The following is a 72089-nucleotide window of genomic DNA, read 5'->3' as shown; positions in this document are numbered from 1 at the left end:
GTGGCATTGGGATCCGCATCAATGATCTGCTTCCCTTTGTCATTCCCCTTGTCGGGTTCTGACTCAGAGTCGGAACATGCATCTGATTCTGAAGCCTTTAGCTCAGCCACTAGTGACTTCTTGGCCCGACACTCACTTGTGTTGTGAGTGGAGCTCTTATGGAACTCACACCATTTTCCCGTGTCCTTTTTCGGCTTTGCGGTGCTGTTCTTTGCTTGCAGCTTCGGCAGGTTGTCTTGGGCTGCCCCGCCTTGGCTTTGTCCTTTGTTCTGTGGTTTAGGGGCACCTTTCCCCTGCTTTGGATTTGCAGATCCAAAGTCTCGCTTCTTTTGTTTAAACTTCTCCTCGACCTTGACGGCATATCGTTATGCTGTGCCGAGCGAGGAGATGTTTAGGAATTGTATTTCTTCCTGGATATACTTGTGCAGGCAGCCACGGTATTTGAGTATCAAATGCTGCTCCAAATCCTTGATACCCAACTTTGTGCGAAGGGTATGGAAAATATTGGTGAACTCCGGCACGTCTTGGTCCCTTCCCTGCCGTAGCGTGGTCCACTTTATGTATTCATCCTCATAGCTTCCGACAGGGTAGTACTGCTCCTTGATGGCATACCGGAATGGATTCCAAGTGGGTGCGGCTGAAACTAGTGAGCCAGTACTTTCATCCTTCTGCTCGCAGTAGGTTTCCCACTAATCCTTGACGTGGGGGGCTGCTTTGAGAAGAGCGAAAACAATCTTTTCCCAACTCGAAAATTCATGAACAGAAAAATAAACCTCTAGCAGATTTAACCATTTATCTACGACATCTGCGTCTATCTGACCCTCGAATATGGGGATTTCAAAATTAACTTGTACCTTAAAGGGTGTGGCATTTCTAGAGTACCTGCTGGAAGCTGATGCGTTGCTTCTGGGTAGCCGCTGAAGGATCTGGGCAAAGTTTTCCATTATCGCATTCTATTGTCGCTCGAGGGCTTCTTCGAGCAAGATTTTGATAGGATCTCCTACCCCCTCGTCTTTCTTCTCATCTGCCATGGAAGGCCGTCAGGATTTGCGAGGTTGGTCTTGCAAAGGTTCGGCCAGTTCAAGCCCTAACTCCTTATATCCCGACCTTGTTGGGGACATGCAAAGAAAAATAGAGAAAAGCAGACTGCTCTGATACCACTGAGCCGGACTTAAACAGGAACGCAACAAATTACAGAGATAACCATAAACACAGATATGCAGCGGAAATAATACTTCATTTCATTAATGTAAAATACTGAAATATGCTTACAAACAGTAATGGAAATAAACTAGCTAGGGCGATGGTAGCTTATCTCTGAGAAGAGATGTGGTGGCTACATGCCTCTGAACTGTGTTACAATGAGGCTTGAAGGCCTATTTATTGTTGAGAAACAATGGAAAACCCTTAACATTCCAAAACCTAACCCTAGAAGATGAAACGCCAAACTGTGGGCCCTGTTTGGGTAAATTGGTACACCAACTTCCCGGGGTCATAACTTTGGCATACGATCTCCATTTGACGCGTACAATAGCTCGTTAGAAAGATCTATCCGAGCACTACCACTATGGGAACCAATATAGGTCCATGGACCGATGTTGCCCCAGATTTCCGAAAAAACATCGTTTAGGGCCTCAAAACGGCTCCGGAAGTTTAGGACCCGAAAAACTGCTAAACATAGTAAGTTGTGCTACAATTAAGGAATTTAAAAATGCTGAGAGAAACAATGGTGGGGGTCTAGGTGGACTTGGCAGGTGGCCACCAATATCCACCTGGATCAAAGGCATAGATCCAATTGTTGGGTTGAAATGTGGTATATGACCACTTCCAAAAGGAAAACCCTGGAATGAAGCCGATCCACCCATCATGGATGTGTCGGCACTAAACGGAACTGACGGAATACCCTGTGAATGGGTTCCAAATGGGAAGAATCCAGAACTAAAAGCATTGGCCTGGGAATTTCCACTCGTAGAGGGAATGGAGGTAGACCCAACTAAAGATGTGCTAGCAAAAGACCCAAATAAAGATGCAGAGGGGATGGAAATAGTTCCTCCCCCTTGTACTGATGTTGGAGTCTGCATAGTTGTAGCACTTGTAGTAGAATCCATGCTTCCAGTAGTGGTCATCGACAGTAAGTGCGTAATGTGACCTGTACTTGGCGGTTTATGCGTTGGAGTTCCAACATATTGTAATACTTCCAGATAGCTAGATGGTAGGGGAGAATTCGGAGCCGCTAATGACTCTGAGAGTTATTCTACCTCTATGTTATTCTCTGTTTGAAAGAGAACTCGAGAAAGAACTGGAGTGTTCCTCTCTTGTTCTGCGGAAGTGCCAGGCCTTACTTGAACACTAATGCCCCCGAGAGGAGGATCAATCCCTGATGCGTCAGCTGCCGTGGTGTTAGCCTCCTGTTGCAACAGGTTTCATATTTCATGATTGACAGTGGAAGTGCCAAAAATGTTCATCTCTTCCATGCTGCAAAGGTTCCATTTTTGAAAGGTTGCTCAGTTAAGAGAAAGCCAAACAGCCTAAGCTTGGCTTCCCTAAAGTTTAAATTTCTTGTCTTAGAATATAGAGAATAATATCTGGCCAAACAGTTTAAACTTGGTAGATGTGCAGATAGGTAGAGAATCTTGGGAGCTCAACAGTTCAAGCTGAGCCCCTGGCAGAAATAAGGGTAGTTTTTAGATAGGAAGGCAGTTGAAAAGAAAAAGAAATCAGGGTTTGCAAGTCTAAGTGCACCCTTCCTGAAGTAACAAAAAATGATAGGTGTTGTAGAAAGGGTAGGTAGCCTGGGGTTGCAGAGATGACATTACCTTCATTTTTGGCTTTAACAAGCACAGCTCATCTCATCAATGGCAGAATTTTTGGAAGCATGTCTAACTTCCCTTCTCCTCCCCCTCAAAGTTCCTCACTAACATCCCCTTAAGGACCTTGGGATCTGCCCAAAAAGTCCTGATTCTGCTCCATTTCTATAAAGCATCAAGGTAATGTTGGCTTTCTTAAATGAAAAGAAGCCACATTTCTTGTCTAAAATCACTTTTTCACTTTCATTTGTCCCTACATCTAAGTTTTACTGTTGAAACTTAGCCTTCTGCTCTTCTTTCACCTCACAATCCATATTAACTCTTAATTTTATTATATAGCTCCCTAACCACTCCCCTATCCCTATTTACTACAAAAATTATATAAAAATCCCAAAAAATATTAAATAGCCTTCCCATAGGCATTATAGCCATATGTTTGGTCCGGGAAATAGTAGTCCACTTGGGGCTCCTATTAACCTTTCTCTCCCCTAAACTAGGAATTAACCTAACCCCTCGTTAGGCTAATAGCCTTTACCTAATTCCCCGCTCATCAAAACACTCACATCTTTTCCCCCCGCAGTCATTATCCCCAAAGATTGATGTTTAAAAGCTTTATTAAACATTAAATTAATTCCCCCCGCCTGCATATAAACTTTACCCGCAAAACCCATCTCTCTGAAATTTTTAAATCCTGCTGGCGCACAATACATGAACCACAGTTATAACCCACCACCGTGCATTATTAAAAGCAGAATATTCCCTGTATATTCCCCCACCCTAACCCTCCTCTTCTTTGTCTGCCCGCCAGCCGTTAGATCTGGCCCGCCCCAGATCTATGGTGGGCGGGCCTTTTCGCACGCCAACTGCCCGAGCTTTAGCGTCCGGGAGTTCGGCGGTTTTGTCGTCGTACTCCCGCCACGTGTCAAGCTCTGGGGTGTGGTGGAGATCCTCCCCCAAAAACCGCCCAGGCGCTTAGGCGGTGCGCCCAAAACCGCTTACCGCCCTCCCCTGTGACGCAAGCCCCACGTCACCCGCTTGCGCCACCCCCCCGCTCAGTCACCATGACACGTCGCCTGCCACCGTGTTCCTGCCATCGCATCACCACGTAACCCGTCCGTACATGATGATGTCATCTGCTGACGTCATCCTGCCACATCACCCAACCGTACCCCGGGACCCGCCGATGACGTCATGCTGACGTCATCCCGAAAAAGAGCCAAATGTCAATTTTTTTTGCTTAAAAGAGCGCAGATGACCATTGTAATTCTTTTTTATGGTTTCATTTGAATGCGCCGGCTCCCTGTTCCATTCATTCTCTCACTCCCAAAGCTTCAAAGCGACCAGGCAAGCTACTGCAGACTGCAATTCAGCTTCATCGTCTATCTGCGCACCAGTTTATCCACTTTCAGCCCGGTTTGAACCAGGTATTTGTCATATCCTCCTCTTTTTCGCTCCTGCTCGTTCATTTTATCCACTGCACTCACTGTAAACCTGTAAAGTTCCCCAATTCGTAGTTCTGCTGCGCCTGAGACTTCATCAGACCTACTGGAAACCCTTTACTTCAGAAAAATCTCAGAAACCTTATGCCCATTTACACTCTTGCGGGCGAATTCTGTTTAAAGCTTGGCCCCCAGTAAAAATTGCTCAGCAGCTCAGTATTGCCCAATTTTACCCCGTCCCGCTGTCCGAATCCGTCCACTGAAACTGCAATTGCCCTCTGCTCCCCTGCATTGTTCCTCACAGTCTTTAGCTTCAGAGTATTCACCAAGAAAAGGGAGGCTGATGCAAAACTCCTCCAAGTTGGTCTCTTACAGCATAAGCTCTCAAGCTGTTCAACTACTATCACATTTGAAGTTCAGTTCTCCTACTCTTGCTAAGTTATTGCAAGCAATTTGACAGCCAATTGTTCATTAGCCCTCCTTTCAGCTTAAGCACTCAAAGTTGCACAATGGCCGCCCCGTCTGCTCTGAATGTTACTCCCATCAACCCGCCAAGTAAAGAACTGGAGTCCATGCCCTTGGCCGATACAGATTACCTCATTCAAGACTTTGTTTCCAAAAGAAATCATCTACGCACCTACTGCCAAGCTAAGAAACAACTTCTTAGACAAAACTGACAAGTATTACATATGGGAGTCCAATCTCCCCTATTATTTCCTCCCTTCTGTGAATATTTTTCCTGAGATTATTCACCTCTGTGCTGCAAATTATGAACCAAGTCAGAGGGCTGTCAAGTCTTCATCTGGAAGCATACTTTTCTACACTACTCCCGACGCCATCAACCAGATGTTGAACTTCAAAAATACTGAGACACTATTGCCCTTTTCCATAAATAATTTGCTACAAGAAGCCTCTTGGTTCCCTGGTACCAAGATTGAAATGGTTGCTGAGACATTTATGAGGGTTGATTTCCAACCAAAGGAACCACCTCCATTTCCTTATGATCATTTCAATGAGGTGGGAAAATTACCGGTAGATATGATATCTTATGTGTTGGGATTCACATCAACTGAACTTGTAGACGAGACAGTGCTGGTTATATTGTCTTCTTTCAGCCAAGGACAGCCTCCTGCGGTCAAGTATAATTATGCCAGGTTCATATCAGACAAAATCCATGACCAGCTCACAAGACTAGATAGGCAGGGAATTTTCAAATATTCCTCCTATATCTATCATCTCTTCATGTTTTATCAATCTGACATCTTCCAATGCCCTATCAAGAAACTGGATTCAAAGGGAGAGAGGAGGTCTGTTGTCTTCTAGTCATCAGTTTTCCACCAAGTTCAAGACTCCCCTTATTCATATTGTGAGTTCATTGACCAGTTTGTATATCCTGTGTCCTGCCTCCTAATGAAGGTTCCTCCTCCTAGAATAACCTATGAAATGCAAAAAATCTTGCAACTGTCTAAGAATTTCAAATTAGGTGATTGGTACCTATATCAAAACCATACTGTTATCAGAATTTATGGCTGTGAGCTGTGTCCTTATAGGCTTCCGAGATATGTGCCAATGAGGCTGTTTGCATTAGAATACTACAGGCAGCTTATAAATTCAGATTTGACTCACTTCCACAGCACTAAGAAAAGGGCACAACTGAAATTCAGAGACCGCCTAGGCCCCTTCATCATGAACAAGAAGGATGGTTGGCAAGAAGCTGACCTAATACTCAAAGATCAATTTAAATTGAAGAGGAGTTTCTGGTGGGTCCCTTATGACCCGCTTGGTTTTATTAATGCCAGAAGGGTCAAGTATAGATTGACACCATATGACCACTGCAAAAACCCTCAAGTCGAACCATATGCTAATCAAGATGCTTGGGTACAAGGAACTTTAGTGGAAGAATTAACTCAAGAGGAAATTTTGGAACAAACTGCTAAGGATCTTGAAAAGACTCTTGACTTGGATTCTGATGACCAGGTATATTTCAAGCTGCCATACCAAGTGGAAGAGGGCCCGTCTATAGCTGCATCTTCACAGATTGCCCAAGGAGCTTCTACATCAGCAACAGGTACAGCCAAAGGGAAGGAACCGATGGAAACAGAGCAAGCGGTCAGGGGACAGCCGGTCACCTCAACGGAGCAAACTCAAGGGCAAGCCCTTCCACAACAAACAGAAGAACTAAAAGTGCCACCTTTGCAAACTCCTGCCCATGAAGAGAGAGGCAGGAAAAGAGACCGGGAAGCCTCCACGCCTGCCAGTGGGTCTACACAGCAGCCTGAGTTAAAAAGGCAAAGAGGGGACTCCCCAATTGAGGAGGAGCTCAGTGAAGAAGTCATAGAAATCCCAAGAAGGGAAACGAGCCTGCATACACCAACAAGCTCTTTCCAGCAAGAGCAACAGAGACAGCAAGAGCAAGATATACAACGCGGATTGGAGGTATCTTCCTCCACACGGAAAGGCAAGAAACCAGCCAGCACCAAGGCTAGCTTCAAAGAAATCAAAGCTCAAAACGAGCAACTGAGAATGCAATTGTACAAACAATTCTTGAAAGCAACACCTGCCAAACAGGAAAGACTGATGGCAACATTTGATATAAAGCAAGAAAAGATGTTTTTGACCCACTTCAAGCCCAAGGTTCAGCAGCCACAGTCAGCTGCAAATTTTGTTAAGACAAGGCTAGAGGTCCTGTCCAAATATATTCACCCCATGGACCAAATAGAGCTACACAAGCAGACAGCTGAAATGCTTTATGCTACACTTGCTGAGAAGGCCACATTGGCCCATGAGTTAAATGAATCATTGAAGAATACCAACACTCAGTTGGATTTTGAAAGACTGTCTTCCACGGCCAAAGATAATAGAATTAAAACACTGGAGGAGATTATTGTGGACTTAGGACATGATCCTAAAGATCCTAAGGGTGTGAGGACCCTTATGAAAAAGAAAGACGACGACATTGCTGCATTAAAGAAGAGATTGAGGTTGCTTCCTACTGAGCATCCTCAAACAGGGGAACTGCAGAAAGAAAAAGAAGCTGAGGATCAACTGGATTTGATCATGAAATTAAACCAAAGAGTGATTGATTTGGAAGGGGAATTGGAGAAGGCACTGCAAGAAAAACAGGGAGAGTCGACCTCCCAGCCGCCTCAAACACTTCCAACTGGTGTTGCTATTCCTCCAGCACAAGCAACGGCCACCCCTCCAATTATTCCAACAACCACAACAACTACAGGTGCTACAGCAGCAACAACAACAATTCCTGAGTCTAGCATGAGCATGGACGAATTAAAAAGGGCTATCAAAGAGGTAGAGCTTCAGGCAACAGAGATTAAACAAGCCAGAGAAAAATTGGCTAAGCTAGAAACAAAATATGACAAATCTAAAATGACAGTGGATGAGCAATCAAGAGAAATCAAGGCCCTGAAGGACAGAATCAAAACCTTGGAGAAGGAGCTATCATTGGATAAAACTTTGGCTGAAATAAAGAAGATCCTGTGGGCCAAAATAAATCAGTCAATCACTGGCTAATGGAGGTCAATTCAGGCAATATATGAACAAGTGGAACTGCTTGGTCGTGCTAAAACTGAAAGCCAGAAAGCCAAGGCAGCGTTGGGAAATATGCCTGACCAGGCCAACAGAATGATCAATTTTCTGAATCATCAGACTAGGGAAGAGCTGGCAGCATTCCATATCATGAACAGAACAGATGCCATACTGACCGCAAAAAGTGTGCTCACATTGAGAAGCCTCGTGCAAACTCTGGAGGCAAGATGTCGGGATATACAAAGAGATGTAGACAATTTTGACGTAAGGCTTGCAGCATTACAAACCAGGGGATTGCCCAGCCTGCTGACCAGTTCTGGAAAACTATTGACATGTGACCCGTATTCTACCAGGCTCAATAATTTTGTCAAGAATCAGCTTACTGCTGCATCAAGTTCCGCAACAGAGACAGGGCCACCTACAAGATAGACGCTCTACGACAGACTGGAAAGCTTATTTTACCTAGAGCACGAGGTCAATCATCTGTTTGAGATGCCGCTTAGTTATTACAAGTACACAGAGGCCGATGAAACACTTGTCAAAATACAAAGACATCAGTGGCCTTCTAAGAATTGGTGGCAAGCAATGCTGGCCGTATTGCCCAGGTGATTTCAGTTTTTCCCTCCTTTTTTTTTATTTCAAAATCACAGACAGCTGCAGGTCATCAGCGAGCACAGGTTAAGGCGCAGAATGCGCTGAACAAAGTAAAGAAGGAACGCACAGGACAGGTGGGAGCAGGTACAAAGCAGTAACGCTGAGATGGCGAACCTAAGAGCGTGGATTTCTAAGAACGCAGCCCAGCCGACTCAAAGCGACTCAAAAGTCAACATTTGCTGCCAGAAGAGAACAACTGTTGCACTTGTATTTATTCCAGCATTTACTTTTCATCAACCACTCCTTAAGAGTTGGTAGAGAAGTTATCAGCTATTAACTTCTCGTCTAGATATTTTTTGTATTCAATTTTTGTATAAATACGACCCTCTGCATTGTTAGAAGGGTTGGTCGGCTAATGTATCTCAAGAGAGACTCGCACTATATGTCTGATACTATTTCTATAATCAAAGACTGCTCAAAAGTTTTGGAGAACAACGGTCTGCGCTGTGTTTAATGGTTGAAGATGTGAATGTGGAATTCTTGCGCTGCTGTATGAATCAATAAGTGTTCCTCATCTCTGTTATTTTCATCTTATATATGCTCAAATCACAGAAAAAAAGATTGGTTTAGAACTTGCATGCTTGCACTCTATGCTCAATTTCTGTGGTCTCTTAATGTTTTCCTCTTGACTTAGGCATGAATATGAATTCCTTTATGGCTCATGTTTCACCTTTTCACATGTGAATGACTGTTAACTAGGAATTCTTAATTGCTCCTAGGCAGAGCTCATTCATCTTCCTTCTGCTAAACATGTTTGAGAGATTCTTGATTGCCTCTCATGCCTTAGCTTTCACTCCATCCTTTTAGCTTAAAAGATTGTTTCATATGCAGCTACCTTGCTCCATGTTTGTCTTGTGACCAAGAAAACGCATCAGCGGTCCTACTCTTTGACTCCATGCCCAATGGTTTGAAATTGACCAGATAATGTTTTGTCTCTCTACTTGAAAGCACCATCCTTCCCACCAAAATAGAAGTTAAATCCCTGAACTCAATAGCTAGCCTAAAACCCTTCTCAACAAAGCTAAATCAGAAAGAGAGAGCCCTCTCTGATTGCAGGTGGGCTAGAACCTGCAGTCCAAAGTTGGTTTGTGGTTACCTCGGCCATATCCTTTTCCGGAGCTTAAGGAAAACCTGAGTGATAACATAATGGCGACTCCACTGGGGAACTTCCTCAGATAGTTTCACGAAGATAACATAATGGCGACTCCACTGGGGACATCCTCAGATAATTTCACAAAGAAAGTTGGAAAGCTCCACTGGGAAGAACCAAGCCTTCACAACCATTTTTTCGAGTCTAGTTCTGATCTTTGATGGTGGACAGAGATCAGGCACTCCAAAGTTGATCATCCACCTGGCGGCTCCACATCATCTGTTAATAGTCAGGTCAAATGACTAGGTGTGGGGAAGATGAGGTTGAACAAGCTGTAAATGAATTCAGAAAGTTGTTATCAGAATATGAGCTTGATGAAGATTTTGTTAGATCTGTGCTGTTGAAAGTCAAAACAATAGAGCAACCCCAGATCAGAATGTGTTTTCTGGACCTAATGGTTGAAGAACATGAAAATGAGATTGAACTTTTGCATTCTCAAATCCAGTCCTATGATGTTCGTGATCCCAAATTTTTTCTTCTAGACCTTCCTTCTCCAAGTCGTAAGGAAATTGTATTACCTACTGACTTACAGATTAAAGATGATCACCCTTTCAAGAGAAAGAATGAAGTATTGGCTGCAGAGGTTGTAACTAAGGATGCAGTCGTTCCATCTGACAAAGCTAGTCTACAAGAAACTCTCACACATAATGCTTTTATAGATCCTGTAGCAGATTACATGGAGGATCTTTTCAACTCAAAATATTTAACATATTGTATCTATAAAGACCAAGACAGTCAGCAAATGCCTTCATATGTCACATTTTTTATTATGGGAGCACAAGACCAAACAATGTTCCTGATTTCATCAACTATCAGTCAAACAGTTTGTTTTCTTCTACAACTGGTAAAATGGTTGCACTGGTTGTTTCATTTTACCTAGCCAGCAAACAAGTGCTGATTAGGGTAGGTAGGTAGGATTTGAGTTTTTTTGTTTGTATAGCAGCTTGATGCAGTCGAAGCCCGAAGTGAAGGCCCTAAGCTCTTCAACCCTATCATGGTATATAAAATAAAGCATCCAGCCAAAAGGAAAGGTTTTTTTAAAGTACAGAAGCAGTTGAAGAACAAGGCAGTCTGACCTGCTATTCTTGGCCTTCCAAAAGGGAAGGCCATCCCCAAGTGGAGCCACTGTTAGCCTCCTGTTGCAACAGGTTTCATATTTCATGATTGACAGTGGAAGTGCCAAAAATGTTCATCTCTTCCATGTTGCAAAGGTTCCATTTTTGAAAGGTTGCTCAGTTAAGAGAAAGCCAAACAGCCTAAGCTTGGCTTCCCTAAAGTTTAAATTTCTTGTCTTAGAATATAGAGAATAATATCTGGCCAAACAGTTTAAACTTGGCAGATGTGCAGATAGGTAGAGAATCTTGGGAGCTCAACAGTTCAAGCTGAGCCCCTAAAAGAAATAAGGGTAGTTTTTAGATAGGAAGGCAGTTGAAAAGAAAAAGAAATCAGGGTTTACAAGTCTAAGTGCACCCTTCCTGAAGTAACAAAAAATGCTAGGTGTTGTAGAAAGGGTAGGTAGCCTGGGGTTGCAGAGACGACATTATCTTCATTTTTGGATTTAACAAGCACAGCTCATCTCATCAATGGCAGAACTTTTGGAAGCATGTCTAACTTCCCTTCTCCTCCCCCTCAAAGTTCCTCACTAACATCCCCTCAAGGACCTTGGGATCTGCCCAAAAAGTCCTGATTCTGCTCCATTTCTGTAAAGCATCAAGGTAATGTTGGCTTTCTTAAATGAAAAGAAGCCACATTTCTTGTCTAAAATCACTTTTTCACTTTCATTTGTCCCTATATCTAAGTTTCACTGTTGAAACTTAGCCTTCTGCTCTTCTTTCACCTCACAATCCATATTAACTCTTAATTTTATTATATAGCTCCCTAACCACTCCCCTATCCCTATTTACTACAAAAATTATATAAAAATCCCAAAAAATATTAAATAGCCTTCCCATAGGCATTATAGCCATATGTTTGGTCCGGGAAATAGTAGTCCACTTGGGGCTCCTATTAGCCTTTCTCTCCCCTAAACTAGGAATTAACCTAACCCCTCGTTAGGCTAATAGCCTTTACCTAATTCCCCGCTCATCAAAACCCTCACATATTTTCCCCCTGGAGTCATTATCTCCAAAGGTTGATGTTTAAAAGCTTTATTAAACATTAAATTAATTCCCCCCGCCTGCATATAAACTTTACCCGCAAAACCCATCTCTCTGAAATTTTTAAATCCCGCTAGCGCACAATAAATGAACCATAGTTATAACCCACCACCGTGCATTATTAAAAGCAGAATATTCCCTGTATATTGCCCCGCCCTAACCCTCCTCTTCTTTGTCCGCCCGCCAGCCGTTAGATTTGGCCCGCCCCAGATCTACGGTGGGTGGGCCTTTTCGCACACCAACTGCCCGAACTTTAGCGTCCGGGAGTTCGGCGGTTTTGTCGTCGTACTCCCGCCACGCGTCAAGCTCTGGGGTGTGGCGGAGCCCCTCCCCCCAAAACCGCCCAGGCGCTTAGGCGGTGCGCCTAAAACCGCTTACCGCCCTCCCCTGTGACGCAAGCCCCACGTCACCCGCTTGCGCCACCCCCCCCGCTCAGTCACCATGACACGTTGCCTACCACCGTGTTCCTGCCATCGCATCGCCACGTAACCCGTCCGTACATGATAACGTCATCTGCTGACATCATCCTGCCACATCACCCAACCGTACCCTGGGACCCGCCGATGACGTCATGTTGACGTCATCCCGAAAAAGCGCCAAATGTCAATTTTTTTTGCTTAAAAGAGCGCGGACGACCGTTGCAATTCATTTGTATGGGTTCATTTGAATGCGCCGGCTCCCTGTTCCATTCATTCTCTCACTCGCAAAGCTTCAAAGCAACCAGGCAAGCTACTACGGACTGCAATTCAGCTTCATCGTCTATCTGCGCACCAGTTTATCCACTTTCAGCCTGGTTTGAACCAGGTATTTGTCATATCCTCCTCTCTTTCACTCCTGCTCGTTCATTTTATCCACGACACTCACTGTAAACCTATAAAGTTCCCCAATTCGTAGTTCTGTTGTGCCTGAGACTTCATCAGACCTACTGGAAACCCTTTACTTCAGAAAAATCTCAGAAACCTTATGCCCATTTACACTCTTGCTGGCGAATTCTGTTTAAAGCTTGGCCCCCAGTAAAAATTGCTCAGCAGCTCAGTATTGCCTAATTTTACCCCGTCCCGCTGTCCGAATCCGTCCACTGAAACTGCAATTGCCCTCTACTCCCCTGCATTGTTCCTCACAGTCTTTAGCTCCAGAGGATTCACCAAGAAAAGGGAGGTTGACCCAAAACTCCTCCAAGTTGGTCTCTTACAGCATAAGCTCTCAAGCTGTTCAACTACTATCACATTTGAAGTTCAGTTCTCCTACTCTTGCCAAGTTATTGCAAGCAATTTGACAGCCAATTGTTCATTAGCCCTCCTTTCAGCTTAAGCACTCAAAGTTGCACAATGGCTGCCCCGTCTGCTCTGAATATTACTCCCATCAACCCGCCAAGTAAAGAACTGGAGTCCATGCCCTTGGCCGATACAAATTACCTCATTCAAGACTTTGTTTCCAAAAGAAATCATCTACCCACCTACTGCCAGCTGAGAAACAGCTTCTTAGACAAAACTGACAAGTATTACATACGGGAGTCCAATCTCCCCTATTATTTCCTCCCTTCTGTGAATATTTTTCCTGAGATTATTCACCTCTGTGCTGCAAATTATGAACCAAGTCAGAGGGCTGTCAAGTCTTCATCTGGAAGCATACTTTTCTACACTACTCCCGACTCCATCAACCAGATGTTGAACTTCAAAAAGACTGAGACACTATTGCCCTTTTCCATAAATAATTTGCTACAAGAAGCCTCTTGGTTCCCTGGTACCAAGATTGAAATGGTTGCTGAGACATTTATGAGGGCTGATTGCCAACCAAAGGAACCACCTCCATTTCCTTATGATCATTTCAATGAGGTGGGAAAATTACTGGTAGATATGATATCTTATGTGTTGGGATTCACATCAACTGAACTTGTAGACAAGACAGTGCTGGTTATATTGTCTTCTTTCAACCAAGGACAGCCTCCTGCGGTCAAGTATAATTATGCCAGGTTCATATCAGACAAAATCCATGACCAACTCACAAGACTAGATAGGCAGGGAATTTTCAAATATTCCTCCTATATCTATCATCTCTTCATGTTTTATCAATCTGACATCTTCCAATGCCCTATCAAGAAACTGGATTCAAAGGGAGAGAGGAGGTATGTTGTCTTTTGTTCATCAGTTTTCCACCAAGTTCAAGACTCCCCTTATTCATACTGTGAGTTCATTGACCAGTTTGTATATCCTGTGTCCTGCCTCCTAATGAAGGTTCCTCCTCCTATAATAACCTATGAAATGCAAAAAATCTTTCAGCTGTCTAAGAATTTCAAATTAGGTGATTGGTACCTATGTCAAAACCATACTGTTATAAGAATTTATGGCTGTGAGCTGTGTCCTTATAGGCTTCCGAGATATGTGCCAATGAGTCTATTTGCATTAGAATACTACAGGCAGCTAATAAATTCAGATTTGACTCACTTCCACAGCACTAAGAAAAGGGCACAACTTAAATTCAGAGACCGCCTAGACCCCTTCATCATGAACAAGAAGGATGGTTGGCAAGAAGCTGACCTAATACTCAAAGATCAATTTAAATTGAAGAGGAGTTTCTGGTGGGTCCCTTATGACCCGCTTGGTTTTATTAATGTCGGAAGGGTCAAGTATAGATTGACACCATATGACCACTACAAAAACCCTCAATTCGAACCATATGCTAATCAAGATGCTTGGGTACAAGGAACTTTAGTGGAAGAATTAACTCAAGAGGAAATTTTTGAACAAACTGCTAAGGATCTTGAAAAGACTCTTGACTTGGATTTTGATGACCAGGTATATTTCAGGCTGCCATACCAAGTGGAAGAGGGCCCGTCTACAGCTGCATCTTCACAAATTTCCCCAAGGAGCTTCTACATCAGCAACAGGTGCAACCAAAGGGAAGGAACCGATGGAAACAAAGCAAGCGGTCAGGGGACAGCCGATCACCTCAACAGAGCAAACTCAACGGCAAGCCCTTCCACAACAAACAGAAGCACTACAAGTGCCACCTTTGCAAACTCCTGCCCATGAAGAGAGAGGCAGGAAAAGAGACCGGGAAGCCTCCACGCCTACAAGTGGGTCTACACAACAGCCTGAGTTAAAAAGGAAAAGAGGGGACTCCCCAATTGAGGAGGAGCTCAGTGAAGAAGTTATAGAAAGTCTAAGAAGGGAAACGAGCCTGCATACACCAACAAGATCTTTCCAGCAAGAGCAACAGAGACAGCAAGAGCAAGATATACAACGCGGATTGGAGGTATCTTCCTCCACACAGAAAGGCAAGAAACCAGCCAGCACCAAGGCCAGCTTCAAAGAAATCAAAGCTCAAAACGAGCAACTGAGAATGCAATTGTACAAACAATTCTTGAAAGCAACACCTGCCAAACAGGAAAGACTGATGGCAGCATTTGATATAAAGCAAGAAAAGATGTTTTTGACCCACTTCAAGCCCAAGGTTCAGCAGCCACAGTCAGCTGCAGATTTTGTTAAGACAAGGCTAGAGGTCCTATCCAAAGATATTCACCCCATGGACCAAATAGAGCTACACAAGCAGACAGCTGAAATGCTTTATGCTACACTTGCTGAGAAGGCCACATTGGCCCATGAGTTAAATGAATCATTGAAGAATACCAACACTCAGTTGGATTTTGAAAGACTGTCTTCCACGGCCAAAGATAATAGAATTAAAACACTCGAGGAGATTATTGTGGACTTAGGACATGATCCTAAAGATCCTAAGGGTGTGAGGACCCTTATGAAAAAGAAAGACGACGACATTGTTGCATTAAATAAGAGATTGAGGTTGCTTCCTACTTGAGCAACAGGGGAACTGCAGAAAGAAAAAGAAGCTGAGGATCAACTGGATTTGATCATGAAATTAAACCAAAGAGTGATTGATTTGGAAGGGCAATTATAGAAGGCACTGCAAGAAAAACAGGGAGAGTCGACCTCCCAGCCGCCTCAAACACTTCCAACTGGTGTTGCTATTCCTCCAGCACAAGCAACGGCTGCCCCTCCAATTATTCCAACAACCACAGCAACTACAGGTGCTACAGCAGCAACAACAACAATTCCTGAGTTTAGCATGAGCATGGACGAATTAAAAGGGGCTATCAAAGAGGTAGAGCTTCAGGAAACAGAGATTAAACAAGCCAGAGAAAAATTGGCTGAACTAGAAACAAAATATGACAAATCTAAAATGACAGTGGGTGAGGAATCAAGAGAAATCAAGGCCCTGAAGGACAGAATCAAAACCTTGGAGAAGGAGCTGTCATTGGATAAAACTTTGGCTGAAATAAAGAAGATCCTGTGGGCCAAAATAAATCAGTCAATCATTGGCCAATGGAGGTCAATTCAGGCAATATATGAACAAGTGGAACTGCTTGGTCGTGCTAAAACTGAAAGCCAGAAAGCCAAGGCAGCGTTGGGAAATATGCCTGACCGGGCCAACAGAATGATCAATTTTCTGAATCATCAGACTAGGGAAGAGCTGGCAGCATTCCATATCATGAACAGAACAGATGCCATACTGACCGCAAAAAGTGTGCTCACACTGAGAAGCCTCGTGCAAACTCTGGAGGCAAGATGTCGGGATATACAAAGAGATGTAGAGAATTTTGGCGTAAGGCTTGCAGCATTACAAACCAGGGGATTGCCCAGCCTGCTGACCAGTGCTGGAAAACTATTGACATGTGACCAGTATTCTACCACGCTCAATAATTTTATCAATAATCAGCTTACTACTGCATCAAGTTCCGCAACAGAGTCAGGGCCACCTACAGGACAGATGCTCTATGACAGACTGGAAAGCTTATTTTACCTAGAGCAGGAGGTCAATCATCTGTTTGAGATGCCGTCTAGTTATTACAAGTACACAGAGGCCGATGAAACACTTGTCAAAATACAAAGACATCAGTGGCCTTCTTAGAATTGGTGGCAAGCAATGCTGGTCGTATTGCCCAGGTGATTTCAGTTTTTCCCTCCTTTTTGTTTATTTCAAAATCACAGACAGCTGCAGGTCATCAGCGAGCACAGGTTAAGGCACAGAATGCACTGAACAAAGTAAAGAAGGAACGCACAGGACAGGTGGGAGCAGGTACAAAGCAATAACGCTGAGATGGCGAACCTAAGAGCGTGGATTTCTAAGAACGCAGCCCAGCCGACTCAAAGCAACTCAAAAGTCAACATTTGCTGCCAGAAGAGAAGAGCTGTTGCACTTGTATTTATTACAGCATTTACTTTTCATCAACCACTCCTTAAGAGTTGGTAGAGAAGTTATCAGCTATTAACTTCTCGTCTAGATATTTTTTGTATTCAATTTTTGTATAAATACGACCCTCAACATTGTTAGAAGGGTTGGTTGGCTAATGTATCTCAAGAGAGACTCACACTATATGTCTGATACTATTTCTATAATCAAAGACTGCTCAAAAGTTTTGGAGAACAACGGTCTACGCTGTGTTTAATGGTTGAAGATGTGAATGTGGAATTCTTGCGCTGCTGTATGAATCAATAAGTGTTCCTCATCTCTGTTATTTTCATCTTATATATGCTCAAATCACAGAAAGAAATATTGGTTTAGAACTTGCATGCTTGCACTCTATGCTCAATTTCTGTGGTCTCTTAATGTTTTCCTCTTGACTTAGGCATGAATATGAATTCCTTTATGGCTCATGTTTCACCTTTTCACATGTGAATGACTGTTAACTAGGAATTCTTAATTGCTCCTAGGCAGAGCTCATTCATCTTCCTTCTGCTAAACATGTTTGAGAGATTCTTGATTGCCTCCCATGCCTTAGCTTTCACTCCATCCTTTTAGCTTAAAAGATTGTTTCATATGCAGCTACCTTGCTCCATGTTTGTCTTGTGACCAATAAAATGCATCAGCAATCCTACTCTTTGACTCCATGCCCAATGGTTTGAAATTGACCAGATAATGGTTTGTCTCTCTACTTGAAAGCACCATCCTTCCCACCAAAATAGAAGTGAAACCCCTGAACTCAATAGCTAGCCTAAAACCCTTCTCAACAAAGCTAAATCAGAAAGAGAGAGCCCTCTCTGATTGCAAGTGGGCTAGAACCTACAGTCCAAAGTTGGTTTGTGGTTACCTCGGCCGTATCCTTTTCCGGAGCTTAAGGAAAACCTGAGTGATAACATAATGGCGACTCCACTGGGGAACTTCCTCAGATAGTTTCACGAAGATAACATAATGGTGACTCCACTGGGGACATCCTCAGATAATTTCACAAAGAAAGTTGGAAAGCTCCACTGGGAAGAACCAAGCCTTCACAACCATTTTTTCGAGTCTAGTTCTGATCTTTGATGGTGGACAGAGATCAGGCACTCCAAAGTTGATCATCCACCTGGCGGCTCCACATCGTCTGTTAATAGTCAGGTCAAATGACTAGGTGTGGGGAAGATGAGGTTGAACAAGCTGTAAATGAATTCAGAAAGTTGTTATCAGAATATGAGCTTGATGAAGATTTTGTTAGATCTGTGCTGTTGAAAGTCAAAACAATAGAGCAGCCACAGATCAGAATGTGTTTTCTAGACCTAATGGTTGAAGAACATGAAAATGAGATTGAACTTTTTCATTCTCAAATCCAGTCCTATGATGTTCGTAATCCCAAATTTCTTCTTCTAGACCTTCCTTCTCCAAGTCGTAAGGAAATTGTATTACCTACTGACTTACAGATTAAAGATGATCACCCTTTCAAGAGAAAGAATGAAGTATTGGCTGCAGAGGTTGTAACTAAGGATGCAGCCGTTCCATCAGACAAAGCTAGTCTACAAGAAACTCTCACAAATAATGCTTTTATAGATCCTGTAGCTGATTACATGGAGGATCTTTTCAACTCAAAATCTTTAACATATTGCATCTGTGAAGACCAAGACAGTCAGCAAATGCCTTCATATGTCACATTTTTTATTATGGGAGCACAGGACCAAACAATGTTCCTGATTTCATCAACTATCAGTCAAACAGTTTGTTTTCTTCTACAACTGCTAAAATGGTTGTACTGGTTGTTTCATTTTACCTAGCCAGCAAACAAGTGCTGATTAGGGTAGGTAGGCAGGATTTGAGTTTTTTTGTTTGTATAGCAGCTTGATGCAGTCGAAGCCCGAAGTGAAGGCCCTAATCTCTTCAACCCTATCATGGTATATACAATAAAGCATCCAGCCAAAAGGAAAGTTTTTTTAAAGTACAGAAGCAGTTGAAGAACAAGGCAGTCTGACCTGCTATTCTTGGCCTTCCACAAGGGAAGGCCATCCCCAAGTGGAGCCACTGTTAGCCTCCTGTTGCAACAGGTTTCATATTTCATGATTGATAGTGGAAGTGCCAAAAATGTTCATCTCTTCCATGCTGCAAAGGTTCCATTTTTGAAAGGTTGCTCAGTTAAGAGAAAGCCAAACAGCCTATGCTTGGTTTCCCTAAAGTTTAAATTTCTTGTCTTAGAATATAGAGAATAATATCTGGCCAAACAGTTTAAACTTGGTAGATGTGCAGATAGGTAGAAAATCTTGGGAGCTCAACAGTTCAAGCTGAGCCCCTGGCAGAAATAAGGGTAGTTTTTAGATAGGAAGGCAGTTGAAAAGAAAAAGAAATCAGGGTTTGCAAGTCTAAGTGCACCCTTCCTGAAGTAACAAAAAATTCTAGGTGTTGTAGAAAGGGTAGGTAGCCTGGGGTTGCAGAGACGACATTATATTCATTTTTGGCTTTAACAAGCACAGCTCATCTCATCAATGGCAGAATTTTTGGAAGCATGTCTAACTTCCCTTCTCCTCCCCCTCAAAGTTCCTCATTAACATCCCCTCAAGGACCTTGGGATCTGCCCAAAAAGTCCTGATTCTGCTCCATTTCTGTAAAGCATCAAGGTAATGTTGGCTTTCTTAAATGAAAAGAAGCCACATTTCTTATCTAAAATCACTTTTTCTCTTTCATTTGTCCCTACATCTAAGTTTTACTGTTGAAACTTAGCCTTCTGCTCTTCTTTCACCTCACAATCCATATTAAATCTTAATTTTATTATATAGCTCCCTAACCACTCCCCTATCCCTATTTACTACAAAAATTATATAAAAATCCCAAAAAATATTAAATAGCCTTCCCATAGGCAATATAGCCATATGTTTGGTCCGGGAAATAGTAGTCCACTTGGGGCTCCTATTAGCCTTTCTCTCCCCTAAACTAGGAATTAACCTAACCCCTCGTTAGGCTAATAGCCTTTACCTAATTCCTCGCTCATCAAAACCCTCACATCTTTTCCCCCCGCAGTCATTATCCCCAAAGGTTGATGTTTAAAAGCTTTATTAAACATTAAATTAATTCCCCCCGCCTGCATATAAACTTTACCCGCAAAACCCATCTCTCTGAAATTTTTAAATCCCGCTGGCGCACAAATACATGAACCATGGTTATAACCCACCACCGCGCATTATTAAAAGCAGAATATTCCCTGTATATTCCCCCGCCCTAACCCTCCTCTTCTTTGTCTGCCCGCCAGCCGTTAGATCTGGCCCGCCCCAGATCTACGGTGGGCGGGCCTTTTCGCACGCCAACTGCCCGAGCTTTAGCGTCCGGGAGTTCGGCGGTTTTGCCGTCGTACTCCCGCCACGCGTCAAGCTCTGGGGTGTGGCGGAGCCCCTCCCCCCAAAACCGCCCAGGCGCTTAGGCGGTGCGCCCAAAACCGCTTACCGCCCTCCCCTGTGACGCAAGCCCCACGTCACCTGCTTGCGCCACCCCCCTGCTCAGTCACCATGACACGTCGCCTGCCACCGTGTCCCTGCCATCGCATTGCCACGTAACCCGTCCGTACATGATGACGTCATCTGCTGACGTCATCCTGCCACATCACCCAACCGTACCCCGGGACCCGCCGATGACGTCATGCTGACGTCATCCCGAAAAAGCGCCAAATGTCAATTTTTTTTGCTTAAAAGAGTGCGGACGACTATTGTAATTCATTTTTATGGGTTCATTTGAACGCGTTGGCTCCCTGTTCCATTCATTCTCTCACTCCCAAAGCTTCAAAGCAACCAGGCAAGCTACTACGGACTGCAATTCAGCTTCATCGTCTATCTGCGCACCAGTTTATCCACTTTCAGCCCGGTTTGAACCAGGTATTTGTCATATCCTCCTCTCACTGTAAACCTGTAAAGTTCCCCAATTCGTAGTTCTGCTGCGCCTGAGACTTCATCAAACCTACTGGAAACCCTTTACTTCAGAAAAATCTCAGAAACCTTATGCCCATTTACACTCTTGCGGGCGAATTCTGTTTAAAGTTTGGCCCCCAGTAAAAATTGCTCAGCAGCTCAGTATTGCCTAATTTTACCCCGTCCCACTGTCCGAATCCGTCCACTGAAACTGCAATTGCCCTCTGCTCCCCTGCATTGTTCCTCACAGTCTTTAGCTCCAGAAGATTCACCAAGAAAAGGGAGGTTGACCCAAAACTCCTCCAAGTTGGTCTCTTAAGCATAAGCTCTCAAGCTGTTCAACTACTATCACATTTGAAGTTCAGTTCTCCTACTCTTGCTAAGTTATTGCAACCAATTTGATAGCCAATTGTTCGTTAGCCCTCCTTTCAGCTTAAGCACTCAAAGTTGCACAATGGCCGCCCCGTCCGCTCTGAATGTTACTCCCATCAACCCGTCAAGTAAAGAACTGGAGTCCATGCCCTTGGCCGATACAGATTACCTCATTCAAGACTTTGTTGCCAAAAGAAATCATCTACGCACCTACTGCCAGCTGAGAAACAGCTTCTTAGAAAAAACTGACAAGTATTACATATGGGAGTCCAATCTCCCCTATTATTTCCTCCCTTCTGTGAATATTTTTCCTGAGATTATTCACCTCTGTGCTGCAAATTATGAACCAAGTCAGAGGGCTGTCAAGTCTTCATCTGGAAGCATACGTTTCTACACTACTCCCGACTCCATCAACCAGATGTTGAACTTCAAAAAGACTGAGACACTATTTCCCTTTTCCATAAATAATTTGCTACAAGAAGCCTCTTGGTTCCCTGGTACCAAGATTGAAATGGTTGCTGAGACATTTATGAGGGCTGATTGCCAACCAAAGGAACCACCTCCATTTCCTTATGATCATTTCAATGAGGTGGGCAAATTACTGGTAGATATGATATCTTATGTGTTGGGATTCACATCAACTGAACTTGTAGACGAGACAGTGTTGGTTATATTGTCTTCTTTCAGCCAAGGACAGCCTCTTGCGGTCAAGTATAATTATGCCAGGTTCATATCAGACAAAATCCATGACCAACTCACAAGACTAGATAGGCAGGGAATTTTCAAATATTCCTTCTATATCTATCATCTCTTCATGTTTTATCAATCTGACATCTTCCAATGCCCTATCAAGAAACTGGATTCAAAGGGAGAGAGGAGGTCTGTTGTCTTCTGGTCATCAGTTTTCCACCAAGTTCAAGACTCCCCTTACTGTGAGTTCATTGACCAGTTTGTATATCATGTGTCCTGCCTCCTAATGAAGGTTCCTCCTCCTAGAATAACCTATGAAATGCAAAAAATATTTCAACTATCTAATAATTTCAAATTAGGTGATTGGTACCTATATCAAAACCATACTGTTATCAGAATTTATGGCTGTGAGCTGTGTCCTTATAGGCTTCCGAGATATGTGCCAATGAGGCTATTTGCATTAGAATACTACAAGCAGCTTATAAATTCAGATTTGACTCACTTCCACAGCACTAAGAAAAGGGCACAACTGAAATTCAGAGACCGCCTAGGCCCCTTCATCATGAACAAGAAGGATGGTTGGCAAGAAGCTGACCTAATACTCAAAGATCAATTTAAATTGAAGAGGAGTTTCTGGTGGGTCCCTTATGACCCGCTTGGTTTTATTAATGCCAGAAGGGTCAAGTATAGATTGACACCATATGACCACTGCAAAAACCCTCAAGTCGAACCATATGCTAATCAAGATGCTTGGGTACAAGGAACTTTAGTTGAAGAATTAACTCAAGAGGAAATTTTGGAACAAACTGCTAAGGATCTTGAAAAGACTCTTGACTTGGATTCTGATGACCAGGTATATTTCAGGCTGCCATACCAAGTGGAAGAGGGCCCGTCTACAGCTGCATCTTCACAGATTGCCCAAGGAGCTTCTACATCAGCAACAGGTACAGCCAAAGGGAAGGAACCGATGGAAACAGAGCAAGCGGTCAGGGAACAGTCGGTCACCTCAACGGAGCAAACTCAAGGGCAAGCCCTTCCACAACAAACAGAAGCACTACAAGTGCCACCTTTGCAAACTCCTGCCCATGAAGAGAGAGGCAGGAAAAGAGACCGGGAAGCCTCCACACCTGCCAGTGGGTCTACACAGCAGCCTGAGTTAAAAAGGCAAAGAGGGGACTCCCCAATTGAGGAGGAGCTCAGTGAAGAAGTTATAGAAAGCCCAAGAAGGGAAACGAGCCTGCATACACCAACAAGCTCTTTCCAGCAAGAGCAACAGAGACAGCAAGAGCAAGATATACAACGCGGATTGGAGGTATCTTCCTCCACACAGAAAGGCAAGAAACCAGCCAGCACCAAGGCCAGCTTCAAAGAAATCAAAGCTCAAAACGAGCAACTGAGAATGCAATTGTACAAACAATTCTTGAAAGCAACACCTGCCAAACAGGAAAGACTGATGGCAGCATTTGATATAAAGCAAGAAAAGATGTTTTTGACCCACTTCAAGCCCAAGGTTCAGCAGCCACAGTCAGCTGCAGATTTTGTTAAGACAAGGCTAGAGGTCCTGTCCAAAGATATTCACCCCATGGACCAAATAGAGCTACACAAGTAGACAGCTGAAATGCTTTATGCTACACTTGCTGAGAAGGCCACATTGGCCCATGAGTTAAATGAATCATTGAAGAATACCAACACTCAGTTGGATTTTTAAAGACTGTCTTCCACGGCCAAAGATAATAGAATTAAAACACTCGAGGAGATTATTGTGGACTTAGGACATGATCCTAAAGATCCTAAGGGTGTGAGGACCCTTATGAAAAAGAAAGACGACGACATTGCTACATTAAAGAAGAGATTGAGGTTGCTTCCTACTGAGCATCCTCAAACAGGGGAACTGCAGAAAGAAAAAGAAGCTGAGGATCAACTGGATTTGATCATGAAATTAAACCAAATAGTGATTGATTTGGAAGGTGAATTGGAGAAGGCACTGCAAGAAAAACAAGGAGAGTCGACCTCCCAGATGCCTCAAACACTTCCAACTGGTGTTGCTATTCCTCCAGCACAAGCAACGGCCACCCCTCCAATTATTCCAACAACCACAGCAACTACAGGTGCTACAGCAGCAACAAGAGCAATTCCTAAGTCTAGCATGAGCATGGACGAATTAAAAAGGGCTATAAAAGAGGTAGAGCTTCAGGCAACAGAGATTAAACAAGCCAGAGAAAAATTGGCTGAACTAGAAACAAAATATGACAAATCTAAAATGACAGTGGGTGAGCAATCAAGAGAAATCAAGGCCCTGAAGGACAGAATCAAAACCTTGGAGAAGGAGTTGTCATTGGATAAAACTTTGGCTGAAATAAAGAAGATCCTGTGGGCCAAAATAAATCAGTCAATCATTGGCCAATGGAGGTCAATTCAGGCAATATATGAACAAGTGGAACTGCTTGGTTGTGCTAAAACTGAAAGCCGGAAAGCCAAGGCAGCGTTGGGAAATATGCCTGACCAGGCCAACAGAATGATCAATTTTCTGAATCATCAAACTAGGGAAGAGCTGGCAGCATTCCATATCATGAACGGAACAGATGCCATACTGACCGCAAAAAGTGTGCTCACATTGAGAACCTTCGTGCAAACTCTGGAGGCAAGATGTCGGGATATACAAAGAGATGTAGAGAATTTTGACGTAAGGCTTGCAACATTACAAACCAGGGGATTGCCCAGCCTGCTGACCAGTGCTGGAAAACTATTGACATGTGACCAGTATTCTACCAGGCTCAATAATTTTGTCAATAATCAGCTTACTGCTGCATCAAGTTCCGCAACAGAGACAGGGCCACCTACAGGACAAACGCTCTACGACAGACTGGAAAGCTTATTTTACCTAGAGCACGAGGTCAATCATCTGTTTGAGATGCCGCCTAGTTATTACAAGTACACAGAGGCCGATGAAACACTTGTCAAAATACAAAGACATCAGTGGCCTTCTGAGAATTGGTGGCAAGCAATGCTGGCCGTATTGCCCAGGTGATTTCAGTTTTTCCCTCCTTTTTGTTTATTTCAAAATCACAGACAACTGCAGGTCATCAGTGAGCACAGGATAAGGCGTAGAATGCGTTGAACAAAGTAAAGAAGGAACGCACAGGACAGGTGGGAGCAGGTACAAAGCAGTAACGCTGAGATGGCGAACCTAAGAGCGTGGATTTCTAAGAACGCAGTGCAGCCGACTCAAAGCGACTCAAAAGTCAACATTTGCTGCCAGAAGAGAACAGTTGTTGCACTTGTATTTATTCCAACATTTACTTTTCATCAACCACTCCTTAAGAGTTGGTAGAGAAGTTATCAGCTATTAACTTCTCATCTAGATATTTTTTGTATTCAATTTTTGTATAAATACGACCCTCTGCATTGTTAGAAGGGTTGGTCGGCTAATGTATCTCAAGAGAGACTCACACTATATGTCTGATACTATTTCTATAATCAAAGACTGCTCAAAAGTTTTGGAGAACAACGGTCTGCGCTGTGTTTAATGGTTGAAGATGTGAATGTGGAATTCTTGCGCTGCTGTATGAATCAATAAGTGTTCCTCATCTCTGTTATTTTCATCTTATATATGCTCAAATCACAGAAAGAAAGATTGGTTTAGAACTTGCATGCTTGCACTCTATGCTCAATTTCTGTGGTCTCTTAATGTTTTCCTCTTGACTTAGGCATGAATATGAATTCCTTTATGGCTCATGTTTCACCTTTTCACATGTGAATGACTGTTAACTAGGAATTCTTAATTGCTCCTAGGCAGAGCTCATTCATCTTCCTTCTGCTAAACATGTTTGAGAGATTATTGATTGCCTCTCATGCCTTAGCTTTCACTCCATCCTTTTAGCTTAAAAGATTGTTTCATATGCAGCTACCTTGCTCCATGTTTGTCTTGTGACCAAGAAAACACATCAGCGGTCCTACTCTTTGACTCCATGCCCAATGGTTTGAAATTGACCAGATAATGTTTTGCCTCTCTACTTGAAAGCACCATCCTTCCCACCAAAATAGAAGTTAAATCCCTGAACTCAATAGCTAGCCTAAAACCCTTCTCAACAAAGCTAAATCAGAAAGAGAGAGCCCTCTCTGATTGCAGGTGGGCTAGAACCTGTAGTCCAAAGTTGGTTTGTGGTTACCTCGACCGTATCCTTTTCCGGAGCTTAAGGACAACCTGAGAGATAACACGTGGGACGAAACCCACCAGCAGTATTACCTCTATGCCTTCTAGGAGAAGGCTCTAAACTTGGTGGTGAAAGACCACGAAGTCTTCGAGACCGTCTAGGTGATTGGTCAACCACTTTGAATTTTTTTATTAAGATCTAACTAAAGACTCAAAAAATTGAAAGCGAGGCCAACTAAGAGCACAGAGCACACACTATAAAGTCCCTAAAAGATATCATCCAGTCAAACAACTTCAAAGTATTTCTGCGCCGGGTGATTAGGACCAGACGCCAAAATACAAGAAAGTGAATTAAGGGGCCTTCCGAAGATAGTCTGGGATAATGACGGCCCAGTCCTATCAGTGAAGATAACAGAGGAAGTTATGCTGACCTCCTAACAACAGCCTGCACCAGTGCAAGCCCCCAAGCTTCGCAACGGTGCCCTCCAGTAGTACCATTGAGAGTGATACAACGTCGACCTCAGGTGCCATGGGATTCCCCTTCGCAGCCACCTGTGTAGATCCCTAGGAGTAGCAACTATGGATACTAACTCATTACAGAAGCCAGGCAGAACAGTCGTGAGGTAAGATCGGACAAGTAGGAGAGGGGGTATCTCTCTTCCCTGTCTTCAAAAACCCTCGTGCTTAACTCCCAGATCCGGAGCTTTCCTAGTCTTCCTAACGATATTGGATTTTCACTCACTATTCAGACTCCTATGTTTGACAGTTTAAATGGCCTTGGAGAGTTATCTCTCCACTCGCCTAATCCAAGGCCCTAAAATATCCGAAAACTTGTTGGTGTGTCTACCTTGACAATTATAAAAAGTTCTAGTATATTTTCATTAGCGCTTCTTTTTAAATGGGTTGTTCTTTAAGTCAAGGGATAAGTGGAAGTGAAACTAGTGGTGTTTTGACGCAAAAGAAATTAATAAAAACCAAACTACATGCAAATGCACTTGTTTTCATTTTTCGATGAAAGAAATTTCTACTAGGTTCAGAGGAACTTCAAATAAAACAAATTTTTCTTTTCTTTTCTTTCATTCAAGCTTCACACTCACAAACGTTAACAAAACTATGAATGCCTAAAAAGATGCACAAATCTATCCTAATGCAACAAGTACATGCCGATGCAAAACTCAAAACTACTCTCAAATCAAGGAATGAAAGTTACTTGTTTATCAATTTTTTAATTTGCCACTTACAATGTTTAGATAGAATATAAGTTGTTGATGCTTATTTTGTCCAAACACTAAAAGCAAGTTCCAAGACAAACAAAAAATGCACTTACACTCACTAAAAGGAAACCAAATCAAAACAAAGTTCAAGAAAGCAAAACCAAGTTTTTCAAAAAGTTTTTTTCAAAAGCAAAAACAAAAATGTCTTTTCAAAAATGCTCTCAACGAGACTGAAACTTTATGATTGAAGAATAGGCAACAAACACTTTTGCAAGTTGACAACACACAATGGATGAAAACTCAACAAAAAGAAATGTGTTTAAAGATGCTCTTAACAATCAAAAGTAGGAATGAAAGCTTTGGCAACAAAGACCAAAAGATCAAAAAGACAATTTTCAAGAAAGTGTCAATCAACAACTTTCATGAAACAAGAAAAGTAGATGGTCACAAAAAGCAGTTTTGTCAAGCAAACAAAAAGGTCACCAAAAACAAGATTTAACACAAAGATTGAGATCAATCTTCCTGCCCTGATGAATCAAAGCAGCCAAGATTCCCAGCAAGAAATCTTGCATGCTTAAGCAAAAACGATGACGCTTGCAAAAACAAAAACAAGACCAACACTTCTCACAATCAGAGAGAATTTGAAATCAGATACTTGCTGTAAAACTAACAACTGACACTGGAAAGTAACTATTCAGGACTGAATCAAACCAGCAGACAGACCTTCAGAGACAAAAAGATTTAAAAAATCTTGAAAATTGCAAGATATACACGACTGTATCGATGTACAGTTGCGTGTATACGCGACTGTGCCTAAGGAAACCTGCATATACGCGGTTTCACTTAAGGAAACATGCGTATATACGCTTCTGTAAACAAGAAAAACAACGTATATAAAAGATTTCAAGAAAAAATAAAAAACAGTCTGAAGAAACTGACCAAACTTACAATTCAAGTTCCTACAGGAACAGACTACACAGCAACAGCAAGCAAATAGACAGCTGAGCCCTGATTGGCTTGAACACACCCAAACTAGGAACAACAATGGTGTTGTCCCCAGTGGAGTCGCCAATTCTGTTAAGGGAAAAGTTCCCCTAGGGTCTTGGGCTGATACCCTAGCAGACTGAAAGTTGTCTATACAGAGAAACACACATTCCATACAGCCATGATGCTAATATAAGAAAACTCTACGATAAGGGGCATACCTGAGGTCCTACGTTTGAGAAGGTCCTTCCAGGGTCCAAACCCTTCTTGGAGTTCCTTTTGCTCCTTTGACCTGCAAAACAATCAATTCAAGAAAGTACAGCAGTATATGGACTAAACATCATAAAGAAATCATCTTCATAATATATTGAAAGGTAGTTAGTTATGCAATTAAACAACCATTCATACATGAATCATAACATGGATATCATAAACATGAAGAAGGTTTATATCAGGAACAAAGACAAGTGTTTCTTTTATTATAGACAAATAAAGTACAGAAAGGAATAATTTCACCTGATTCATCCTTTCGCATGCTCCAAGCGGAACCGTCCTCCGGATTCGTCTAGTCTCAAGCCTTTTAATAAATTCCTTCCATGACTTACTCCATGATATCACAAGTAGTAGATAGAAATCATCACACAAGGAAACAAGGGTTTCCTGTAAATGTGGGAAGTGCAGGAGGCACTAGGATCTTCAGACCTGGTCAGGAAAATCTCAGCATAATAACCTTTCTCTCTCTTCTCTCCTCCCTTAGGCCTTCCCATTGAAGCCTTTTTATACTTCTCCCAAAGTAATTTTTTAGTTGGGAATTCGTTGGGAACAGTTGGGCCACGGGCACTAACAGGTGATCAACAAGTAAAACCCGTGATCTCCGCCCGAAATTAAGGAGATTTAATTTTTTTTAAGTGTTTTAAGACATATACGCGGGTTGGGTATACACAGACCCACGTATACATGCGTTTAGCTCAGGGCAATGTCACGTATAGGGAATAAAACACTGTTTTTTAAATTTTGGACCAGGTCTGGAAGGAGGGGTTGCCCTGGGCCATGAGTGCAGCATCACAAACCCCAAGAGTGAGATTTGGAGCTATAACATTCCTCCCTTGCTTCATTTATCCAATCTGGTTGGATAATAGAAATGGCACACAACAATGCTTCCAGATCCTCATCCTTTCTTGAGAGTACATTTTCCATAACATTTTGCTTCCCTTTTTTGTAGATGGTTTCAGTCATAACCCAACATATTTGTGACCCATTTTTGTTGCTCTTCAAAGGATATCTTTGTTCTAAAAAGTATTTAAGGCTGTCATGATCCGTTTTTACCTTGAAGTGTCTTCTCACTAGGTAGGGTCGTCATTTCTTAAGTGCATGTAGTATTGTCAACATTTACTTCTCATAAATAGCTTTGTGTAAATACTTTCCCTTGATTGGACGACTTTTGAAAGAAATGGGTCTTTCATATTGCATTAAAACAAAACCAATTCCATTTCCTGAAGCATCAAATTCCACAATAAAGGTTTTTGTCAAGTCTGGCATAGCTAAGACTGGTGCTTGGCACATTGCCTCTTTAAGATGTTTGAAGGCCTTTGTTGCTTCTGGTGTCCATGAAAATGCATCTTTCTTCAATAATGTTGTTAGAGGTTCTGCCATTATCCCATAATTCTTAACAAACTTGCGATAATACCCTGTCAACCTAAGAAATCCTCGCAGATGCTTTATGGATGTGGGGATTTTCCATTCTTTAATGGCTTTAAATTTTCTAGGGTCTACGTTAACACCTTCATGAGATACAATATGACCCAAATATTCCACCTCTTGTACTCCAAATAAACATTTGGATCTTTCTTCATATAATTGTTTCTCCTCCAATAGTTTGAGCACCCTGTCAACATGTTCAACATGATCCTTCCAAGAATTGCTATAGATTAGTATATCATCAAAAAATACTAACACAAATTTTCTAAGGAAGGGTTTGAAAATGGAATTCATCAAACCTTGAAATGTAGAAGGTGCATTGGTAAGGCCAAAAGGCATGACCAAAAATTCATAATGACCCTTATGAGTTCTATATGTTTTTCTTGAAATTTCTTCAGTCTTCATTCTAATTGCATGATATTTTGAACGAAGATCCAACTTGGTGAAGTAAATTGATCCATGAAATTCATCCAATAATTCATCAATGACAGGAATGGGAAATTTATCTTTAATAGTGAGCTTGTTTAGCTCCCTATAATCCATACACATGCGCAATGATCCATCCTTCTTGTGCACCAATACTACTTGAGCAAAGAAAGAAATTTGACTAGGTTGAATTATACCAACCTCTAGCATTTCTGCAACCATACGTTCAATTTCACTCTTTTGGGCATAGGGATATCTGTACGACCTGATGTTTGGAGGAACACTTCCTGGGATCAAATGAATAGCATGATCATGATCACGAATAGGTGGGAGACCTTTGGGAGTCTCAAATACCTTGAAATGATTGTCCAAGACTTTTTGGAGATCTGGAGAAATAGATGATTTCAATGTGGGAACCTCTAGTGAACATAATTGTGTAATTACACCTCGTTGTTCCTTATTTAGAAGCTTTGTCATACCGAGAGCTAATTATCTTTCCTAGTTTCCCTGCAATACCCCTTAAGTCAACTTCCTTTCCTTCCACACAAAATTTCATGAAAAGTTCTTGAAAATTAAAAGCTATTGTATCCGACGATTGTAGCGATTGGACTACTAGTACAACCTCAACATCACCCATTAGAATGGAAAGCATTGGGATATTCAATACATATTCTCCCATGGATAACTTAATATTATGGCACTTTCTAGAGAAATTTATGGTTCCTCCACTTGCAACTATCACTTGACACTCTGGTGTTGGATATAGGAAGCAATTCAATTCCTTTGTTATCTTACAATGAATAAAATTATGGGTACTTTTTGAATCAATCAACACTATTACCTTTTTCTTCTTGATATGTCCTTCTATCTTGATAATTTGAGGAGTGGTAATTCCAGCCAATGCATTACAAGATATGGTCGGATTCATTTCTTCTTTATCTAGGGTTTGTTCCTGGAGCATATCCTCTTCTTTTGACATTTCTTGTTCCTTTTCTTTCTCCTCTTCACAATCTATGTAGACTAATTTCTTCTTAGCACACTTATGACCTTTAGTGTATTTTCTATCACAACTATAGCAAAGCCCTTTTGCACTTTTTTCTTCCAATTGTTGTGGTGTCAACCTTGTAGGTTGTGGAAGGCTAGGGGAAACAACACTTCCATCTTTATAGATGTGAGTGGTAGGCTTCCTAGTTGCCATAATTTTTCTTTCCATTTTTCTTGCTTACCTCAATGCCTTCTCCAATGAATCAGGTTCCCAAAGGCAAACCTCATGTTGGATATTATCCTTTAAAGTCCTTATGAACACATCAATCCTATACTCCTCTAGAATATCTTTTACCCTTATGTTCAATTTTCGGAAGTCCTCAATGTGCTCTGTCATTGAACCCTTTTGTTTGAGATTTATCAATTGGCTAAAAAAAGTGTTGCTTTTTGTATCCTCATAATGTGCTATCATTTCTTCTGTAAAAATTGCTCAAGTGACAATTTGTTTACGAGAGAAAAGCCATTGATACTATACAAACTGATTTGGTTCCAAATATAAAGTTGCAATACGTACCTTTTGTGTGTTTTGCATCTGTAGTATCCATGTTCTGGGATCCTTGCCATCAAACTTCCTCATATCGATTTTTGGAACATGGTGGGTCTTTAATCCAACATTAGAGTCTATGAAATCATGATTAACATTTATTTTGTTCTCATCATGAGTTTCTTTTACTACCCTTTCACCATTAGTGACCATTTCTTGTAGCAATGTATTCAAATTTATCTTCAATTCTTCCATCTTATAGTCCATGCCATTCATCTTAACATCCATGCCATTCACCTTAACTTCCATGCCATCCATCTTAGCTTCCACGCCATCTATCCTACCTTCCATTCCATCCATCTTAACTTGTGTGCCATTCAAATTAGCTTCCATGCCATTCATCTTGGTTTCATTTACCTTTAGTGAGAGTCAAATTTTTTGTACATGGTCTTGTAATTTTGATATATCATGTTGCATTTCTTCCTCTTCATCGCGAGTTATGCTAGAGCTTTCAAGTTGCTTACTAGGTGTTTCTCTTTGGGGCATTAATTAATGCTAATAATTCTTCGCTATTCCCTTTGAATTCATTCAAACTAATTTTTCAAACCAATCTTATGCAAAATTTAAAACAAAATACACACCTTTTTTTTTCACTTTGTAAGAGCTCGATATTGAATCTGTTGTATCAGTGTAACTGCAGATCTTGAATATCTGAAATCTCATCCTGTAGTAGCCCTTTGAGTCCTCTTTCTAACCTCACAAGTTTGATTAAGATCGGATTCTCCAAGGAAGAGTTATGCCAAATTTCCCACAGTGACATGATTATAAACTAGTTCCATATAGTGACTTGTACAACGTGCCACGTGTCACTGTTTTGACCTTATTACCTGAAATTGATACAAAGAAAACTACAGGCTGTCATCTTTCTGAAACTTCTTACGAATTTTCAATCTGATGCTCAAAACAAAAGTTATGACAATTTTCCTTAGGTCACCTGTTTGGAATGTAATTTAGGAGTCTGCAAAAACCCTAACTTCCTAAGATCATATCTCCGAAAATATAGTGAGACAATCTCTGAAATTTAGACCCGAAGTTCAGAATGATTTCAGCTCAAATGGTTCTTTTTTATAGCTTCTAAAACGTCACAGAAACAAAGTTATAGCGAAACTGTCACGATGACCTATTTGGAGTACTGAAACCCTAGAATCCAAAGCTCTGATACCAAATGTTAGGAAACCAGCTCACAAATAGATAGAAAAGATAGATCAAGGCCTTAGAATTCAGCCTCTTCGAGAGAAAAATATTTTTTACATTACGCAAATGAATAATTCTTGGATGATGCAAATGACTAAACCTCCCTTCTCTATATAGGAGTCTAAGGGGTCACAATATAATCAAGCCAACATAACAGTAATAACATAAGGGCACAAAAATAACAATAGTGGGTTTCTATGGGGCATACTAATAACGATATGGGGACAATAGGGGCACAATAATAAAAATAATGGATACAATGATAATAGTAATGGGGGAATCACTAGTATTATCTGGGCCTAACACACTTGTGGATTGTTTGTAGGGCAGCAAGAAGGTGTCATTGTGTGCACTAAGTGCAGACTTAAGAAGGACATTGGGTTTGCTAAGAGTGGCAGAAGTTTGGAGTAGCTCAAGTGTTGATGACTTGAAGGACAAAGGATAACTAAGTGAGCAGTTGGATCAACCCTAAGTTGAAGGTTGGAGAAGGACATTTGACATTCATAGTGGTCATCCCTCCATGCCAAAATTTTGTCTTCATTGGAGTAACACAAGAAGGAAATAGAGGGAAGAAGTCTGAAAGAAGCTAAGGAGAAGAAATGGGTAGTCTAGAGTTGTTCACAAATGGAATTGTGAACCACTCAACAGGAGTCCCTACATGTTGAGTCATTGATTGATGAATGATCAGTTAAACGACAAATTGGTAAGTTGTGTTCAGTGACCTAAAGGAGTAGGACCATGAACAGAGGTAAAGCTGCATATTGGGAGCAAAAGGAGTAGCATGTGCATTTAGGGTATGATTAAGGCAGTTGTGATTGTCAACTACATCATCTAGACGATCAATGTATCTTGTTTAGGGCAGTTTGGTTGTCATAGTTGTTGACAACAAGCCCTAGTTTGTATTCTTGTATCAATAGATGTATGAGGGCCATTATCCTGGGTACAAGAGATCTAGACAATTGTATTACAATTTGTTAATATAACGAAGTTCGGTTGTTGAAAATTGTGAAAAGTTATATGCTTTTTGCACTAGTTGATTTACTGTTGTTTATATTCCGTTGTGCAAAGTAGTTTGTTGTGGCATTTGAGTTGGTCGTGTCAATGATTCTATGACCATAACCTACATTCTCTAGTGTTGTGGAAAAACAACAATATTCCATGTGACTGGTATCTAATCCACCCATTTAGTGAAAACCTCAATGTCTAAGAGGGGATGTCTTTGTGAAGAAGCTTTCCCCTTGAACATGGTGGTCTGGTTACAGGTATTAGAGATAATCGTTCAAAACCAGAAATGATCTCTTCTAGTTCAGGCAGGACTTCTTCTCGGGTTTCCTTTACATTATCAGTCATCAACCTCTAAGTTTAGATATTCTGCTAAAACCACAGAACTGTTAAAATTACCCGAAATATGGAAAACTTTCACTTTCCTAACGGAACCGAAAAATAATTAAAACCACAGTTTATAACATATCGCATCCGAAATTTATATTAAACTCCGTGCAATTTTCGACACGATTACCGTCCGATTTGAGCTTTTCAAGCAGACGGTCACGGTTAACTAAGTTATTAACTGAGTTTTATAAATGATCACGTCCAGTTTTGGAATTAACCTCTACGCTTATTAACACGCAATCACTGTTAGATTTGTTTCCATCTCTTCATGGGGGTTCTCAAGAGTTTTGTTGGGTTTTCTTCGTTATGCCAAGAATTAGCACTTCCACCAAGGTTAACCTATTTCTAAGTTATATTCAAGATATCGCTAACTAAGCTCTGTGGTTTCGAAATTCGTTAAGTTATTTCAATACACAGTGAATGAAGTTTAAACGCGATGACACAAGATTATACGAAACTCCTAATTCTACAGAGGCCAAACTGGAAGTCAATAACATTCAAAGATATTTCAGAGGAAATTCAACCCTTCGGGATTTAACCATTCATGTGCAGAATACACAAAGACACAAAGATATTTCAAATTTTACATTCTAATCATCCACAACCAAAATCCAGCCAAATCTCCTTACAATAATTCAAAACTTACATAAATACTAATACATACAAATAATCAGATCCTTAATCAATGGATCGAATCTATCTAATCCTAGATAATACCTACTCTGCATGATATTCTCCTCGAGAAACTCAACTAAGTCTAAGCTACTTGAATTAATTACAAAATCATTCAAATCCCTGAATTCTAGCTCTAATCCTATATAGAAATCTTTGTAAAGTGACAGCTAAAGGATCCCACTCCTTTGCTTGTAAACTTTTTTTGTGTTTTTGGAATAAATGTGAAGCCTTTTGTCTTCAAGCTTCATGCTCCTGCATTAGACTCCCGAGGACAAAATTCTTCATGGACTCCTGTCCATGAGCTCTTCTACATAACTGCCCAACTTTTGTAGCATGGCTTCTATCATCCAGGTAGCATCAACAATTGGTTTCTCCTTCCATTTGACCAAATACTGAAAATACTCTTGTCCCCTTGTCCTTTTAAACACTCTTTTATCCAATATCTTCTCTGCCTGCAATGCCCTTGCTGTAGGTAACTGTTTTACCCAATCAACTTCCTATTCTTCCTTGTCTTCTGTTGTATCATCTGCATTTCCACTTTCATACCTGTACAAATCAGCAACATTGAAAATTTGAGATATTCCATTATCAGGGGGTAATTCAATTTCATATGCATTTACAGAAAATTTCCTCAAGACTCTGCATGGTCCAATTTTCTTAAATTTTAACTTGTTATACTCCCTTTTTGGAAATCTTTCCTTCCTCAGGTGTGATAAAACCAAATCTCCAACCTCAAAGTTAACTTCTCTCTTCTTCAAATCTGCTTTTCTCTTTTACTTTATGTTGCTATCCTATAATTGTTGCTTTACTTATTCATGTATTGCTTGAATCTTTGAAGAAAAATATTCACCTTTAGCATGTCCCATTTCAGCTTTGCCCAAGTCTCTTAATGCAGACACTCCTCTTGGGTGCATTCCATAAACTATATGGAATGGACTCTTCCCTGTACTCCTATTACGAGAATCATTTTAAGCATATTCAACCTGTGCCAAAATTTGATCCCATTTTTTTGGATGTTCACCTGCAAGACTTCTCAGAAGATTACCCAAGCTTCTGTTTACAACTTCAGTCTGTCCATCAGTCTTAGGAGGATAAGTTGAACTGAAACTCAGTTTAGTACCAGGTTTCTTCCATAATGTCCTCCAGAAATGACCAACAAATTTGGTGTCCCTATCTGAAACAATGCTCTTAGGTAACCCATGCAACCTTACAATCTCCTTAAAAAACAAATTAGCAATGTGAGTAGAATCACTTGTTTTATAACATAGAATAAAATGTCCCATTCTAGAAAATTTGTCAACTACAACATAAGTTGAATCATTTCCTCTTTGAGTTTTTGGTAAACCCATAACAAAATCCATAATTACCATATCCCAAGTTCTATTTGGAATAGGTAATGGAACATGCAAACTTGTGTTTTGGCTCCTTCCCTTTGCATACTGACAAACTTTACAATTTTTCACATACTTCTCCAATTCAGATCTCATCTTCGGCCAGAAATAAAACCAACTCACCTGCTCATAAGTCTTGTTTGCACCAAAATCTCCTACAAGTCCACCACTATGTTTCTCCTTTATTAAATTTTCTCTCATATAAAAATTTGGTATGCATAGCTGATTTCTTTTTAACAACAACCCTTCTTGCAAGAAAAAATCTAGCCACTTACTTATGTCTAACAAAACAAGATTTTTACAAGCTTCAAATGCCTCTTTAAAATCTAAATCTTTCTCATATAATTCTTTAAGAAAATAAAAAACTAACACTTGAATTTTACTTTCTTGAACTAAGATACTTTTTCTGCTTAAGGCATCTGCTACCTTGTTTGATTGGTCAGTTATATGTTTTAATACAAAATTAAAACTTTGAAGATATTCTACCCATTTTGCATGTTTCTGACTAAGCTTTGGCTATTGCATCATGTACTACAATGCATGATTGTCTGAATAAAGTATAAACTCCTTAGACATCAAGTAATGTCTCCACTTTCTCGATGACTATACAACTGCATAAATTCCTTATCATAAGAAGAATATTTTTTCTTTGATTCATTCAGTTTTTCACTGAAAATAAGCTACAGGTCTATCCTCTTGACTTAAAATAGTGCAAATAGCTTCTCCACTAGCATCACATTTTACTTGAAGAGGTTTATTAAAATCAGGAAAAATTAAAATAGGTTTCTTAGTGATCTTTCTTTTCAATAGTTGGAAGTTAGTATCTACTTCAACACTCCAGTTAAATGGTTGTTTATCCTTCTTTATAGTGTCAATAATAGAAGCATTGATCTTACTAAAATTCCTTATGAATTTCCTATAAAAACTAGCAAGACCATGAAAACTTCTTACCTCAAAAAAACTTTTCGGTGAAGGCCACTCTATGATTGCCTTTATCTTCTCTGGATCCATCTTTAATCCATCAGCAAAAACAACAAAGCCCAAATATACCAACTCTTCCTTCATGAATGAACATTTCTTTAAATTTAGCAGTAACTTTTCTTGTTACAACTTCTGTAATACATAATTTGGATGTCTCATATTTTCCTCTTTAGATCTGCTGCAAACTAATATATCATCCAGATATACTATTACAAATTTACCAATAAATTCTTTCAACACTTCATTCATTAGCCTCATAAATGTACTAGGAGCATTTGATAACCCAAAAGGAATTACCATCCATTCATATAATCTGTTAGGGTCCCACCCTAACCCCCTTATTTATGTCTTGGGATCACGTCATAGTCAAAGAGTCAATAAAGCCCATATATTTTGTAAGTGGTTAACCCGAAATTAATGACGGGACCACAGTTAGTTGCAAATGGGCCGTAGCCGTAGTTTTAGATAGATGGTATTAATAAAACTCACGGTATTGACCCGTGGTATTGCATGTATGAGTCATATATAAAGGATAGAGACTCCCTGCGAGGAGCGTCATGTCTTATTTTGTAATCGAACTCTGCTCTATTGGAGGTTGCCCCCTCGAAGAGGCATGTGAACATTGCTCTTTGAATAATAAAATCATTGCTATTCTGTGTTCTGGGTATCTTTTCTTCGCATATTCTATATCTGGGTATTAATTTGCAGGTTAAGAGCATAACAAGTGGTATCAGAGCACTTTCCAGGGCTCGGTGGGATCTCCAATTTTTAGCAAAAAAAAAAATTTGGCTAGAGACGTGTTCTGGCGTCTTTAAACCACGGGATCTGTCATTAAGCGCATAAACCTGCAGATTTGAGGAGGCATGCACGTAGGAAATACAAGAGGTGGTCACGTCTGTTGGACTCCCTTGTAACCCCTGTGGGTACCCCTTCGAGTAGTAGCGCATTAGACAGAACCGCGCACGGACTGTCTTCCACGTACCCTCTGGGTATATAGGAAGCCCCCTAGGCTCCCTTGAAACCTCGCCATAGATAAACCTTTGGCCGTCTTGTGGCTATAGTACACCGAGAACAGCACTCGGAGAGATTACTTGCCCGTACGATAGGGTAGTCGGGTTGTACGGCTAAGGGTACGGTCGATCCTCCTTAGTTAGAGCCCTGAAACATTGGGCCGAGTACTACTGTCAGACCCTTATGCATATTGCGATCTGTAGCACCTGACACTCCTCTAGACCATCATTCCTTTTTCTATCGGGGATCACACATCAGATCCGCGTGTGCAAAGACGTGTTGCAGCAGCAGACATCAGTCCCGCAGCTCCATCAGATCCGCAGCAGCAGTTGTTCCACCATTCAGATCTCTCAGATCCACCAGATCGGAGTTGTTGTGCAAGGTTCCTATAGAAGGGAATACTTTTCGTAGGACTTTTGGCAGCATTGACATTTTGAGGATTTGGCGACTGCAGTATTGATCAAGAAGGAGTAAAACTACGTTAGGAGTTTTCCAAAAAAAAAAGGAGTCTGAGATCTTCCGAAGCACTTATTTGTGATCTAGCCCATCAGCATCAGGACGACGAGCTGAGCACGGTGGTACCATTCAGTTTATTAGAAAAAAAAAATTGGCGGTCCCAATTTTTCATCAAGTTGGTGTATGGTAGAAACTAGAGCTCAAGCGATGGCCAATGAAAGGCTAGACAAAATTGAAGCAGATATGGACGACCTCAAAACTATGATTAGCGGACTAAATCGCCAGGTACAGCAAGCACTCGATAAGGGCAAGGAGCCAGCCCTCGAGGAACCATATAATGGCCATGAACACCATGAGGGTGAGTCTAGCCACTCTCCTCACGTCTGGCACACCCATTCACCACCCAGTCAGCGACCTCCCAAGTTGGATATGCAGAAATTTGATCGTTCTCACACGTCCGCATGGCTAGCACAAATGGACCAGTATTTCAAATTGAATCGTCTCCTAGATGATTGGACTAAGCTTATGGTGGGGACCATGTACTTGGACAATGAACGATGGCAATGAGCGGAATGGCATCAACGTCGCAATGGACCTTTTCAGAGTTGGGCCCAATTTGCCAAAGCTCTTCGATATCGCTTTGAACAGGGAGACTCCTTTTTGGGACGTCTCACTAAGCTCCGATAGACGGGTACAGTGGATGAATATATCACCGCTTTTGAAGCCTTAGCCTTCCGCACTCAGAGTCTCTCAGATGAGTTCTACACGGAATGTTTTATCAGTGGTCTTAAAGAAGCCATCAAAGCTCAAGTTCTACTCCACCACCCTCCCACGTGGACGGAGGCTTGCCAGGTAGCTCGTAAGGTGGAACGTGCCATAACAGCCCAATACAGCCGCCCCAATTTCCCCACTAAAGATCGTCCCCCACAAGCTCACAACACGACTCAGACACTTAAGGTCCAAAAGGTGTCACCTCAGGAAATGGCCGAAAGAAGGAAGCAAGGACTATGTTACTACTGTGATGAAAAATATTCCCCTGGTCATAAATGCAAGGAGCCCAAGTTTTTTCAAATAGATGCCACTGACTACAGCTCAACCGAGGAAGATCCACCACTTGAGGAACTTGAGGCGATAGAAGAAGACAACCAAAAGGAGATTGTATCTGACGAACCAGTTATTTCGCTAAATGCGTTGGCAGGAATTTCTTCACCTCAAACTCTCAAAATCAGGGGTTTTCTTAAACATCGCCCAGTAGTAGTCTTGATTGATAGTGGAAGTACCCATAATTTCATCCATCAAAAAGTCGTCGACGCAGTGCATTGTTTTGTACACGCAGTCTCTAACTTCCAAGTCCAAATCGCGGATGGGGGCACAATGAAATGTGAAGGCCGCTGCGAAAATGTCAAACTTCAAATGGGGGATTATCAGTTGAAAACACACATGTTTGCCATCCACATGGGCGGATGCGACATTGTCCTCGGCACTGAATGGCTTCGCACTCTTGGGCCAATCACAATGGATTTCCAGGAGTTATATATGAGTTTTAAGCAAAACAACTACACATATACCCTCCGTGGCCTCCAGGCAGGAGCCCCCTCGATCATCAGCTCGCATAGGATGGAAAAATTGTTAAAAAAGGGCAATCATGGCGTGGTAGCTCAATTCAATGCCATCGAGGTCGTGGAAACCCAGTCCCTGCAAATTCATCCTGAGATGCAACAAATTTTAAATAAACATCGGCAGGTCTTTGACAAGCCTAAGGAGCTTCCACCATCGCAAGGGGAACATGATCATAGCATCACATTGGTTCCAGGGGCCCAACCCCCAAACGTGCGGCCATACAGATATCCATTCACCCAAAAGAATGAAATAGAAAAGATAATCAAGGAACTTTTGGAAGCAGGTGTCATTCGTCCCAGCGTTAGTCCTTATTCATCCCCAGTGGTCATGGTGCTCAAGAAAGACGGAGAGTGGCGGATGTGTCCCGACTTCAGGGCCCTCAATAAGTTGACAGTCAAAGATAAATTTCCCATCCCGGTGGTTGAAGATTTGTTGGACGAACTCAATGGGGCTCAATTCTTCACTAAGTTGGATCTTCGCTCAGGCTACCACCAAATTCGCATGAAGGAAGTCGACATTCCCAAGACGGCGTTCCGAACTCATGAAGGCCATTATGAGTTCCTGGTCATGCCATTTGGTCTTTGTAATGCCCCTTCTACTTTTCAGAGCCTTATGAACCACCTTCTTAAACCATATCTCAAGAAATTTGTCCTGGTCTTCTTCGATGACATCCTCATCTATAGTGGCACTTGGGCTGCACATCTTCACCATGTAGGTCTACTCTTGCAACTGCTCCGCCAACATAAATTATTTGTCAAATTGTCCAAGTGTTCGTTTGGCATTGAAGAAGTTGAGTATTTGGGCCACATTGTGGGGCGGGAAGGTGTCAAGGTGGACCCCAAAAAGATCCAGGCAATGCAAGAATGGCCTCAACCTAAGACCTTGAAGAGCTTGAGAGGATTTTTGGGACTCACCGGCTATTATCGTAAATTTGTCCGCAACTATGGCCGCATAGCGAAGCCCCTCACTCAACTCCTAAAGAAAAATTCCTTCTTCTGGAAGGAGGAAGCCCAACAGGCATTTATAGCCCTCAAAAATGCCATGTGTTCCACTCCAGTCTTAGCACTACCTGACTTCAACAAATCTTTTGTCATTGAATGTGATGCTTCAGGGATAGGTATTGGGGCAGTCTTAATACAGGAAGGGCGACCCTTGGCCTTCACAAGCCAACAACTAAGTGGGAAGAATCTGGGCCAATCTACCTATGAAAAAGAAATGATGGCCATCTTACATGCAGTCGACACCTGGCGCCCTTACTTATTGGGGCGACGTTTCCAAATCTGCACAGATCATCATAGTCTTAAATATTTTCTGGAGCAATGCCTATCTTCCCCACAACAAAATAAATGGCTAGCTAAAATGCTAGGATATGATTATGAGATCATTTACAAGAAAGGGAAAGATAATAGGGTAGCAGATGCATTATCTCGCCAATTTGAGGAAGAAAGTACTCTGCTAGCAATTTCCCTACCCATTCCAGAATGGATTGAAGAAGCTCGCAGCGAATGGTTTTCACATCCAGGGCTATCCGAACTCATTTCTCAATTGCAGGTCGATCCAAATTCCATCAAGGGCTACTCCTGGCAGGATGATATTCTTCGCTACCGGGACAGAGTAGTAATATCACCAACATCAACCCTCAAAAGTCGCATATTGGCCGAATTGCACTCATCTCCCATTGCAGGACATTCGGGCTTTCAGAAAACTTATGCTCGCACCAGAAGATCATTTTTTTGGACCGGCATGAAAAAGGACATCCTTACTTTTTTCGCAGAATGTGATGTCTGTCAACGCCACAAAGGAGAAACTGTCAACACACCAGGCACATTACAACCATTGCCCATTCCGACATCAATTTGGACGGAGGTTTCCATGGATTTCATTACAGGTCTTCCAAAATCAGGGAACAAGTCAGTCATCATGGTGGTGGTAGACCGCTTGTCAAAGTATGCTCATTTTTGTGCCCTACCCCACCCGTTTACACCAACTTTGGTTGCGCAAACTTTCATGGATCAGATATTCAAACTACATGGCATGCCCACTTCTATTGTGTCTGATCGCGACCCGATCTTCACCAGTAATTTTTGGCAAGAACTCTTTAGGATACAGGGCACTCAACTAAAACTCAGCACTTCCTATCATCCGCAAACGGATGGTCAAACCGAAGCCGTCAACAAATGTTTAGAAACCTACCTCAGGTGTTTCACTTCAGAAAAGCAACACCTTTGGGTACAGTGGTTACCTCTGGCGGAATGGTGGTATAACACCAACTATCATGCCACTACTAAAATGACTCCTTATGAAGCAGTATATGGTCAACTTCCGCCTTCCCCTATTTCTTATCTCCGGGGATGCTCCAAAGTACAAGCAGTGGATCAACTCCTACAACACCGCGCCACCATGCTCGCCCATCTTAGAGAGAATCTTCATCAAGCTCAGAACCACATGAAGCAACAGGTTGACCAGCATCGTTCAGAGCGCCAGTTTCAAGAAGGGGACCAAGTCTTTTTGAAGCTGCAACCATATAAGCAAACATCACTCAAAGACAAGGGTTGTCAGAAGCTATATCCAAAATTCTACGGACCCTACCAAGTACTTCAGCGCATTGGAGAAGTGGCTTACAAGTTGGCTTTGCCACCTACTACAAAAATCCATCCAGTTTTCCATGTATCATGCCTCAAGAAAGTAAGTGGGAACAATTGCCGAGTTCAAACCAGTCTACCTGAACTGGACGACGAAGGGTCAATCTGTCTTCAACCCAAACAGGTCCTCGCCACACGAGACAAGCACCTACGCAGCCGCATGATTAAGGAAGTCCTCATCAAATGGAAAGACACCTCCGGAAGATGCAACTTGGGAACCAGCTACTATTCTTCAGCAGTTTCCGCAGCTTCAGCCTTGAGGACAAGGCTAGTCTTAAGGGGGAGGGCATGTTAGGGTCCCACCCTAACCCCCTTATTTATGTCTTGGGATCACGTCATAGTCAAAGAGTCAATAAAGCCCATATATTTTGTAAGTGGTTAACCCGAAATTAATGACAGGACCACAGCTAGTTGCAAATGGGCCGTAGCCGTAGTTTTAGATAGATGGTATTAATAAAACTCACGGTATTGACCCGTGGTATTGCGTGTATGAGTCATATATAAAGGATAGAGACTCCCTGCGAGGAGCGTCGTGTCTTATTTTGTAATCGAGCTCTGCTCTATTGGAGGTTGCCCCCTCGAAGAGGCATGTGAACATTGCTCTTTGAATAATAAAATCATTGCTATTATGTGTTCTGGGTATCTTTTCTTCGCATATTCTGTGTTCTGGGTATCTTTTCTTCGCATATTCTGTATCTGGGTATTAATTTGCAGGTTAAGAGCATAACACAATCCTTCATTTGTTTTAAAAGCAGTTTTCCATTCATCAGCTTCTCTAATCCTTATTTGATGATAACCACTTTTTAAATCTAACTTTGTAAAATATCTTGCTCCACTTAAACAATCCATCAAATCTTCAATTCTAGGTAAAGGAAATATGTACCTAATCGTTATTTTGTTTATTGCTCTTTACCAAATTTGTATGTATTCTTTTTCCCATCATGCATAGCTCCTCTATCATACCACCAAGGTCTTCCCAGAAATATGTGACACACATCCATAGGCATCATATCACATAGAATTTTGTCTTTGTATTTGCCCAACTACAACTCCACTTCACACTGTTCCTTCACCAACAACTGATGTCCTTTTTGAAGCCATGACACCTTGTAAGGTGTTGGATGTTTCTTTGTCTTTAATTTCAACTTCTCCACCACTTCTATAAACACCAAATTATCAGTGCTGCCACTATCAATTACCATTTGACAGTGTTTTCCTTGAACCTTGCACACAGTCCTAAACAAAGTCTTTCTCTGTGTTGGTTCAACAACTTCTTTTGCCGGTTCTAACAAAACTTTGTTAACTACCAAAGATTCCCCTTTCTCTCATACATTTTCTTCTTTTCGCACCTTTGCTGCTTCCTCTTCGGTGTTAGCAACAATTACATTTCTATGATTTGTTCCTATGTTCTTTGTGCACTCATAGGCTCTGTGTCCCAGCTTATTACATCTGTAACATCTTATTTCTCTTCCTCTAGCTCTGCCTCCTCTTCCTCTGAAAAAACTCATTTTGCCACTTGCATCACCTTTTGTGGGTGTATGCTGACTCGAGATGAAATTAACTCCATCTCTAGGTGCTGTAGATATTCCTCTACCACCTTGACTTCCCGTTCCTCAGAAAGTACCTCTACTTCTGGCATATTACTTCCTCATGAGTTTTTCTTCAGCCTTCAATACCATCTGATAAGACTCTTTTACTGTTTTAGGAGACATCAAACTTATCTCATCTTGGATCTCCATTCCGAGACCATTTATATATCTTTCAACCTTCTCATCTATATCTTGAATTTGTCCATCTCTTATGCTTACTTTGTAAAATTCCTTTGTGTATTCTTTCATTGTCAAAGACCTCTATCTAAGATTTTGCATCTTTCTAAATAATGTTTGTTGATAATCACTTGGAAAAAACTTACCTCTCAATTTTTCCACCATCCTGTTCCAATTTCTAATTGGCTCCATCCCACCAAAGTGCTACATGTCCTTTCAATTTTGTGACAACAAATTTCACTCTCTTTCCTTCTTCCATTTCTTCATAATCAAAGAATTTATCCATGCTATTAATCTAGTATATCAACTCCTCAAGGTTTAAACCTCCTGTATAAACTAAACCCTCAAGTTTGGGTTTAGATGTGGATCCCAACACTAATTTAAAGAATCTCATTTCAGGAGTAATTTCTATAGGTTCCTCTTCTTCTGCAACTTCAACTTCAGGCTTGCTGACATGTCCATCTCTATGATTTCCCATTTCCACTGCTTCTAGTCTAGCTTGCATCTGTTCCATAGCTTCCAACACTTCGGCATTTGCAATTGTTCTTCCTCTTCTTTGACAACCACCACGTCTTCCTCCAACTCTGAAAGCCATGTTGGACTTCTTTCTCTAATCTTTGAGATCCTAATCAATGTCAATAAGCTGCTCTGATACCACTAATGGTGGTTTGGATGCAGGTGTTATAGATAATTGCTCAAAACTAGAAATGATCTCTTCTAGTTCAGTAGGGACTTCTTCTCTTGTTTCCTTTACATTATTAGTCATCAACCTCTAATTTTAGATATTCTGCTACAACCAAAGAACTGTTATAATTACCCGAAATATGGCAAACTTTCACTTTCCTCACGAAACAGAAAATAATTAAAACCACAATTTATAACATATCGCATCGAAATTTATATTAAACTCCGTGCAATTTTCGGCGCGATTACCATCCGATCTGAGATTTTCAAGCGGACGGTCATGATTAACTGAGTTATTAACTTAGTTTTATAAATGATCACGTCCAGTTTTGGAATTAACCTCTACGCTTATTAGCACGCGATCACTGTTAGATCTCTTGCCTGTCGATCGGATGGTTCAGAGCTTCGTCGGGGGTTCTCAAGTGTTTTTTCGGGTTTTCTTCATTCCGCCAAGAATTAGCACTTCTGCCAAGGTTAACCTGTTTCTAAGTTATATTCAGGATATCGCTAACTAAGCTCTGTGGTTTCAAAATACGTTAAGTTCTTTCAATACACAGTGAATGAAGTTTAAACGTGATGACACAAGATTATATGAAACTCTAATTCTACAGAGGCTAGACTGGAAATCAAAAGCATTCAAAGATATTTCGGAGGAAATTCAAACCTCTGATATTTAACCATTCATGCACAGAATACATAGAGACACAGAGGTATTTCAAATTTTACAGTCTAATCATCCACAGCCAAATCGCCTTACAATAATTCAAAACTTACATAAATACCAGTACATACAAAAAATCAGATTCTCAATCAATGGATCGAATCTGTCTAATTCTAGATAATACCTACTCTACATGATATTCTCCTCGAGAATCTCAACTAAGTCTAAATTACTTGAATTAATTACAAAATCATTCAAATACCTGAATTCTAGCTCTAATACTCTCTAGAAAGCTTTGTAAAGTGATAGCTAAAGGATCCCACTCCTTTGCTTGTAAATTTTTTTTGTGTGTTTTGGAATAAATTCGAAGCTTTTGTCTTCAAGCCTCATTTTCCTGCATCAGACTCCCAAGGACAAAGTTCTTCATGGACTCCTGTCCATGAGCTCTTCTACAAAACTGCCCAACTTCTGTAGCATGGCTTATGTCGTCCAGGTAGCATCAACAATTGGCTTTTCCTTCCATTTGACCAAATACTGAAAATACTCCTATCCCCTTGTCCTTTTAAACACTCTTTTATCCAATATATTCTTTGACTACAATGCCCTTGCTATAGGTAACTATTTTACCCAGTCAACTTCCTGTTCTTCCTTGTGTTTTGTTGTATCATCTACATTTCCACTTTCATACCTATGCAAATCAGCAACATTAAAAATTGGAGATATTCCAATATCAAAGGGTAATTCAATTTCATATGCATTTGTAGAAAATTTCCTCAAGAATTTGCATGGTCCAATTTTCTTAAATTTTAACTTGTTATACTCCCTTTTTGGAAATCTTTCCTTCCTCAAGTGTGCTAAAACCAAATCTCCAACCTCAAAATTAAATTCTCTCTTCTTCAAATCTGCTTTGCTCTTGTACTTTATGTTTCTATCCTGTAACTGCTGCTTTACCTATTCATTTATTGCTTGAATCTTTGAAGAAAAATCTTCCCCTTTAGCACTTCTCATTTCATCTTTTCCCAAGTCTCTTAATTCAGACACTCCTCTTGGGTGCATTCCATAAACTATATGGAATGGACTCTGCCCTGTACTCTTGTTAGGAGAATCATTATAAGCATATTTAGCTTGTGCCAAAATTTGATCCCACTGTTTTGGATGTTCACCTACAAGACTTCTCAGAAGATTACCCAAGATTTTGTTGACAACTTCAATTTGTCCATCAATATGAGGAGGATAAGCTAAACTAAAACTCAATTTAGTACCAGGCTTCTTCCACAATGTCCTCTAGAAATGACCAACAAATCTGGTGTCCCTATCTGAAACAATGCTCTTAGGTAACCCTTGCAACCTTTCAATCTCCTTAAAAAACATATTAGCAATGTGAGTAGCATCATTAGTTTTATAACATGGAATAAAATGTGCCATTTTAGAAAATATGTCAACTACAACATAAATTGAATCATTTCCTCTTTGAGTTTTTGGTAAACCCAAAACAAAATCCATACTTACCATATCCCAAGGTCTATTTGGAATAGGTAATGGAACATACAAACCTGTGTTTTGGCTCCTTCCCTTTGCATACTGACAGACTTTACAATTTTTCACATACTTCTCCACTTTAGATCCCATCTTCAGCCAGAAATAAAACCAACTCACCTGCTCATAAGTTTTGTCTACACCAAAATGTCCTCCAAGTCCACCACTATGTTACTCCTTGATTAAATTTTCTCTCATAGAACAATTTGGTATGTATGGCTAATTTCTTTTAAACAACAACTATTCTTGCAAGAAAAAATCTAGCCACTTACTTAAGTCTAACAAAACAAGATTTTTACAAGCTTCAAATGCCTCTTTAAAATCTAAATCTTTCTCATAATTCTTTAAGAAAATCAAAACCCAACACTTGAATTTGACTTTCTTGAACTAAGATACTTTTTCTACTTAAGGCATCTGCTACCTTGTTTGATTGGCCAGTTATATGTTTTAATACAAAATAAAAACTTTGAAGATATTCTACCCATTTTGCATGTTTATGACTAAGCTTTGGTTGTTTCATAATGTACTGCAATGCATGATTGTCTGAATAAAGTATAAACTCCTTAAACATCAAGTAATATCTCCACTTTTTCAATGACTGTACAACTGCATAAAATTCCTTATCATAAGAAGAATATTTCTTCTTTGATTCATACAGTTTTTCACTGAAAATAAGCTATAGGTCTATCATCCCGACTTAAAACACCGCCAGTAGCTTCTCCACTAACATCACATTTTACTTGAAAAGGCTTATTAAAATCACGCAAAGTTAAAATAGGTTTCTCAGTGATCTTTCTTTTCAATAGTTGGAAGTTCTTCTCTGCTTCAACACTCCATTTAAATGGTTGTTTTTCCTTCTTTATGGTGTCAATAATAGAAGCATTGATCTTACTAAAATTCATTATGAATTTCCTATAAAAACTAGCAAGACCATGAAAACTTCTCACCTCAAAAACACTTTTCGGTGAAGGCCACTCTATGATTGCCTTTATCTTCTCTGGATCCATCTTTGATCCATTAGTAGAAACAACAAAGCCCAAATATGCCAACTCTTCCTTCGTGAATGAACATTTCTTTAAATTTAGCAGTAACTTTTCTTGTTGCAACTTCTGTAAGACATAATTCAAATGTCTCATATGTTCCTCTTTAGATCTGCTGCAAACTAATATATCATCCAGATATACTATTGCAAATTTAACAATAAATTCTTCCAACACTTCATTCATGTTAGTAAATTATATATTACAGAGCAATGGAACACATAAAATATTGCAGAAATATAAACACAGAAAACACATAAAAAAAGAGAGACACAGATATACGTGGTTCACCCAGTTTGAGCTACGTCCACGGAGAACAGCTAGTCCTTCTTTTTATATTATCCAGCAAACTGAAGAGATACATCCTACAGCAGATCTGCTGTAACTCCCTCTTCGCTCCCAATCTCCTCTCTCTTCCTCACTCAGAATATAGATCTACATAGACGCAATACAATTCCCTCATATATAGCGAGGGGTTGCCTTCTAGGGAAAAAAACCCTAAATTAAACATAACTTCTACCGTCAGATCTCTACCTAATGAATGGCCCAGATTGACTACGAAATTACAACATTTTACAAGGCAATTTTACATCTATTCTTAGCTTCAGGGGCGCTACGGCAAGGGGGGGGGCTACTAAAAGGTCGCAGTTGCCCCCCCAGACCCACCCTGGAGCGAATATTTTACGGATGGCGTTGCTGCCCCATTATGAACTAGGGTCCAGTGCGGCGATACCTTTGAATACAGAAGATAATCAGGCTCCACCACCAACAATTCATTAGCCTCATAAATGTACTAGGAGCATTTGATAACCCAAAAGGCATTACCATCCATTCATATGATCCTTCATTTGTTTTAAAAGCAGTTTTCCATTCATCAGCTTTTCTAATCCTTATTTGATTATAACCAATTTTTAAATCGTGCTCCACTTAAATAATGCATCAAATCTTCAATTCTAGGTAAAGGAAATATGTACCTGATTGTTCTTTTGTTTATTGCTCTTGAATCAGTGCACATTCTCCAGCCTCCATCTTTCTTTGGACTCAACACTATTGGTACTGCACAAGGACTCAAACTCTCTCTAACCAGTCCTTTATATAACAGTTCCTGAACCAGTTTTCTCATTTATTCATTTTCTGCAGGAGTCATCCTATAAGATGCTTTATTTGGTAGATTTTCCCCTGGAATCAAATCTATATGATGACTGATTTTTCTAATGGGTGGTAACTCATTAGGAAAATCATCTATAATGATACCACAATAATTCTCCAGCATCTCTTGAATTTCATCTGGTAAGTCAGAAATCTTAGTAGAAGTAATTATTACCTTAGGTTTGCAAATCAATGCAAAGGTTACCTCATCCTCTTCAATCTGTTTCAAGTATTCTTTTCCACTCAACAACAGAGTCTTTGGATAAGATTTTCTTGATGCATCCTCCTCTTCCATAAGTAGTAATGTATGATTAACACCATCTTTACCAAATTTGTATGTATTATTTTTCCCATCATGCATAGCTCCACTGTCATACTGCCAAGGTCTTCACAGCAATATGTGACACACATCCATAGGCATCACATCACACATAATTTTGTCTTTGTATTTGCCCAACTACAACTCCACTTCACACTATTCCTTCACCAACAACTGATGTCCTTTTTGAAGCCATGACACCTTGTAAGGTGTTGGATGTTTCTTTGTCTTTAATTTCATTTTCTCCACCACTTCTGTAGAGACCAAATTATCAATTTTGCCACTATCAATTACCAATTGATAGCATTTTCCTTGAACCTTGCACATAGTCCTGAACAACGTCTTTCTTTGTGTTGGTTCAACAACTTCCTTTGATGGTTTTAACAAAACTTTGTTATCTACCAAAGATTCCCCTTTCTCTGGTACATTTTCTTCTTCTTACACCTTTGCTGCTTCCTCTTCAGTCTTAGCAACAATTACATTTCTCTGATATGTTCCAATGTTCTTTGGGTACTCATAGGCTATGTGTCCCAACTTATTACAGTTGTAACATCTGATTTATCTTCCTCTGGCTTTGCCTCCTCTTCGTCTGAAAAAAATCATTCTGCCACTTGCATCACCTTCTGTGGGTGTATTCTGACTTGAGCTGCTGCTAGCTCCATCTCTAGGTGCTGTAGATCTTCCTCTACCACCTTGACTTCCCCTTCCTTGGAAAGTACCTCTACTTTTGGCAGATTTCTTCCTCATGAGTTTTTCTTCAGCCTTCAATACCATTTGATAAGACTCTTCTACTGTGTTAGGAGACAACAAACTTATCTCATCTTAGATCTCCATTCCAAGACCATTTATATATCTTGCAACCTTCTCATCTGTATCTTGAATCTGTCCATCTTTTATGCTTACTTTGTAAAATTCCTCTGTGTATTCTTTCACTGTCAAAGACCTCTGTCTAAGATTCTGCATCTATCTAAATAATGTCTGTTGATAATTACTTGGCAAAAACTTACCTATCAACTTTGCCACCATCCTATTCCAATTTATAATTGGCTACTTACCAAGTCTTTTTCTTTCTGCCTGCACTCCATCCCACCAAAGTGTTGCATGTCCTTTCAAATTTGTGACAACAAATTTCACTCTCTTTCCTTCTTCCATTTCTTCATAATCAAATAATTTATCCATGCTATTAATCCAGTCTATCAACTCCTCAGGGTTTAAGCCTCATGTATAAACTGAACCCTCAAGTCTAGGTTTAAATGTGGTTCCCAACACTAATTTAAAGAATCTCATTTTAGGAATAATTCCTGCAGGTTCCTCTTCTTCTGCAGCTTCAACTTCAGGCTTGCTGACATCTCCATCTCTTTGATTTCCCATTTCCACTGCTTCTAGTCTAGCTTGCATCTGTTCCATAGTTTCCAACACTTCAGCATTTGCAACTAGTCTTCCTATTCTTTGATGACCACCACGTCTTCCTCCAACTTTGAAAGCCATGTTGGAATTATTTCTCTAATCTTTGAGATCCTAATCAGTGTCAATAAGCTACTGTGATACCACTAATGGTGGTCTAGTTGCAGTTGTTATAGATAATAGTTCAGAACCAGAAATGATCTCTTCTAGTTCAAGTGGGACTTCTTCTCAGATTTGCTTTACATTATTAGTCATCAACCTCTAATTTTAGATATTCTGCTAAAACTATAGAACTGTTAAAATTACCCGAAATATGGAAAAATTTCACTTTCCTCATGGAACCGAAAATAATTAAAACCACAGTTTATAACATATCGTGTCTGAAATTTAGATTAAACTCCGTGCAATCTTCGATGCGATCACTGTCCGATCTGAGCTTTTCAAGTGGATGGTCACGATTAACTGAGTTATTAACTTAGTTTTATAAATGACCGCGTCCAGTTTTGGAATTAACCTCTACACTTATTAGCATGTGATCACCATTAGATCTCTTTCTTTTCGATCGGACGGTTCAGATCTTCTCCAGGGGTTCTCAAGAGTTTTGTCGGGTTTTCTTTGTTCCACCAAGAATGAGCACTTTCACCAAGGTTAACCTGTTTCTAAGTTATATTCACGATATTGCTAACTAAGCTCTGTGGTTTTGAAATACATTAAGTTCTTTCAATACACAGTGAATGAAGTTTAAATGCGATGAAACAAGATTATACGAAACTCTAATTCTATAGAGGCCAAACTGGAAATCAACAACATTCAAAGATATTTCAAAGGAAATTCAAACCTCTAGGATTTAACCGTTCATGCGCATAATACACAGAGACACAGATATATTTCGAATTTTACAGTCTAATCCTCCACAACCAAAATCTAGCCAAATCCCCTTACATAAATACCAGTACATACAAACAATCAGATCCTCAATCAATGGATCGAATCTGTCTAATCCTAGATAATACCTACTCTGCATGATATTCTCCTCTATAATCTCAACTAAGTCTAAACTACTTGAATTAATTACAAAATCATTCAAATCCCTTAATTCTAGCTCTAATCCTATCTAGAAAGCTTAGTCAAGTGACAACTAAAGGATCCCACTCCTTTGCTTGTAATTTTTTTTTTTGTGTTTTTGGAATAAATTCGAAGCCTTTTGTGTTCAAGCCTCATGCTCCTGCATCAGAACACATGTGATTTCTTCCTAAGTGTGACCCAATGTAAGGTCATAATAATGCAATGTAAAATCCTCTTGTTGATGGTGCATGCATGTATTTCCCTTGTGGTCTCGCTCCTAGGAATAATCGACATGCCTTTGAACTCATACCCTTTGACAAGGCATGGGAGAACAATTAGAGAACTAGTAAAACCCAGGAAAATTCCATGATAGGCTAAGGAAGTCAGGTAAAAAAGAAATGTTTCATGTTGTTCAAGCTCCTAACAAAATGATGCCACAACTGATGGAACCTTCAAGGAGGTACCCTGAAATGTCAACACAAGAGGAGGGGGAAGAAAAAAGGCTAGTCCCAACAAGAAAAATACCACGAAGAGACACTAGAATGATAGTGTATGAGGAGTGCACATGGAAAACATAACATATAACAAAAAATTCTAGAGGAAGGTAATGAGAGGAAACATGACTAAGGAGAAGCCTAGGCCTAAGGACAGGAGAAGCAGATGGAGGCTAGGAAAGAAAGTAGAAACCAACGTGAATAAAGAGGGGAAGAGAACCAAGAATGGTTTGGGGAAGGAAAGAGATAAAAGAAAAGTTGTAAACTCGAGCCTTAGTGCAGACTATGTGCATGCCAACCTGTAAGAGAGTATATACAACAAAATGAAACCAATTATAAATTGTAAAACAACATTCCCAATTCCAAGTCATTGCAACAGTGCAAAGATGGAAACAACTTTCGATGTATGTTGAACTCCCATCTTTGTAGGGAATTTTCTTGCAATTGAAACTACATCTTGGTCAAGTTGGGTATACCTCCATCCCAAAATAACCTCAAACCTTGTGTTCTCCAACCTCACAAACTTGTGCAACGATGTCACCTCAAGAACAAGCTTTGCATATTATTGCAAGCTTAGTGCCATGGGTGATATCATAACTCTTGTTACCAGTTATAATACTAGTGACTTGATGGTATGGCAGTTGATAATGACCACACTTCTCCTGTAGTGTCTTGCAATTAAAATCAATCATGGGGGCGTGTTGCCAAATTCCCCAGTCCTTGGCTAGGTGGGATGACAGAAACCCCTACCCCTCTCCCCCCTCCTTGATTGTCACCCCATCCAAGTATTGGCAATATTTTTTTTGACAAAATCATAATTTTGTATTATTTAAAATCTATTTTTAAATGTATAAATTGATTTGATAATATGATTGAATTATGTAAATTTCGGAGCTTAAATTTATAATTCCAATTTATCATGTCAAATTTTAAGCAATAAAAAATCTCCAAGTGTTGATGCCTTGAAGGAAAAAGGACATCTAAGTGAGCAATTGGATCAACCCTAAGTTGATAGTTGGAGAAGGACCTTTGACAGTCATAGTTGTTGGGTGTGGAGCCTGATTATCTTCTGTATTCAAAGGTTTCAACCGGATGTATACCCCAGGAAGACTGTATACCCCTCCACATGGGGGGGTGTGGGGGGGACTTGTCCCCCCCGCGGGGGTCCAGGGGGGCTAATCCCCCTCGGCTGGGGGGTCTAGGGGCCAGCGGTCCCCCGGCAGGGGTTCAGGGGCAGTGCCCCCGAAGCTAAAAATAGATGTAAAATTACCTTGTAAAAGTCTAGTAATTTCTAATCAATCTGGGCTGTTCATTAGGCTGATGATCTGACGGTAGAATTTATGTTTAATTTAGGGTTTTTTTTCCCTAGCAGGCAACCCCTCACTATATATGAGGGAATTGTATTGCGTCTATATATATCTGTATTCTGAGTGAGGAAGAGAGAGGAGATTGAGAGCAAAGAGGGTGTTACAGTGGATCTGTTGTAGGTTGTATCTCTTCAGTTTGCTGGATAATATAAAAGGAAGGACTGGTTGTTTCTCTGTGGACGCAGCCCAAACTGGGTGAACCACGTATATCTGTGTTTCTCTTGTTTTATGCGTTTTCTGTGTTTATATTTCTGCAATATTTTATGTGTTCCATTGCTCCATAATATATTTTTTCTAATAACTGGTATTAGAGCCAAAGGTCTATTTGGCTAAGAAACTTGTAGGAGAGAAGGGTTCCTGGTTCGAGTGGGAGCAATGGCGGAAGATGGTAGGTTTAGGGTCGAAAAATTCAACGGCCAAAACTACCAGCTATGGAAGATGCAGATGGAAGATTATCTGTATCAGAGAGATTTGTACCTACCATTGAGCGGAAAGACAAAGAAGCCAATGAGTATGACAGACACAGAATGGGATATTCTGGACAGAAAGGCACTTGGAACAATACGGTTGTGCCTAGTGGCGTCAGTAGCGTTTAATATTTCAAAGGAAACGACAACACAGGGTTTAATGTCAGCATTGGCCAAACTGTATGAAAAACCCTCGGCCTCAAATAAGGTATTTCTTATGAAGCGTTTATTTAATATGAAGATGTCAGAAGGTGGATCTGTTGCAGATCATTTAAATGATTTTAATATAGTTACAAGTCAGTTAAGTTCTGTAGGGGTAAATTTTGATGATGAAGTTAGGGCTCTGTTATTTCTGTGCTCATTGCCAGAAAGTTGGAATGGTTTAGTTATGGTCGTTAGTAACTCTATCTCTGGATCTAGTACTTTAAAGTTTGATGATGTTGTTGGTGCAATCCTTAGTGAGGAAATGCGACGGAAAAGCTCCGGTGAGACATCAGGTAATGCTTTGACTGCAGAGACTAGGGGAAGAAAAATGGAAAGAGGAAAGAGCCCAGGATATCGTAGTAAGTCAAGAAAAGGCATATCCAAGTCCAGATTGGGGATAGTGTGCTGGAAATGCGGGAAGAAAGGACACTTGAAGAAAGACTGCAAGTCTTGGAAGGGAAAAGAAGGAGATGCGTAGCAAGAAACTAATCATGAAGCGAATGTAACAGGTGATGTGTTTCAAGATGATTTGATTCTTTCATTAGAAAATATTATTGATGCTTGGGTGATAGATTCAGGGGCCTCATTCCATGCCACACCTGATAAGAAACATTTTCATAATTATGTTCAAGGACATTTTGGACAAGTTCGATTGGGTGATGATAAACCCTGTAAACTCATTGGAATGGGTACAGTTTTCATAAAACAACAAAATGGAAATCAGTGGCTATTGAAGAAGGTAACACATTTTCCAAATTTGAAAAAAATCTGATTTCAACAGGGCAGTTGGGAGGTGAAGCTTGCGTAACTACTTTCACAGATAAAACCTAGAAGGTCACTAAAGGATCCCTGGTAATAGCGAAAGGAGAAAAGGTTGGTACATTGTATTTATGCAATGGTATTTCTAATTTTGTTAATGCTTTAACCTCTACAGGAGAAGATATGGTATTGTGGCATCATAGGCTTAGGCACATGAGTGAGAAGGGGATGCAGATTCTTCACTCAAGAAATTTGTTACCAGGTTTGAAGCATGTTGATTTAAAATTCTGTGAGAATTGTGTTTATGGAAAACAGAAGAGAGTCAGATTCCTTAGAGTTTGGAAAGAAAAGAAGAGCGAAAAACTAGAGCTTGTGCATACAGATGTATGGGGACCTGCTCAGGTATCATCTCTTGGTGGCTCTCATTATTATGTTAATTTCATTGATGATGCAACAAGAAAAACCTAGATTTATTGTATTCGAAATAAATCTGATGTATTTGATACTTTCAAGAAATGGAAAGCTTTGGTTGAAAATGAGACAGGGAAAAGGTTGAAGTGTCATATATCAGATAATGGAGGTGAATATTGCAGCAAAGAGTTTGATAGGTATTGTTCAGAGAATGGAATTCGCAGAGAGAAGACAGTTCCAGGAACACCATAAGAAAATGTTGTGTCAGAAAGGATGAACAGGACAATCATGGAGTGTGCAAGGTGCATGAGATTGCATGCAGGATTGCCTTTACAATTTTGGGCAGATGTTGTAGATACTGCTATTTATCTAATAAATAGAGGGCCTTCAAGTTCCTTGGATGGTGGTATTCCAGAGGAGGCATGGACAGGTAAAAAGGTAAACTACTCACTTTTAAAGACTTTTGGTTGTGAAACCTTTGTCCACATTAACAAAGAAAATAGAACAAAGCTTGAGGCAAAATCAAAGAAATGTACCTTTATTGGATATGGTATTAATGATTTGGGTTATCGCTTATATGATTATGAAAATCACAAAATCATTAGGAGCAGAGATGTAATATTCAATGAAAAGATCTTGTATAAGAATCAGTTGCAGGAAAAGAAACAAGAAAAAGAAAATAGGGAATACACAGTGCTTGACGATATCAAAGGAAAAGTGACGGTACCTGAAAATCATAATGATCAATAGCCAGAACAACAACCATGACATCAACAAGCACTTCAAACACCTGAAAGTGGTGTTAGAAGATCTACCGGGATAAGTAGATCCCATGAAGGATACTCTCCTTCATTATATTATGTATTGTTGACTGATTCTGGTGAACTAAAATGTTATGAAGAAGCAGTGCAGGTAGAAACCAAGAAGAAGTGGGAGCAAGCCATGAAAGAAGAGATGGACTCCTTAGCACATAACCAGACTTGGGACTTAGTCAGGTTGCCTGCAGGTAAAACAGCATTACAAAATAAATGGGTTTACAGGCTGAAGGAAGAAGATGGAGGAAAATAGAGGTACAAAGCTAGACTTATGGTGAAGGGGTTTGCACAGAAGAAAGGTATTGATTTTGATGAAATATTTTCTCCTGTTGTTACAATGAATTCAATCAGAACTATTTTAAGTCTAGTAGCAGCTGAAGATTTGCATCTTGAGCAGTTAGATGTAAAGACAACCTTTCTCCATGGCGATTTGGAGGAAGCGATATATATGCAGCAGCCACAAGGATATGAGGTAAAAGGGAAGGAGAAACTAGTGTGCAGGTTGAAGAAGAGCTTGTATGGCTTAAAACAAGCTCCAATGCAGTGGTATCTAAAATTTGATAGGTTTATGTCTAAACAAGGTTATACTAGATGTCACTCTGATCATTGTGTTTATCTCAAAAGGCAAAATGATGGCAGCTATATTATATTGTTATTGTATGTAGATGACATGCTTGTTGCAGGTTCTAACATGCAGGAAATAAATGTGCTCAAAAGGAAATTGGCAAACTCATTTGCAATGAAGGATTTGGGTGCTGCAAAACAAATCTTTGGTATGAGAATAACTAGAGACAGGAAGAATTGCAAATTAACATTGTCTCAAAGTGATTACATAGAAAAGGTGTTGAAAAGGTTTAATATGCAGAATGAAAAACCAGTTAGTATACCTTTGGCTAGCCATTTCAAATTAAGTAAGGAGGCGTGTCCCAAGACTCAGGAAGAAATGGCTCATATGTCTAAAGTTCCATATGCATCAGCAGTTGGAAGCTTAATGTATGCAATGGTCTGCACAAGGCCTGATATTGCACATGCAGTGGGAATTGTAAGCAGGTACATGAACAATCTAGGAAAAGAACATTGGATATCAATGAAGTGGATTCTTAGGTATTTGAGAAGTACCAAAAATCAAGCATTATGCTTTGGTGGTTCAAACATTGCTCTACAGGGATATGTTGATGCAGATATGGCAGGTGATAGAGATAACAGGAGGAGCACAACAGGGTATGTGTTTACTGTAGGTGGAACAACTATCAGTTCGGTTTCAAAAATCTAAAGTGTTGTTGCACTTTCAACAACAGAAGCAGAATATGTTGCTGCTATAGAGGCTAGTAAAGAAATGATTTGGTTACAAATGTTTCTGGATGAATTGGGCAAGAAGCAGGAGATGGGCAGGTTATATAGTGACAGCCAAAGTGCCATACATCTTGCAAAGAACTCTATATTTCATTCCAAGACTAAACATATACAGCTCAAGTACCATTTCATATTATCAGCATTGGAAGATGGACAGTTGAAGCTGGAAAAGATACACACTAGCCAAAATCTTGCAGATATGTTAACAAAAGTTGTAACCAGGGAGAAACTAAGAATCTGCTCAGTTTCAATTGGTATTCAAGTATGATGAAGAAGATGAGAAATAGCCAGGTCCAAAGTGGAGTTATTTTCTAGTAAATGAAGCAACGGTGGAGTTGCTATAATCAGTCTCCAAGTGGGAGATTGTTGGGTGTGGAGCCTTATTATCTTCTGTATTCAAAGGTTTCAGTCGGATGTATACCCCAGGAAGACTGTACACCCCTCCACGTAAGGGGGTGCGAGGGGGACTTGTCCCCTCCCCGGGGGTTCGGGAGGCTAATCCCCCCCGACTGAGGGGTCCGGGGGCTAGCGGTCCCCCGGCAGGGGTTTAGGGGCAACACCCCCGAAGCTAAAAATAGATGTCAAATTACCTTGTAAAAGTCTAGTAATTTCTAGTCAATTTGGGCCGTTCATTAGGTGGATGATCTGACAGTAGAAGTTATGTTTAATTTAGGGTTTTTTGCCCTAGAAGGAAACCCCTCACTATATATGAGGGAATTATATTGTGTCTATATATATATGTATTCTGAGTGAGGAAGAGAGAGGAGATTGAGAGCAAAGAGGGTGTTGCAACAGATCTACTATAGGTTGTATCTCTTCAGTTTGTTGGATAATATAAAAGGAAGGACTGGTTGTTTCTCCGTGAACGTAGCCCAAACTGGGTGAACCACATATATTTGTGTTTCTCTTGTTTTATGCGTTTTCTGTGTTTATATTTCTGCAATATTTTATGTGTTCCATTGCTACGTATTATATAATTTTCTAACAATAGTGGGAAACCCTCCATGCCCAAATTTTTTCTGCATTGGATTAGTGCATGAAGGAGATAGCAAGAAGAAGTCCAAAAGGAGTTGAGGAGCAATAGTGGGAAATTTAGAGTTGTTCGCAAATAGAGTTGTGAGAAACTCAACATGAGTCCCTATGTATTGAGTCATTGATGGACAAATGATCAGCTAGAGGGAATATTGGTGAGTCGTCTTCAGTGACCTAAAGGAGCACGACTATTGATAGAGGTACAACTGTAGATTGGGAGCAAAAGGACTAGTAGGTGTGTTAATGGTATGATTAAGGAAACTGTGATTGTTGACTACATAAGCTAGACAATTAGTGTATATTGTTCAGAGCAATTTGGTTGTCATAGTTGTTGATAACAAGCCCTAGTTTGTATTCTTGTATGAGTAGATGTATGAGGATCATTATCCCTTGTACAAGAGCCCTAGAAAGTTGTATTATTTGTTGAAAATTGTAAAAAGTTGTCTATTTTCTGCACTAGTTGATTTACTATTGTTTATATTTTGTTGAAAAATGTAGCAAGGAAATCTTAGTTTGACTTTCCCTTAGTGAAACTAGAGATAGTTAGAATTTTCACATCAGCAGAAATCTCGGAGGTTGTTAACTGAGGTGACATGGCTCTTGTCACTCAGTTAACTCAGTTAATTCGAGTTGGAGGGATTGAGTTCATTTAAGCATGAGTGATTTCTAATTTGTAGCAATCTAATTCAGTTATATTAAGTTGTGTTCAGTTAAACTAGTTCCAACTGTTGGAGGAACTAGTGGAAGGTCAGTTGTGTAGTGTGACTTCAGTCTAACTCAGTGATCATCCAGTTAATTGATCAATCAACCCAAAATATTTAATTCATGTAAATAATTCGAGTTACCCAGTTGAGGTGGAGATTCCAAGGCAGTGTAACATCAGTTGTAGACTATTCTGGAGTGTACATGTGTTGCATGCAGTGTAATGTTTAACCTTGGGAATTGCGAAATCCATTTTAGAGAAATTCCAAAATAGTAGGGGCTTAATTTATCAAGGAAATGCGCAAGAAAATTGGGGCTCAATCATAGGCTGAAATTGACTTAGTCTAGGTCAGAGCTTCTCAATGAGCAAAGAGATAGTTTGTTCACTTGCAGGTTGTGCTCGATTGAGCAAAGCAATTGTAATACATCTATATTCATCATATTAATGCAAGTAGGCATTAGGGTTTTTAGCAGATTTCTTTCCCCGGGAAAAATACTGTGTGCATGTGTGTTATTTCTCATTTCATGTTTGTGATTGATGTTCTAAATTATGAATTACTTTCTGCAGAGCAATAAAGTAAGCTTGTGTCTTGTGATTTTGATTAAAATTTCATGAGCAGTTGCAAATATACATCATAATTTATACATATTCCATTTTTCAAAGTAGTGTGTTGTGGCATTTGAGTTGGTAGTGATAATGATTCTAATACCCTAACCTAGATTGTCTAGTGTCGTGGAAAAACAACATCATGTCATTAGTCTAGTATTTGATCTATCCATTCAGTGAAAACCTTGATGTCTAAGAGGGGATGTCTTTGTGAAGAAGCTTCCCCCTCAACACATGTGAGTTCTTCCTAAAGGTGACCCAATGTAAGTTCATGATAGCACAATGAAAATTCCTCTAGTCGATGGTGCATGCATGTATTTCCCCTGTGGGCCCACTCGTAGGAATATGTGACACCCGTTTGAACTCGTGCCCTCTAACGAGGCATGGGAGAATGGTTAGAGAACTAGTAAAACTCAAGTAGAGGCCAAGGCATGGTAAGGGAGTCAGGTCAACAAGAGAGGTGCCATGTTGTTCAAGTTCTTAACAAAATGATGCCACAACCAATGGACCCTTCTAAGTGGTACTCCTGAAATGTCAGCACAAGAGGAAGGGGAAGAAATAAGGCAAGCACCAATAAGAAAAAGACCACCAAGAGACATTAGAACGATAACTTATGAAGAGCGCACATGGAAAACAAAGTATACAACAAAAAAATTGAGACAAAGGGAATGAGAGGCAACGTGACTAAGGAGAAGGGAGGCTTAAGGACAAGAGTAACGGTCTAAGGTTAGGAAAGAAATTAGAAATTGACGTGAATAGAGCTGGGAAAGAGTAGAAATAACAATATGGGGAAGGAAAGAGATAAAAGTAAAATTGGAAAATCGAGCCTTAATGCAAACTAGGTGTTGGCCAACGTGCAAGAGAATAGATACAATGAATTGAAACCAATTCTGAATTGCAAAACGACATTCCCAATTCTCAGTTGTTGTAGCAGGGAAAAGATGGAAACAATGATGTATCTTGAACTCCCATCTTTGCAGTTAACTTTCTTGCAATTGAAACCACGTCTTGGTCAAGTTGGGTATACCACCATCCTAAAACAACCTCAAACCTTGTGTTCTCCAACTTCGCAAACCCCTGCAAGCATCTCGCCTCAAGAAAAAGCTCCACATACTGTTGCAGGCTTCGTGCCATGGGTGATATGATAACTCGTGTTACCAGTTCCAATACTACTGACTTCATGGTATGACAATCGATAATGACCACCCTTTTACTATAGCGTCTTGCAATTAAAAACATTCATGGGGTGTGTTGCCACGTTCCCGAGTCCTTGGCTACGTGGGATGGAAGAAGCTCCTACCCCTCCCCCGCCCCTCTTTGATCATCACCCCATAAGAGTATTGACATTAATTTTTGTGACAAAATCACAATTTTGTATTATTTAAAATGTATAAATTAATTTAATAATATGATTGAATTATGTAAATTTCACAACTTAAATTTATAATTCTAATCTATATATTTTGAGTAGGCCCAATGGCTAAAAGTATATGTTTCTTCTTAAAAGATCACAGGTTCAAGACAAAAAAAATATATATATATACCTTTATAAATATAGATACCCTTATTCTATAAACAAAAAAATCTGATACACTAATATTAATAAAAATATATATATAAATAAGTAAAAGAACCAAAATTCAAAATTTAATATTGCATGAGAAACATTCAAAATATACCGAGACGTACTTCAGATACGTGCTCCACTTTATTTGTATTCTTAAAATATATAGAGGCGTGCTCCAATGGATACGTGCCCGCTTTACGCGCTCAAGTTCGAAAACCATGAACAAAATACCCATGGTCAATGTAGTTCAAGGCTGTATTTATGCATTTACTTAGAGGAAATTATTTAGAGCTATGTTTTTTTTTTAATCAATGCGCTACGCTTCTCAGCGGCGCCTAAGGCAATTTCCTTGGGCCTTTTCACCGAAATGATGGGACTATTTTGGGTAATATGAGAACATTTTATCATTTAAATTATATTTTTATATAAATAAATATAATGTTTAAAATTTTTGAAATGTTAATATTAATATAATTTTTTGCTAGCTACTAATTTCAGAGCCGTTGCAACCAGCATTGCCTCTCCAATGATCCTCGAGAGCAAGGGAGGTCAATTCGGCATTAAATTCCATTCCCTGCATGCAAAGCTTGAGGACGTGATCGATCTTTTTTTTTGGAATTTTGTGAATTTTAAATTTAAATTAAATATTTTAATATATAATTAAATTTAATGTTTAAAGTTATATATCTAAATATATGATTAAATTAATTTTTGGAGGAATCCGTACAATATTAAATTTATAATTAAAAAATAACTTTTTTAGCACAGTTTTAAAAATATGAAACATTTAATTTGACTTTTACAATTTTAACAATGATCAACATGACAAATGTTTATTCAACTTCATTATTTTAGTTATAATTATACAATTGATGTTACTCTGATTCTAGAACGGTCCACTCACTCAAACTATGGATTATTGCTGCGGATTGCTGTTCGAGTAACGATCGTAGAAAAATAGAACACAAAAATTCACGAGAAAAACCGGAAGCAATCCTTGTCATGAACATAACCTTATTGTAGGTTAGATTCAGGTCAATGGAAAGATAAGCACCCAAGATCAACCATTGAATTTGAAACTGGACCCTCCGATCCAACGAACCCTGGCCCCGTATGGGTTCTATTTCACGGATTCCTCCGATTTCCGGAAAGCTTCCGGTATATCAGAATGGAGCTCAACGGGAACATAAAGCTTTATTTGCGTACGTCGTTGAGATTGACAGTAGAAAAGAATTTCTTCGTCGATTTCTTCAATGGTATATGTTTCTTTCCCAACTACTGCGGCCCTTACGGTATTGGTGCAGCTGCGAGGAATCGATTATTTTTGTAGCAGGTACTTGTGTCTGCCTCAAGCAAGACTGGACGAATGCAAGAGCCTCTGCTTGTGCAGCTGCGATTTATTGGCAATCCCCTGGATCCTGTTTACGTTGCGAAGAGCTTTGGTCTATGAGAACCATCTCGGATCGAAACCAGGTAGCGTTCATCAATGTGATGGATGATTCAGCCCAGCCAAAAACTTGGAGGTCTCATTTCTGGAAGCAGACAGGGAATATCGTCGGCATCAGTTTGGGGGCTGGTCTGCTGTTTATAATAATTCTGTATTTTCTCTTTACCCTGCTGCGAAAGAAGCAGCGGATGAGAGAGACGGCGGCGCTCAATGGGGACGAAGGATTCTTGAAGACGCTGTCCGTGCTGCCACCTAGATTCACCTTCGACGAACTGAAGGCAATCACGCGAGATTTCAGTCGGAAGCTCGGATCTGGTGGCTTCGGCTCTGTGTATGAGGGAGTCCTTGGGGACGGAACCATGGTAGCCGTGAAGCAATTGGAGGACGCTTTCCAGGGCTACGGCGAATTCCGAACGGAGATAGCCACGCTGGGAAGCCTGAGCCATGTCAACCTCGTCCAACTTCAGGGATTCTGCGCCGAAGAATCCCACCACCTGCTGGTCTATGAATACATGGTGAACCGCTCTCTGGATGGCTGGCTTTTCTCCGCAGACGCCGCTAGGCATCTGAGTTGGAGTACTCGGATGAGGATCGCCGTAGACACTGCTCGCGGGCTGGCGTTCTTACACGAAGAGTGCCGCGAATGCATCGTGCATCTCGATGTAAAACCCGAGAACATTCTCCTCGACGATAAGTTCAGGGCCAAGCTATCGGACTTCGGGCTGTCGAAACTCATCGACCGAACTGATGAGCATAGCCGAGTTCCGACCGGGATGAGAGGCACTCCGGGCTACATCGCGCCCGAATGGCTTATGGAAACGGGTGTGACCAGCAAGAGCGATGTTTACAGCTTGGGCATCGTGTTGCTGGAGATCGTGTCCGGGCGCCGGTGCGTAGATCTCTCGGCTCCGGCGGAAGACTGCTATCTTGCTGCTGCGACCATTCGGAGGTTTCAGGAGAAGAAGTTAATGGAAATCGTGGATACTCGTTTGGAGGTGCATGGATTACCGGAGGAGGATGAAGCGAAGAAAGTTGTTATGGTGGCACTTTGGTGTATACAGGAGGATCCTGCCATGAGACCGGATGCCAGTGCAGTAAGCCGAATGCTAGAAGACCAGATGCAAATTGAAGAGCCACCCATGACTGCTCTGGAAAACGCGCTTACTAAGCAGCACCACATCGAGATCTCGACGGCTGCCGCCGGTAATGTGCAAATTGCATATAATTGATCGGCCTATTCATTCATTCCGGCTTGGCAGGGGTGGGCTGGGCTGGGCTTGTGACGGCAGGTACGGCAATCGCCGACCGTTTTTGGTACGCTAAATACAGGGTAGGCAGCCGGAACATGGCGCTGGTCGCGGTGCCACAATAACTTGACTTCGAAATTCTCCGGTTTAGGTTTTTCAAGGTTTTCAGTTAGGTCTTTCCAGAAGTACGATTTAAAGCCGGCTACCGAAGATATATTTTGAGCACGCAACCTGGGCCGAAGGTTCAATTTACCTTCATCTATTTATATCATGTAAATTCAAATTTGTTTATTATAATTTTTTATTAGAGTTGCTTTTTAAGTAGAAAATCCATGGATTTGTTTATGTATGATATTCAATTATGACTTAAAATCGATGTCAACTCAATGTTTCATTGTTCACGGTAAAGAAGAGAACAATATTCTACAAAATATTATACAGCACATTAATATTTAATATAAAATAAGTAATTTTAAATATTATTAAGTCAATTAATAATTGAAACTATAGTATTGTGGATTACTACTGGTTTTTTTAATAATTGAAACTATAGTATTGTGGATTACTACTGGTTTTTTTAGTAGTGTGGATTAGTGGTTTTTTTAATTAAAAAATAATGAATAGTTAATTTAGATTAATTTAAATATTTAGAATTAAAAAATTTTAAAACCATGTAATTGATAGCTATTTTAAATTAATTTAAATGTTTATAGAGTCGAGTTAGAAATCTGACAAAACTATATATATGATGATGATGATGATAGTGGTTACCATCCACTGAGACCAAATTGGTCTATCGGACCTATAATATTTTTAGTTTTTAATTGTCTGGCTCCTCGTCTTTCTTGGCAAGATTGGTGTTGTAGCTTTCTTTTTTTACTCTAACGGTCTTCCAACTGCCTTTATCTCGCATCTCCTTCATCTCTTCTGGTTCTTGGGACATTGGTGTCTTAGCTTCGCGATCTATTGTGTTCATCCTTTTGAAGATAGTCGGAGAAGAAGTTTGATCTAGGAGATCTGCTTGGCTGTTAAATGAAGATTTATTTTGTACGGTATTTGAATCTTCATATTTGTTGATGCTTGAGGGGTTGTCGAGTGCACTTTTTTGTTGTTGGGCAGGGCTTTCTCCATGCTTGTCTTGAGAGTTGTTTCTGTCTTGCCCAATCTCTTGTGATTCAGAGTTTCTCTAGAGTATTCTTCTTTGATGACAGTGTAGTGTTCTTTTTGTGCTCCTTCCCACCAAGTAGATCTATGGTGGTTTTTTCTACCAAGATTTTTCTCGGAGGCTTTTGGGCAATTTTTGGCTAGATGGCCTGTCTCAAAGCAGGATCGACATCGAAAGAGGACACTTTCATAATCGAGTTTCTGGTTCCACACATAATCTTTACTTATTAGGTTTATTTCTGCTAGGAATCCGGCACTGAAGTCCATTTCCACACAAATGCGTGCATAGGTGGTTCTGGCATATTCCTCTGTTTCTGGGCACCTGCAGTAAAATTTTCCAATTGCATTTCCAATGGCTTTTAGCGAGGAGAGATTCCAGAGATGCAAAGGTAGGCTTGGCAATCTCACCCAAACTGGTGCTGAGGTTATCACTGCTGTTGAGGGATCGAATGATGGGTTCCATGGATTCATGAATAGGCCTGATTTTTCCCAAAACCAAGGGCCGGAATCTAGAATACATTGTTTGCTTTCAGGATTTTCAAAATCTACTATAAAGAAACCCCTAGCACAGGGGTAGATATTAATTTCATCAGAAATGACATGCTTCCATACCTCCGAGATCCAATTGTGGAGAGCTATTAGCCGCGGCCAAAAACCATTGAACCGACAAATTAGGGCACTTTCAGAAAACCTCAAAGCCTCATCAAGTGAGGCCTGGACCACCTGGACAATGGGCGTTGGGGCTTCACTGACAATATGGGCAGGAGCTTGCCCTCCAGAAGCAGACAGCACTGAGCCAGCAGCTATTTTCGCGAAGCTGGGAGCCATATTTTACTTCCCTGTAGAACCCAGCCGTAGAGGAATAAGGTAGAAGATTAGATCTAGATCTAGTCGGAAAAGATTAGATATAGATCTAGAACGCTGCCCCAGAGTTAGATCTAGATCTAACTATAGATGATTAGAACCCAGCCGCAGAGAAATTTAGATCTGTGACCACAAACCATAGCAGAAACAACTCGGGAACAAGACAACTACGAATGCACCTTACTCCCACTAAAACGGCACCGACGGCGGCAACTAAAACACCAGTCACCGCGACAACCCACCGAAGTGCTGCGGCCTAGAGCCCAGCCGCAGAGAAAAGAAATATGCGGAATAGATCTGAGGAAGAGAACCGAAAGAGATCTGGACAGTGAACCAAAAGAGATCTGATGTCAATAATCCAACGAAAACCAACAAAAATCATATGAAAACTAGCGAGAACCGAAGCAACAGGGCTGCGGCTCTAGAGCCCAGCCGTAGAGAAAAGGGGATCTGCGGAAGAACCGGTTTTAAAAAGATCTGATGTCAATAATCCAACGAAAACCAGCGAGAACCGAAGCAGCAGGGCTGCGGCTCTAGAGCCCAGTCGCAGAGAAAAGGGGATCTGCGGAAGAACCGATTTCCATCGAGCTCAGAAAAAGTCTACAGGCGAATGTATCAGAAAAGGTTTGCAGGCAACTCAAACCTTTAACGAGCTACCGCACCCCAGCCCCTCAACTCCCTTCACAACAGAAGCGGCACCGACGGCGGCAACTAAAACACTAGTCATTGCGACGACCCACCGAAGTGCTGCGGCCCTAGAGCCGAGCATCATTCCCATAATATTTGTTATATATATATATATATATATATATCCCAATTTAAAATAGTCTTATATATTTATATCTCTTAAAATTAAATTATTATTATTATGTAAAAATTTTATTAAAAAATAAAAATATATAAAATTAAAAATGCAACATCAATATTTTTCATATAAAAACATAAAAAATAAATAGATTAAACATTGTCTAAATAAATTATATTTAAAAAAAATCTAAATAGTTTATGCAAATAAATTAATTTAAATAAATATTGTAAATTATTATTTTATATTAAATTTATTATCCAATTATTAATAAAAAATAAAAAACTATCAACATAAAAGTAATATAATATAATATATGAATAACTATATTTATTGTCTTGTGCATTTTTATTAGTAAATCTATAGAGTAAAAAGAAATATTAAAAAAGTGAGGTGTACAAATAAATTACTAAATATAATTATTAGATTTGATATGTGTACTTTTTATTAAATGTTATGACACTTGCTTTGGTACTTCATACATGACAATTCCTTTTCATGTCTAGATTTGATAGGTGTACTAATGTTATGACACTTGTTTACATCCAAGTTTCTTTTTACAATTAAACACCATGAAATTAGTCATTTCATGTAAATGAACCAAGAAAATAGAAATTCATTTTTTTATTTTTTACTTTTTATATTTTTCAAAATATTAATGTTTTTCAAAATTTTAATGAACTTTATAAAATCTATTTAGAAATATCAAAACTAATTGAAAGTCATGCATTTTTTACTAAAAACAAAAACAATATAACCCTTTTAGCATGTATAATAACTTATTTACTAGCAATTGCACTGCATGTTGCAGAGGAAACATCATAACGCGGTAGTATAGGGATAAGCGGCTATAGAGAAATGGGGGTTGCACAACCATTGACAGACATATGTATCCTCCAGTAGCTCCAAGGGCCATAGAAGCAAACCATATTTTTTAAGCACAAAACAAAATTTCAAACCACGTGTTGGGTATGCACATGAGAATTATTCCCTAAAGGTTGTAGTACCTCTATCTGTGTTTGCAGGACAACGGTATAATCTGTTGTTTCTCTCAAAAAGCAAGTCGCATCCATCGATCTTTGTGACTGCTTCATGCACCTGTTTACCACCCTCCTAGCAACTGTAACAATAATCGTGGAAATAGATTCAAAACATAATAATAATCATCCCCTCATCACAGTAAACCTCTCCCACCCATATGAACTTGACTTTTATTCTACATGGCATCCTTTAGACTGCGTCAAAACTTCACTCTTCTCATGGTAGGAAATTTTATTAGTCAACCCATGTCGCCAAGCTTTCTGCAGCCTTCCTTCCAATGGCAGAGAAACGTCAGCTGCCAGCTTTATATTGTTGGAACAATTTAAGTTACTGTTCGGTTTCTTCAGAGAATCAAATGCTCAGAGAAGATGCTTCAAATAGAACCACTACAAGATCTTTTATGATCAACTGCTCATCTCTTATTCATATCTATGTTACACATCAGACATAAAGCTTGTTTTCTCCTTAAATACCCTCACACATATTCTTAACCATTATAATCTTTGATCATTATGTCCTTTAAATGTCATATAAATCTTTAAAATGTATATCCTCTAAAACTCATATAAATTTCTAAAATGTATACTGAAACATGATTACAAACCTATTGACGGTGCTAGACCCACCAACATTCAGGGGATCTCCCCAGTATGAAGTCCCAACTAGACCTCAAATCATTTGGTGTAGGAGACCCATCCAATGTGATGGCCCTGTTTCCATTATTTTAAAGATATGCCTTAGCTCTTGCTTGTCAGCACATGAGAGTGGTTCACTTAGTCTTCAAAAGCAAGGTTCGTGTGCCTGGTGAGTGCTTAGTGTAACTTGTGTCTAACTTATTTCACTGGAGAGGGAGAGAGTGAGAGGGAGTCTCAAGTCGAGAGGGAATAGTCATGTTGTAGCGGCTACAACCACCCTCCAAAATTTTGGCCTACACTCAATTTTGGAGCCTCCCTTGAGAGTTACGCTTGATGACTACACACCCCCAGGTTCACACTGTCAGCCCGTGTAAGTCTTTGCATCCGCCTTGCTTGTAAATCTCATTCAAGTTTCTGCATGTTGGTGTTTAAGTCATGCTTGCGACCATGTTTAGGTTATGTCCAAAATCTTCGCTATGTGTGTACTTGTTGTGTCCGCTATGAATGACCTGAAAATGGGGCACTAAAGGCTTCTTGTCAAGCTTACAAGAACCTCTCCCACTTCCAAAGCTTAAATATTCCCAAGAAAACTATGATTAACCAATGCGGAACTAATAATGTTCTTGACAATAAGGTGTATGCTTTTGTTTATTTTAACTGATTATATGCTTTAAAATCTGTTGTTTGTGCTGATATGTAAATACATGTAACAGTGCAACAGTGTAGCAAATAACAAACACGTGGACAACAATATTAATTTGGAGTTCACCCAAAACTCTTGGGCTACGTCTCCTTGAGCTCTATTCAACTCGACTAGGCTCTCTGGGATTATGGCATCAGTTCTTTTACAAGCTCCACACTCAACTCCATTGTTTTACATAGAAACAATGGGCTTAGAATACCATCTCATCCTTGGCTCTGAGGCTCTCGGCTCTGGCTCTTGCTTATGGTTTTGGCTTCTCTGAGCTCTCTCTCTCTGCCTTTGCGTGCATCAATGGTTCGCTAGACCTCCCAACGACCTTTAGCAACCTTCCAGTGAACTTTTGTAGCTTTGATGCCTGTCAATCGTGCTCTCTGGCTTTTCGCTCTTTCAGCTAACAGCTCTCCTTCAGCGACCTCCCACTCTCGCCAACTGGGCTTTCTGCTCCTTTGAGGCATTTTTCCTGGCTCTGTGGCTTCCCCCACTGTTTCTCTGCGTGTAGTCATCCCTCTGCAGCTTTGTGGCTTCTCTGATCCTTGTCTATTCAAATCCCCTCTAAGCGTTAATCATTGTCAAATGCCTTCAAGCATGGTGGCCACTTATTTTTAAACGGAAAGGACCACTGGCGCTTTTAAAATCCCCAGGAACACGTTTCCCTGTTTACACAAATAAATACACAAAAAACACACAAAAACTCTTTCTATGGGACTTTAAAAATCATCAAATCCACCCTATAATCCTTTTGGATCTGCCTTTTGTTGCTATTGCAAGCCCACCGTTGATCTGGGTGATCTCTGATCCAACGGTTGATATTCATTCCGGGTGGCTTATGCGCACAGAGATTACGCGCCCGAAAAGGCGTCTTTCTCTCTCCAACGCCAAGTGACATGTCGGCCAGTGTATGGGATCGGGCAGAGCCCGTCCAATACCACTTACCACCTGAGGTCCGCCCGAAATCCTACTCATTACAAAACTCAAATAATATAAGGTTGCGTCAATAAATCTTTCGGGTACAACGTCTATTGCTTTGGGCACATTTCCTTTATATTTCGTTTATTTAACGAAAATACGAAAATACATAGAAAAACCCTTTTTACCAGAACTCAAAATATATATATTCACATCCATAAACCGTTTTGGGTCCGGCTTAAGTTGCATAGCGTAATGGCAAAAACCCCAAATACAAAGGAATATATAGAAAATCTGAAAATACGGATCTCAAAATGTATGCAATCGAGTCCATAATCCTTATCGGGTCTGAGTCCTAATCGTTAATCACAATCGCAATGGCCCGGGGTTCTGCCCTTTGGGTATGCCAATCAGCCGACGCCGATATTGGTGATCGCATGTCGCGTTAGCCTGGGGGTCCTTCCCTTTTGGGTGTGCCGATCGCCGA

The sequence above is a fragment of the Pinus tabuliformis genome, chromosome 1_2 (assembly GCF_031772625.1).
Source record: "Pinus tabuliformis cultivar Carrire ecotype Pingquan chromosome 1_2, CPIR1, whole genome shotgun sequence".
Classification (NCBI taxonomy): domain Eukaryota; kingdom Viridiplantae; phylum Streptophyta; class Pinopsida; order Pinales; family Pinaceae; genus Pinus; species Pinus tabuliformis.
Note: the sequence above shows the minus strand (reverse complement) of the source record.